The sequence below is a fragment of the Nelumbo lutea genome, chromosome 7, assembly GCF_056320005.1.
Source record: "Nelumbo lutea isolate HS-2025 chromosome 7, American lotus-T2T, whole genome shotgun sequence".
Lineage (NCBI taxonomy): Eukaryota > Viridiplantae > Streptophyta > Magnoliopsida > Proteales > Nelumbonaceae > Nelumbo > Nelumbo lutea.
The window spans coordinates 57,127,036-57,187,983 of record NC_142690.1 but is presented as its reverse complement, the minus strand read 5'-3'; the positions used below and the strand labels follow the sequence as shown (position 1 = coordinate 57,187,983).

General features: G+C 38.4%; 1 protein-coding gene across 3 annotated transcripts; it reads right to left on the bottom strand.

Moving 5' to 3' along the window:
* Positions 1 to 7,719: 7,719 nt before the first annotated feature.
* On the bottom strand, positions 7,720 to 55,865 carry CHR4 (chromatin remodeling 4). 3 transcript variants are annotated; one of them, XM_088955936.1, is made up of 12 exons: positions 55,625 to 55,862; positions 54,773 to 54,848; positions 46,670 to 47,016; positions 42,598 to 42,699; positions 41,664 to 42,446; positions 32,420 to 32,527; positions 29,380 to 32,226; positions 24,862 to 25,016; positions 23,868 to 23,982; positions 11,444 to 11,523; positions 10,667 to 11,345; positions 7,720 to 10,021 (listed from the first exon to the last, which is right to left on the bottom strand). In XM_088955936.1, the coding sequence occupies exons 3-12, from the start codon at positions 46,934 to 46,936 to the stop codon at positions 7,949 to 7,951; spliced, it is 7,209 nt and encodes a 2,402-aa protein (XP_088812062.1). In that variant the 5' UTR covers positions 46,937 to 47,016; positions 54,773 to 54,848; positions 55,625 to 55,862; the 3' UTR covers positions 7,720 to 7,948. The 3 variants fall into 3 exon arrangements, with proteins under 3 accessions (XP_088812062.1, XP_088812061.1, XP_088812063.1); XM_088955935.1 differs by lacking the exon at positions 54,773 to 54,848 and having other exon boundaries at positions 55,625 to 55,865; XM_088955937.1 differs by lacking the exon at positions 54,773 to 54,848 and having other exon boundaries at positions 32,420 to 32,524.
* Positions 55,866 to 60,948: the final 5,083 nt, after the last annotated feature.

The window sequence follows — 60,948 nt, the reverse complement described above, 5'->3', positions numbered from 1 at the left end:
AAACAGATTCTGCCATGTGGCTAGCTAAAAAAAGCCCCTTTTCTTGCAAAATATCTAATGAATGAAATGATAAAGAGCTGACTAATTAATAGGAAATTGAACATTTTACTAATCAATCAAGATGGTCCCTCATCAAACAAATGGTCTAGATTGCCCACATCATGGTACCAAACTACCATATAGCACTAAGATGTTGTAGAGATCATATAGACATCTGACCTGTTTAGTATAGAAAGCATTTCCTGGTTCCTATGTTAGAGAACTCTTACCAATTAAAAAAAAAAGGACAAGAAAAATGGAAAAAAATTGTATTTACCTATAATCATAAAAAACATTAAATATATTTACAGAATTTTCTGCAAATGTACCCTAAGTTCTAATATATTTACCACCTCTTCCCACTTTATTTTGGCACCATCAAAAAATTCACCTTTTAGACTTTCTTTTATCTTTCATTTTTTTCCCAGTTTCCTTCTTTCCACCAAATTAAGATAAGAAGGTTTACTTGGGGCATTCCAACAAACAGAAACCAACAAACTAGACACAGATCATACAAGTCAACCCCATCACGGGCTTAAACACATGACCTCCATAAAGAGACAGGATGCCCTAGTCACCAAGACTATAGTGTGTTGGCCAATCCGTGCCTCTGTCTCTCTCCCTCTCCTCCAAACCTCTTAATCATTACAAGTTTTGGAGAGAAGAAATTTCATTCAAGTTCACAAAAATTTTGCAACAGTTTAGGACTTAAATAAGGCAAGGGTCTGTTTGTTTGTTTTTTTTCTTTTTTGGACTAAAATAATTCTCACTAAAAAGGATAAACCCAAAAGGATAGGAAGAACAAAAGATCTCTCCCTTGCATATTAACAAAGCTGTTGCAAGCATTCATAACTAGAGTTTTCCTTTTTTTTATTAATTATTTTTGTCTTCTCAGTTTAAAGAAGCCAATTTTCTTAGTTACAATCAAATGCAAAAATTATATATAGAAGGAAGAATTTCTTTTGGGGCTACAAAATCTGTAGATTCAACTTGAAGTAGTCCCCTTTGACCCACCATGTTTCATACTGAAAGGATTGGAAGACACCATTGATAAGGTCCCCCACCTAAGACATCGTGGGGGTAAGAATGAGCTGGATCGGATGACTTTAGCCATGTAATACATGCTTTGATTTTTGGAGCTTTGGAGCTTTGTAGGAGTTGTTATAGACCTTTTTCTCAATTAGTACAAAGAACTGAGACACAATCACTCTCTGAAACTTTGATTTTTGTGCCCTAGCCTGTCAATAAGGAGGGCCTTGTGTGATTGTGGGTCCCAATTCTGATTCTTTCTATATGAGACACGTGGCAAGTTAAACCATCCCCCAAATCATGACCAAGTCATGAATAGATAATTCAGATGGCTCAAGAGTGGAAGGACATAAAGAGAAATACATGAAAATGCAAGGACCCATCTGAAAAAGAGCTGCTAATATATATATGCAGTTTAAATCTGAGCTGATGAGCAACAACATAGACAATCAAGCTCACACTCAGTCTTTCACTTTCACTCAGCTCTCCACCATTCAAATTTCAGGGTCGAGTTTGTTTCTGAGAGAGAAAGAGAGAGAGATGACACACATGGGGCTCATATGGTGGCCAAAGCACACAACCACCAGCCATTGCGGCGATGGTGGTGGCGCCACCAGGGCGACTCAGACCACCGCCGAGACCACCACAGGCAGCAGCAGACACCGGTCAGGGGACTGTGGTTGCCTGATGAAGCTGATGAGAAAATTGAAGAGACGCAGTAGGATGTTATGTGCAGCAAGTAGGTCAGCTAGTACATTTCGTTGCCATTATGATCCATTGAGCTACGCTCTCAACTTCGATACAAGCGGCTGTGGAAGTATGTTAGATGATAATTATGATCACTTCCACGCCTTCTCGTCAAGGTTCGTCGCCACCCCTTCAAGACCACCTCCATCACTAGTTGCAGTGGCCACTTCTCACTAGTATATTTACTACCTACTTCACCAGCTTTATTTTTATTTTCTCTTCTTCTTCTTCTTCTTATTCTTCTTCTTCTCCTTCTTCTTCTTCTTCTTCTTCTTTTCACTTTGTGTAATCTTTCCTTAAAGGTTGTATCTCTGATTTAGATATTATGGATGTGAATATTCATTCATGGAGGAGACACATCGTGAGTTTTGGTTTAGAGAGAGAGAGAGTGGGATAGAGAGATGTTCATAGTAACAGTTGGATGATTCTAACATTTTCTTTCTTTTTTTTCCCCCTTTTTCTATTGATCTGTTTTAGACAGATTATCTTCACTTTAAGTAGAGAGAGAGAGAGAGGAAACCTCTTAAGTCTTAACTCAAAATCTCAATCATTGTTTCTTCTTTCTTCTTTTCCTTGGGAACACACACCAAGAGACAGTTTCCTGGTTTTTGGTGAAAACCCATCAAACCAAGGGAGAGATCTTTTGCTCTTTCTTTGTCCCCCATTTTCTGTGGTCTGTAAACGATTCAACAATGAAGATAGAGATAGAGAGGGACGACCCACATCATGTTATGTGGGTTATCTCTGAGAGATCACTCACTCTCCTGAAAGGGATTGATCGATCCACTTGAATTATATTGCCTAAAAGGGTGCAGCTTATGGTACTCTATCAATCTATAATGGATTATGCATGGCAATATGATGTAGTTGAGGAAATGAAGTCTATGGATGATGAATGAATGATCAGACTGGTGACTGTGCTCATCCGTGGGACCCACGTGAATGCTGGGTCATATGATATTTGTACGAATCAAGAGGTGCTGAGTGTCTATCACTGTTGAGAGGGTTGGAAGCTGTGATATGCTTTGAGATTCACGCCATTTAATTTAAAATACAACTTGATCTCGCTTCTCAAGCAGAGAACCAGAGATTGAACATGGAAATGTGGTGGGTGTTGACTTGGGGTTCAGCACTTGCTAATAGTTTGGGAGTAAAGGTGAGCCACCATGTCATGTTTGTCTACGCTGTTAGGGCACACCCACATGAGCACACAGATACACAAAAGGGTCTCTGGACTCTGGAGGGGGGGGCTCAGCTCGCCAGATTGTGTGCTGGCATCTTTTCATTTTTGTGTCCATTGAATCCATTTAGTCCACCTTCAATCACGCCTTCTGCTGGGTTTTTCATCAACATTTTGCATGGTGATTGGTTTTCTTCACATGTTAATAAACTTATTAAAAGGGAAAGAAGAAATAACCATTTAGCACAGAGAGAGAAAGAGAGAGAGATCTAATTGACTGAAAAATAAAATAATTAATGTTGTATGTGGAAGTTTTAAGTTTGTTGGGTGCATGTGCAGATCTGCACCACCCTTTCTTGATGAGATACAAAAGGTCATCAGCCATGTGGCAAAAGAAAATCCTTAATTTTCCAGTGGCTAGAGTTACTGATAAATTTAAATTTAAGGTGCTGTAATAGTGTAAAGAGTTGAGATGGAATGAAATATAAGCAGGGTGAAAATCAGAGGATCAGTTAGTCATGTTATCTTATTTGTACCTTGAAATATTATTAGCAATGTGGAGAACACATTGTGGGGAATCAATCAAATGGAAGAGTGCAAACCAATGTGGTTGGACCGGACAGGAAACCGGAATGCTCACGGGTCATGGTTTTATTGGTTAACTAGATGGTTAGCTTGTTCAAAGTTGAAATCATGAAAACCGTCATCCTTTAATTGAGATTCATAAACAAAAAATGCGGGATTTCCTGTCCATGAAAACTCTGCCCATGTCTACTCATAACACACTATTCCCGTGAATTGGGAATATCTCCCCCTGCATAATACTGTGCAGGTCACTGGTTCAGCCATCCAGTCCAGTTTAAATCTGTTCACACTGATTTAAATGGCCAAAGCCAGAGCCAGAGCCTGTTTGAAAATGCTCATATTTGTCATCTATATTGGTTGTAAATTTTAAAATAAGTAATTTAAAACATTATTAGGATTTGTTTGGTTCACAGTTGAAATCAGCATTAGAATCAGAGTCAGAATCAGCTGAAATGGATTCATATTTGGATTTACATTTCCAAGGGAGGGGGAGGGAATGGCCATTCCCTCAAATGTAAGAACGCATTCCACTAGGAGTGGAAACCGGATTCTGATATCTGACTTCACCCAATCAAATGATTGAAATCATAATGGACCACTCTGATTCCAGACCCCTATTCCCACGAACCAAACGGATCTTTATGTGATTATCAAACAAATGCTCATACAGATTCTCTTTGTTCATCATTGATTTACTTAAAATTTTGAAAAAGCTAAAGATTTGTTTTATTCTCTATTTTTTTAATTTTTTTTGCTTCAAGCCAATAATGGACATGAGGGATCCCACAGACCACAGTGAAATTGTCTGACCATCCAGTTTATAGCCTAAGAACCATGTAGAGTGGAGAAACATTGGGTTTTCATGGCCTTGTGAGAGCTCCAACCTGTGGCCTAGGGCTGGATAAAGTTAGTTATGACTTATGACCTGCCTCAAACCATGGAGACACCCAATTCCCCAACCAATTAGTACTTTTCGGCAATGTTGTTACACTTGGATCGGGTGTATAACTGTTTTGACCACTGGGTCATGTGCAACATTTAAAATTTCGATATGATACATCCTGTATCGGATATATTGTATCGTATTTTTTAGGGTTTTAATACACAGGTGTTTAGGAATCTCTCTTTTTTAATAAAAATATTCTTAAATATTTTCCAAAAATCAAATGGTCCGGCCATCTAGTTGGACCACTAACCTTGTTAAAAAAATGATTTAAAAGTTAAAAAACCGTCCAGTCTGATCCGAGTCTAGCAACAATAGCAAAGTCAAGCAAATCTTAGGCTTAGCCATCATTCATTTCTCTTACAGATATTGTGAGTGTATTTTAGATTTGTTAAGGATAATCAACCTTACAATGATCCTATAAAACCTGACATTGAAATCTTCTTAATTAACTCATATCCATAATTTTAGAGGAAGATGTTAAATTCAGTAATCAGTAATACCCTCTTCAAGCCTTCTCTTCTTCTGAACTGTGAGACGCACAAACAAATAAAAGTATAAAACTTCCCTTGTCTTCCTTACTGAAGGTTTATGGATGGTGTGTCCATCACACTGCAACATGGTATTTCATATCTACCACCACTATTAAGTGTTATATTTCTCATGCATTTTTAAACATCTTGACCTCTTGGAATCCATCAATTTGATAAATGTTTTATAGTCAACGTATTCAATGCAAAAAAAAAAATAAGAAAAAAAAAAGAAGAAGAAGAAAGAAAGAAAGAAAAAGAAAATGGATCTGGAAAAAAAAAAAAAAGAAAGAAAAAGAAAATGGATCTTAGATTTAATGATTGCGATACTTTATTTGTTTTTTATAATTTTCAAGCTGTCATTTAAGAATTAGTTAGGACAAGAGAGGTAGTAATGATTAAACCTATAAACTCTCTTTAATCCCTTTTAATGGTGTTTCGGTGGGTTCAAAAGCCAATATATATAATATGAAATATACCATGTGATATTTTGAGCTTTATATATAGATGGACCTTGTAACAATAGATGAAGTTGGTACTTGACATCGATGCCGTTTCTTCAGAGCCTTTTTGAGAAAATGGTACTGTATGGATGAGGGTCTCTTGCACTGCTTTATGAGAAAACGGTTCCTTTTTTGTTTGGCATCATTGCTGATACATAGAATTGATCCATATTATTCAGTGGTTCGTTTTCATTTGGCTCATTTTTCAGCATTGATCCGCATTATCTAATGCCACATTAGTGTCACATCATGATACCTTCCAGTAATAGTTCCAAAAATGAGAAAACACCAATTTTGATGTTTTCTCAGGCCATGCTTTCCCAAATTCTAAGGCGTTGTCGTTTTCTGGAACAGCTGTACCAAGCAAGCCTGTGTTTCTTGTTACACCATTTTTCTGATGTGGTGCCATTTTCTGGGACAACAGCGTCGATGCCAAACACCGCTGAAATGTTTGAAATGCATGGTTTATTGCTCCGTTAAACACCCCTAAGTAAACAATAAATTATTTGAGACTATAGTAATCAAGTCGATGTCAGCTACAGCTCTACAGCTATTAAGGAACTAATAATCTCCTTAAAACTTATTCACTCATAGACAAAGCAATAAGCCATTCAGTCATCACTTGGATTTTGAAATTGATGAAATATTTTAAGAGTTTAGGGTTCGTCAGTTGCAATCAGAATCAAAATCTCTTAGAATTTGAATCAGAATGATCTATTTCTTCATCTGATTCAAACAGGAATCAAAATTAAAATTGGAATCAGTTGGAATGAGATTTAATTCCTAAGGGAGAGGAAAGGAATGACCATACCCTCAAATGGGGGATGCCATTCCACCAGGAATGAAAATGAGATTTCAATTCTGACCAACCAAACAGTTGGAATTGAAATGGATACCCCTACTCCTGGAAACGAAATGGGCCCTCAATGTACTCTGTTACTTGATACCAATTCTTTAACCTGGCTCAGCTCAGTATGTACCATGTACTAGTGGAACCGTGTGGTCTTCGAGCATGTCAAAACCTATGAACTATTAGTACATGTTTGTGTACCATTTGGAAATTTGATTTATCCCCTGCTTGGGTCTGCTTATTGGATAAATAAGTGCTTATCCTAATAAACGCTTATGAGTGTTTGGTGAAAAAGCGCTTATCTTAAACAGGATAATATAGGCATTTTAAAAATTAAGTGACAGGCCAAGACAAGTCAGAAATACAATAGGTACCTTTCCAAAAAATGCATATAAGTGCTTAAATATGTGGTCCTGGCCTAAAATTAAAAAATAAGCACTCCCAAACGGGGGGTTACTTCTTCTGAAATATATAGAACCCAACAACCAAGTGTGAAGCCCTAACTCCTAACCAACTACACGTGCTTCCTGGAGGACTTTCAGATACTGCTGGTTGTATTGCTCAAACAAAACAAAATATACATACAATGGCGGTGGGAGGAATATCATGCCAAAATGAATTTACTGTGAGTTCATGTGACCAAGGAAATAGGCCCCCGATAAACAATTTCATGGATCATATTTATTATTTAGAACAAGTTGGGCCATAAGGACTTAGGGTTGACCAAAGGCAACATGGATTTAAGTATTATAAAATAATTTAACTGTTCACAACAATTTAACAAGGGATATGAAAGTATGGAATGGAATGGCGAAATAGGATCCATATAGCTTATCTCTTCTAGTTGGGATAAAGCTTAAATGATGATGATATATTATTTAAACCAAGTTGAGACTTGAAGGGGCTACAAGGACTAGGGTTGACCAAAAGGAACATGGAGAGAATAGAAATAGTAAGAAATGATCCAAATCCTCCTCATATTTTAACAACAGAAATTCCACTTGGTCTTGTGCACCATCCTACATTATTCAAGCTTTACAAGCTGATTCTGGCTTGAACAGTGGAATGGAAGTAAGGATATGATACTAAACATTCATCATTCATGTAACTGACCCCATCTTGTTGAGACAAGGCTTAGGACTTGTTATTTAGACTAAGTTTAGCTCCAATGAAGTGTACCCAATTTTAAGATCCTGAAGGTTGAGAATTTAAAGAGTAGGTCTGAGCAGTGGCCACTCGGTACCAGGTTGTAGTGAACTAAGTCCGAGTAACAGTTTGTTTGAGCATCAAAATCCATCTGGCGATTTGGGTCATTGTTGTTTAATGCTGATCAAAGATTTTATATTACCAAGTTGCATACAGAAACGGAAGGATACCAACAAGGGGATGATGCTATATATTTCTTTTCTCTTACAAAAGCTTTACACGAGATGTCCTAAATGATCCTATCATCGCTAGTAAACACTCAAATGAATCATGCTTACAAAAAACAAGAGCCCTCCTGCTCAAGGGCTCTGAAGCTTGGCGTGCAATGAGGAACGGCTATGGCTCATGTTCACTCCCATGATCATCTGATACAGTCTCTTCAGAAGATATTTCCTCTACTTCAGGCCTGTCAATGTTACAAGGGTCTGACTGTGTCTTGCTGGAGTCCCCACTTTCAGTCCGTTCCCTTCTCTCCTTGGGATCCTGACTCCAAATATGTGATAATGGGCTCTGCCCAGCCTTCCGTTTGTTGAATGCACCCTTCAAGCTTGGGCTGTCATCCTGGACGACTGATTCCCGAATATTGGTAAAGGGCAGCTCATTCCTTGGGATGCTAGAGCTTTCACTGCCAGGCGCCGATGACATATGAGGCCCTGGAGCAACACATGATGCAACTAAATGGAGGACTTCAGGTGAGGGGGACAATCCTGCAGCCAGTTTTTTTCGGTGATTTATGTACACTGATGATGATGGTGAACATGTCAGATTTAGATTTAAAGAGGGCATGTTGAGATTGGGCTCAATCCAAGGGAACCCTGATGCACTGCTTGTTGATTGTGGCAGCAAGGGCAATGGTGGTGCCAGTGAAATGGAGCTTGAAGCAACATTTTCACCAAACATGTTGTTTTGAAAGTTTTTGCTGGATTCTGCTATGATGTCTGGAGTCACTCGCCTGAGCTTACGCAACCTCCGTTTCTTCTTCTTCAGGCTCTTCCTCGGATCCTTCGGTTGGAAAGGAGGTGGACCTGGGACTGTAAATGGAGGAAACGTTGGCTTCTCTTCACCATAAAGTAAGCGAACAGAATGAGCTATTGCCGAGACAGTAGGAGGCAGTTCAGGTTCTGGAGGTTTTGCAGGAGCATTTACGGCTTCCCGAAGCCAATGAGGAAGTTTGCATGTTGTGGAACTGCTTCCAGCTACATCATCCTTTGCTGGAGAATGACCATAGTGCAGCCGTTTATTGGGGTCTGGCTGCAACCCAGAGCTGGTGAACTCACCACCGCGCAAGTTATTATGGCAATCACGTAGGAAATTTAGAGATTTGTTCAAAAGACTGGGCAGTTTGGCATACTTGCTTGCAAACTGTTCTTCCTTTTTCTGCAAATCACAGCTGCTTGGGTAATTCACCCCTAATGAACCCAAGCTACTGCTTACCAATGAACTGTGCAAAAATGGCTGTTCCGGGTGTAAGTTTGAAGAAGTCCCTTGTCTATCTGAGGGACCAGCATTTAAATCCCCAGAGAAATTAGGCCAAAACCTATCAGAATTCCGTGATGGAAAAGGTGTGTAGTGCTCATTTGGAAAACCAAAATGATCAGAAGGCTCAACATGTGGCAGGGTTGGTGTTAGGTCCCCATAACCCAGTTGCATGTCAGTCAGATGGGTTCGAAACTTAGGGGGTGGGCAGTGGTCTGTCCCAAGACCAGAAAATCTACTTCCGTGCAATGCGCGTGCCATCATTCCATCAGAAATGCCAGGAAACGAGGTAGACTTCGTTGATTTTGTTGTGGTGTATGTAGCTCCATCAAAAATCTTGAGCTGTTCCTCCTCCCACCTTAAAGAAAGGTCATCAGAAGTTCTGTGCTTGGAGAACTTTAGCTTGGGGTCTCGAAGCATGGCATCCCAATTACCTCTTCCGTGCCTACGAACACCAATCCAGAGAGCATCAAGTTCATCTTCAGACCAAGCATCAACCTTTAATCTTTTCCTGAACATATTTGATCCAGACCCAGTCCTCATCATTATGTTATCCAGAACTTTCTTATGGTTCTCAGGTAACGATGGATATGTGGTCTGCATTTGACCCAAGCCCAATGTGGGTGGCATGTCCCTCACCGAAGTATGTTTTGGCATATCTTGCGGTGCCAATCTGAAATTTGGTAACAATGGCATTGTGGAAAAATCCTGAACAGAGTCATTTGCAGGTTCAGCTCTTGTGCTCAAGGATAAGCTTGGTAAGAAATCTGGAAGGGGTTTGGATACAGTTTTAGCCGAATGAGAGAATTTGGATAACTGGTTATCATCATGTGCTAATTTAGGTGCTGCCATTTTTTCCTGGAAAGCAGAGAAAGCAGCATCTGAATTGTCTAGAGGATCAAGACCTCTTCCTTGGCTTGTCGAGGGAGGATACTGCAGATCAGTCACAAAAGGAATGATAAAACATTAAAATGGAAAGGTTTACCATGTATCAACCTAAAAATTTTACCATATGAAAAATTATTTAAAAAAAAAACTCCCCTGGGTTTTCTGGCAATCCTATAAACCTCCCATGTTTTGACCCTAACAAAAACCTCCTCTATAGTTTTGAAAAAAAAAAAAAAGGTGCAAATACCTCCCTTCCGTTAACTTTCCAGACAAAAAGTAGTGATGTAATGCATAAATATTTTAAAATACCATATTTACCCTTCACTAACTTCATTCAGATGTATATTTACTAAACTATCCTGAAAAGAACAGATGCGCTTGTCTTTATTTCACTTCAGCCTTTTTACCTTACTCCGCCTGAAGAATAGAGAGAGAATTACACTTCTAAAGGTTTTCAGGCAGAGTAAAGTAGAAAAGGGTAAAGTTGAAATTTTAAATGGTGAACAATAATGCCTTTACTGAAATGCTAACGGAAGGGAGGTATTTGCACCTTTTCTCAAAACCATAAAAGGAAGGTTTTTGTTATGAACAAAAGACGGGAGGATTATATGGTTGTCAGAAAACCCGGGGGAGGTTTCTAAAGAAGTCTTTAAACAACAAACATCAAGAGCCTTTAAAGAGGGAATATACCTGATTAAATGGGAAGCAACCATCTGATATGACATTTTTTAGTCGACATTGTGGAATATCTGATGCATCTGGTATTGTACATGTATCTGCTGCAGTCTCTCGGCCTTGAAGACCTATATTAACTGAATTTCCAGCACCAGGAGCTAGGCGGAAGGGAAAATCTTGAAACCCCAAACCTAAGCTATTCTGGCCAGAGTCTGATCGTGGTACATTGCAAGAACGAGAGTTCCTGTGTGATGATTCTGGTGGATTAGCATTGGGAGCACAGAGCCCCAGAACTGGCAACAGATTGCTGGTAGGCACAGAGCTTGAGTAACTTGTGCTATGGTACTGATGGCTTGGTAAGAAGATATCAGGAGGAAGAGAGCCAGGAGGTCTAACAGAAAGGTCTAGACTGCCCAACATATTTTTGTAACCATGCTTTGAGAACCTCCCCTGTCTCATATTTGTATCGCTCTTGCTCTTTGGTACATCTGAAGGTTGATTGAATTTGTAATCTTCCAAATCAATTACTAAAGCCTTCTCTCTGACAGGTTCAACTGGTTGTTCTGTTTCCTTGTCATCAGTTGCTGTGGGAGGAGGAAGTGACTCAGGTCCAACCTGTTCCTCGACTGGACGAGACCCATCAATTATATTCCTCTGAGCTAGCCTTTCTTTCTGTCTAGCACGGAGCCTAGCACTGTTCAAAGCAATTATCAGCAGTTTGTACAGTGTAAGATATTAACTTGAAAAGAAGCACATGCACATCTAATACTGCATAAAAGTCTCTGAACTTACAACTTTTCCTTCAAAGCTCGACCAGCAGGTGTATATTCTGGCTCTGGGACTGGCTCCGGCTCCTCCTCTTCATTACCACTCTGCTTTCACATATTAAGGTTACAACTAAGATAAACAGGAATCTTTCAAAAGACAAAACCATACACTGATCAGGAAAAGTAAAAACTATATGGATATGTTTTATTACAAAAATGTGATTACATAAACTAAAAAACTTCAATGTAATGAATATTGAAGAAAACAAAATGAAAAAAAAAGATGTATATGAAAGTTATAATCAGGCATTTCATGCCAAACTAATGACAGTAAAATGCATTGGACTCAAACCGATGTTTTAAAAATGAAAACCCTATCAAGAGGTTTCTATAACAAAAAAAAAAAAAAAAAAAAATCTAGTATAATATGATTATGATACTCCTAGAGTACCAAAACCATGCCCTTGTATATATTATAATGCTAAAGTGAGTTACCTTACAATTAGCATACAGATTCAATTTTTGAGATGGACTGCAGGGCTTTTTACTACACTTGGATTCTAAGAAATGAATTTATTTCCAAAGGCGCTTGCAGATCAACAGTTAGGATCTTAGGGAATCTAGTTCACTAACCCATGCATAGGCCTATTCTTTCCCAAATCCCAATGCATTACCAGTACCCAAAGTTCTGCTGTTAAGATCCAATATGATGCAAGTTTAACTAATACTTCATTGGGTAGACATGGTAATAGTATGCTTCTCTAATGCTAATTCCTTTCTAATGGCTGCAGGTGCAGGTCTTCTTGTGGTTCAGGCTGGAGCTGTTGAAACCGAATTAAAGACAATTCAGGCTGCTGTTTTGCTTCGAAGGAAAAATCTTGGAACTTGACGGTCATACAAACCAATGTATGCTTCGAGTTTCATGTGTCAATGCTTAGCAAAATAGACACCTTTCCCTGGAATCCCTTTTAGGTAGCACAAAACCCTCTCAGCAGCTGCTAAATGTGTATCTATAGATATCTGGCCGAGTCATACAAAGGTATAATAACTTGTCAACCAGTCTCTGGAATACTCCCTTATCAGGCAACAATTCACCCTCAGTAGCTAAAGCAGGTCGAGCACCCAGTTTACCAGTATCTGCAAGAAGATCAAGAACATCCATTGAGAAATGAATAGACCATCCTTAGATCTGGCAACTTCAGTTCCCAAGAAATATCTGAGTTCCCCCAAGTCTTTAATTTCAAACTCAGTGTTAAGAAAACTTTTGAGATGAGCAACTTCCTGGGTATCATTACCAGTAACCACAATATCATCAACATAGACAATCAAAAGGGTCACTAAGGATCTCTCCTCTTAACAAACAAGGTATGATCTGACTAAGTCTGTGTGTACCCAAAAGCAATAAGAACAGCCTGGAATCTATCAAACCAGGCTCTAGGAGAATGCTTAACGCCATAAAGAGACTTCTTCAGTTTACAGACCTTTCCTTACATCTCCTTGTCATACACCCCTGGAGGTAAAGACATATAGACCTCTTCATGTAGGTCCCCTTTCAAGAAAGAATTCTTTACATCAAACTGATGAAGAGGCCAATCAAAAGCAAGCTAAAGATAGCAAAACTCGAACTAAAGTCATACTGGCTATTGGGGCAAAAGTTTCCAGGTATTCAACACCATACATCTGAGTATACCCTTTAGCAACCAAACGAGCCTTATATCTCTCAACAATACCATCAGAATGATACTTAATAATGAACACCCACTTACAGCCAATTGGTTCCTTTCCCTTAGGCAAATCCACAATTTCCCAGGTATTGTTCTTATGCAAAGCATCTAGTTCAGTCATCATAGCATCCCTCCATTCTGGTTTGGACAATGCTTATGGGACAAATCCGGGAGTCACATGTGTGGAAACAGAGGCAATGAATAGTAGGAAGGGGAAAGAAGGTTGTAGGACAGATGTTTGGAAATGCAATGAGCTGTACATTTTTGTTTGCCTTTGTGAAGGGTAATAGGGAGATCAAGGCCAGGGAAGGTATCCAAAGTGGTAGAAGAGGGCTGACATGTTACCTCAATAGTGATGAAAGGAGCAAGAGGCACATTTGAAGGCATGCAAACAACTTGCATGTCTCTGGGTTTTTGTCTCTGGTACTGCCTTTGGATAATAGGATGGGAAGGAAATGTGGGAGGATGGGCAGGAGGAGGGGAGCAGGAACATGAGAAGAAGAGCCAATAAAGGACTCGATTGGAGGAGACTCTATAGAAGATTCAATGGGAATTGGAAGAGCAACAGATAGTGACAATGCAAACAACTCCACTAAATGCTCCCCCTCAGGAGAAGTACCAAAAAAAGGAACAAACTCTGCAAATGTGACATCTCTGGAAACAAAGCGAGTGCCACGAACCGGATCAAAACAATAGTATCTGTTTTGGAATAGTAGAATACTGATATGTTTCATTCTATTGCCAATGGGCGTATTTATACAGTAAGCTGCTGCAATAAATAAAAAGAAAGAAAAATAGAAAGAAAAGAAAACAGAAAGAAGAAAAAATAGAAAGAAGAGAAAATAGAAAGAAAGAAATCGAAAGAAAAAACTTTCTAAATCAATCCTTCCACAACCCTAGGAATATATACAATTCTATTTTCAGATCTGAACCAATAACCCCACGTTTTCCAACACTCCCCCTCAAGCTGGTGAATAGAGATCTTCCATTCCCAGCTTGGCTATAATTCTCTGAAAGTCTGTACTATTGAGCCCTTTAGTAAGTACATCGGCCAGTTGCCCTTTTGTAGACACATAGGGAGTGCAAATCAACTTGTTGTCCAATTTCTCTTTTATAAAGTGTCGGTCAATTTCGATGTGCTTTGTCCTGTCATGTTGAACAGGATTGTGAGCAATATTGATGGCTGACTTGTGTCGGTCAATTTCGATGTGCTTTGTCCTGTCATGTTGAACAGGATTGTGAGCAATATTGATGGCTGACTTGTTGTCACAATATAGTTTCATAGGCTCCTCTCGTGGAATCTTCAGGTCTTCTAAAATTATCTTCAACCAGAGTAATTCACACACTCCTTGTGCCATAGCCCTGAATTCTGCCTCTACACTTGACCGAGCCACTACATTTTGCTTCTTACTCCTCCAAGTGACTAAGTTTCCTCCTAAGAAGGTACAGTAACCAGAAGTGGACCGTCTATCTACTGGACATCCTGCATAATCAGCACCTGTATATGCTTCAAGAGTCAGTCCTCCATTTCTTTTGAATAAAATTCCTTTTCCTGGATTGGCTTTCAAATAGTGCAGAATTCGATGAGTAGCCTGCAGATGAACTTCTTTAGGATTATGCATAAACTGACTTATTACACTTACAACATATGCAATATCCGGTCGTGTATGTGCAAGATAAATGAGTTTTCCAACTAGTCTTTCAAACATCTCCTAGTCTTTCCAACTAGTCTTTCGAACATATCCGGTCGTGTATGTTCCCTTTAATGCCTTCTCCAAAACCCGGTGGAATGTCCATGTATATCTCCTCTTCTAGATCACCATGGAGAAACACATTTTTTACATCAAACTATTGCAAATCCCAATTATAGTTAGCAGCCAATGACAATAACACCCTTACTGTATTCATTTTAGCTATTGGGGCAAAAGTCTCCTGATAATCTACCCCATAAGGCTGTGTATATCCCTTGGCTACCAGGCGTGCTTTGTACCTTTCTAATGACCCATCAAATTTATACTTAATTGTGAACACCCATTTACAATAGGATTATCCCAGTCTACTTATATTGGCAAAATAGTCAAGAGATACAATATGGAGAACTCCAAGAAAGGAAATGTTCCTTTCAAGCATGGAGTCACTCTCTTCAAGGGTACGTCTCTCAAGACACCTGAGGAGATTGAGGGTATGAAGGAAGTTCCCTATCCCTCTACTGTAGGGAGCATCATGTATGCCATGCTGTGCACTCGGGCAGGCATTGCTTAGGCCGTGAGTGTGGCAAGTAGATACCAATCTAACCTAGGACAAGAGCATTGGACCGCTGTGAAAACAAACTGAAATACCTTCGAAGGACAAAAGAGTTTTGTCTGGTATTAGATGGTAGTTCACTACAGATCCTTGGGTATACCGATGTCGATTTCCATTCAGACCCAGATGATAGAAAGTCTACATCTGGCTACATCTTTACGGTGGGGTCCTATGCAGTTAGCTAGAAAAGCAGCAAACAAGGGTCCACTGCAGATTCCACAACTGAGGCCGAATACATTGCCGCAAGTGAAGCTGCCAAAGAAGTCATATGGATGAAGAAGTTCATTCAGGAGTTAGGAGTAGTTCCATCCAGCACATCACCCATTCCATTGTTGTGTGACAACACTGGAGCCATTGCTCAGGCTAAGGAGCCACGAGCCCACTCGAAGTCAAAGCACATCGAGAGGAAGTACCATGTACTACGGGGGATAGTTGAAAGAGGAGACATCCTGATTCAGAAGGTAGCATCAGCGGAAAATGTGATCTGAAATACTAAAAAGAAGTATATAGGCATGTTCGCAAGAGAAGCCTTTATGAGGGTGAGTCTGCCCCTTTTTGAGAGATAGCAATGTTTCAAAGTAGCTAATTTCTTTTCACATTTTTCCACCACTAGCTCCCAGAAATTTGGACTTTTTGGATTCCCACCAAGGGGCAATCCCAAATAAGATAGGGGGAAATTTTCCACTCAGCAATTCAGAGTTTCCTTGAAACGTTCCAGGAGGGAATCTTCAATTTGGTTTATAGTTTCTAGGCTACTCTTTGAATAATTAACCTTCAACCCGTAGACTAATTCAAAGCATTGAAGCACGGTTTTCATACTTATGATATTCTCCAAATCTACTTCTAGGAACAAGATGACATCATCTGCAAATAAGAGATGAGAGATATTTATAGCATCTCTTCCTACCTCAAACCCCTTAATTAAGTTAAGGCTTTTTGCTTTCTCCATGAGCTGGCTAAAGATATCCGTCACCAAAGTGAAGAGGAACGGGGATAGAGGACAGCCCTCTCGGAGATCCCTACTTGCTTTAAAGTAACCTTTGGGCTCTCCATTGATCATGATCAAGAACCAAGTTGAACTTATATAGCCTTTCATCCACTACAGCCACTTTGTTCCAAAACCCCTCAATTTTAGAGCTTGGAGAAGGCAGTCCCAATCAACTTTGTCGTAAGCTTTTTCCAGATCTAGTTTCACAAGTAGGCCCGCCCTTCCACTCTTTCTTCTATCTTTGACAACTTCTTCTGCAATTAGGATGTTGTCTACAATTTCTCTTCCTTTTGTGAAAGCAAACTGATTTCGAGAAACCACCTCTTTTAGGATTTCTCCAAGTCTTTTTGCTAGAACCTCTGCTAGGATTTTGTACACACTCCCTACTACACTTATTGGTCTAAAGTCTTTCACTTCCGAGACACCATTTTTCTTTGGGATGAGGTAGATAAATGTAGAGGTATTTCCTTTGTTTACAACTGTCGTAGAGTGGAAATCCTTAACAACCTCAAAAAGATCTACTCTTACAACTTCCCAACATAACTGAAAAAAGAAGATTGGGAAGCCGTCGGGTCTAGGAGCTCTATCTCCGTCCATCTCGAATACTACTTCTCTTATTTCTTGCTCCTCAAATTCCCTTTCAAGCCATTTTCTCTATCTTCTGCTAGAGTCGTCCCTTCCCAACTTCATAAAAATAACTTCCTACCACTTTCCTTGGAGTAAAGATTTTTGAAGTGGTTAAGAAACGCTTCTGTGATTTCTTCATCATCTTCCACTTCCCTCTGGTCCACCTTAATTTTTGAGATGAGGTTCATTCTATGCATCCGACGCATAGCTATGGAAGAATTTTGAGTTATTATCACCTTCCTTTAACCATTTGACTCTTGACCTTTGCCTCCTAAAGATTTCTTCTTGTTTGATTACCTTTTACCAAGAATTCCTTAAATCATCTCTCCTCTTTCTTCCTTCTTCATCCAAAACTCCCGATTGCTCCCTATTGTCCAGATCTTCCAACTTCAATAGGATGGCACTTTTTTCCTCTACAAACGATTTAAATTCTTCTCTCCCCCAGGCTTTTAGTTTTCTTTTTAGGAATTTCAGCTTTTGCAATAATCTGTGTCCAACCCAGCCCTCAACTCTACATTCCTCCCACCAGGAGGCTACATTTTTGTGAAAATCTTTATGTAACCTCCACATTTTCTCCAGTCTAAAGGGAGGTTTACCTTTCAAGTGTTAGACAGTGTATGCCCTTAGCTCCAATCGGCATGATGTACATTAAGACATTTATTGTAAATGAATAAAGTACATATTTGATTCATGTTATTATGGTGTGTTTCTGTGTAATACCCTTAAACTGGACACATATGAGACTCGTGTTAGTTTAGAATCTTCACAGTCGTTGGATAGATCTGGGGAGATTTATCCTACCAAGGCTGACACTGATGTACCGCCAAGTTGGTTGGGGTGGCTTGTCTCAGCTACCAGGATGAGACCTGAGGTACGTGCAATGTGGGTTTTCTTGAAACCCTGAACCGAACCAAAATTCCAGTATTGCCCTGGACCTTGGAGATAGATGGGCAAAACTGGATTGTTACACCTAACCCCTAAACTCAATTATGATGTTGCACTAGGTGACGGATTAGGCTATCTTTGATATGCCAATCATTGAGATCCTTAAAGGGGGTCAAAACCTAGGTATGTTGGGACAGTCCGAGAAATCATCTGAGTGGGTGATCATAGTGACAGGATCAGCCCCTTTATCAGACAAAAGTGAATGATCGGTGATGCACTCTCTCTGATGGAAACCTAAACTGCCGGCAGTTGATTTCAACCGTTGAAATTTGTTTTTGCAAAATATATTTATATAGAAATATACATGTGCATTATGGTTTCAAAATGTTTGCAAAAGGTTTTAATTCCCAGGATCCATGTGAGTAGAGAATGCAGCACTACACCTTGCAGCCGAGGGAGAGGTCCTCTCTTGTCGGGCAGTGTTTGATCATTATGGGCTGAGAGGTTAAGTGTAAGACCATTGAGGGTTATACCTGATACGCTAATCTTGCATCTGTCCACAGTCCTTGGGCCTTCATAACATGGTTGGACCCAAGGACCATTTAGTGTAAGTGTTGGGCCCATTAAGAGCCCATAGTGATGGACTCAGGGGTTCACTGTATTCAACAGTGAATTTGGCCAGGCCTTGTAACAAAGGTCAGGCTGAACCCATGTGGTTGATGTGTAGATCAATGATAGGGTCCCACGCCATACAAAGAGAGCCAAGCTAGCCAGCATTAAAGAGGAAGTGAGCATGAAAGTTTAATGGGCCTAAAAGCCCATTTCGAGCTGAGTTAATTAGATTAATTAAATAAGGGTGGATCTGGGATTTGGATCAGCAGATAAGATAAGGGATTATCCTTATCCACTTAAAGAGTCCAGATCCAAATAAAGATTTGGATCATAGGAACTCCTAATTTGATTAGGAAGGCTGATCTTTATTATAGATAAGATAAGGGATTATCCTTATCATTTAAAGAGTCCAGATCCAAATAAAAGATTTGGATAAGGAAACTCCTAATGGGATTAGGAAATTTTTTCTTTAAGGCTATAAATAAGAGAGCAGGGCGAACCTCCAAAGACACATTCGCTGAATACAGAGAGAAGACAACACAATTAGACTGCCCTTGCCTTCTGCTCTATTTCTTCCTACTCTTGCCGCCCCACCCTGTTCGGTACTCTCTTTGGGCATGAACACCTACATTGGGAGGAGCATTCTTGCGTGGATACCGTATCAGGTATATCCCTCCCTTAATTTGGTTTCAGATTTGGTCTGGTTTGGTTACAAGAACGAACCTTGAAAATGCAGTTTTCTAAACTGGGAATAGGATTCTCGGATGAGTAAAGAATTTTTTTAAATTCCGCACAACCTTCCTACAGGGTTCGGTCATCCATATGATGGATATCCCATCCCGAATGGGAGTAAAGATTTTGGTGAAAATCTTTATGTAACGTCCACATTTTCTCCAGTCTAAAGGGGGGTTTACCTTTCAAGACCATATATTTTCTCAGGACTAGAGGCCAATGGTCTAAAATGCAGTGAGGTCTGATTTCTTGGAGGATATTTGGGAATTTTTCTATCCAATCTGAAGTTACCAGAAACCTGTCTAGTCTGCAGCTTGTTGGGTTTTCTTGAAGATTTGACCAGGTGAACTAGCCACTGTGGGGGGGAGGTCGCAAAGGTTATGTCTTGAGATAAAACTAAAGAAGTCCCTCATGCTTTTGGTTACTTTTCTTCTGTTGGAGTTTTCTTGAGAGAACCTTGTGATATTAAAGTCTCCTACTACCCAAGGGATTTCATCAAATTCATGTAGAGCATCCAGCTCTTCCCAGAGTCTTTGCCTATTTGCAGGAGCGTTTGGTCTATATACTCCAGTCAAAATCCATCTGAAACCATCACTGTTATTGGTGAAGAGTACTGAGATTGAGAACTCTCCTTTGTCAATTTCAATGCCCGAAACCTCCTCTTCATTTCAAGCTATGATAATTCCCCCTGAAGTACCTAAAGCAGGAAGAACAACCCATTTCTTCTTTTTTTGTTTCTTGGAGAATGACTATATCTGGGTTTTCTATTCCCAATGAGTCTTTCACCAAACTTCTTTTTATTTGGCCTCCCAACCCCCTAACGTTCCAACTTAACAATTTCATTAAACTCCAATAACTGATTTTCCCTTGTCCGCCCTAGGCCCTATTGTCTTTTGATCTGTCAATCCCCATTGAAGTCTCTTTAGCTCCCTTGTAGAATTCAGCTTGCCACTCTTCACAAACTCAACCTTTTGAATTCCATTTTTCCCCTTTTTTGGAGCCTAGATGTGTGAAGTTCCTTTTTCTTCATTTAAACCCCAATTTTCCAACTGCCCCAATAACATCTTTTTCCATATTAACATCCCTTCTGTGTTTATGCAAACTATCTTGCCCGTTGACCATCTTTTCTTGGTAGAATGGGTTAAAACTTAGTTGGGAGTGCTCTTCATCCAAACCTGAAAGACAATGAGGAGAATTAAGGTGAGATTCGAGATTGGAAGATGAAGCAAAAAAGATTGCAGGCAAAGAAGAGGAAGGAGAAGAGGAAACTTTGGGAGAGGTATGCGGTTCTCGTCCTCGATCTCTTTCTAAGCTTGCTGGTCCGCAATCGATCCCGCACTCGGGGTTTACAAGATGTGTCTGCTCGAGAATTTTTATGCTTCCCCAGGCTTCCTTCCTAGTGAACAGATCTTTGGCCCTTGAGAGTGCCACCTCTTTGGGGTCCAGTTCGGCCTCCATCACATAAGAGCTCATTTCTTCACCTGTGTCGGTTCCGTCTGACTCGAAGGGAGAGGAAGAGTTTGAGTTGTCTGGTGAAGAAGGAGGCCTGTAGATTTTCCTGTTGTGTCTTACTGAGCTAGGAGTTTCAGAAATTGGCTCAGTTAAGAAATTTGGAGTCTCAGGTGGGATTGGGCTAAGGGGGTCTATCTTCTTCAGATTTCAGACATTTTTCCTTTTTTTTTTGAAAAACAGGGGCTCCACCAATCTTCTTCTTCTCTTTTCCAGATTTTAGTCAAATCAGTCCTGAATTCTCTCTTCTCAGCTCAAACATTTTTTCATTTTTTTTCGAAAAAACAGGGGCTCTGCCCCTATACTCCTCTCCTCCCTTCACTGATTCAGTCATTGTTCTCACTTCTCACTTCAGTTTTTAACAGCCGAACCTATCATTAATATATATATGAATATGATTATATGGCTGAAATCTATATATTTTATATTTGTAGATTCCATCGCCTAGGCCGCCTGGGCGCCCCATGGCCTAGCCATGCCTAGTCGCCTTGACAACTATGGGTTGGATGTAACCAATATGGGGTTTTTATCTTATTTTCCTTTTTTTTTTTTTGATAATCCAATGAAATTCATTAATCAGCAAAGATAAATAGTACAAGGTCCCCAAGGAGAGGCACGAGATGCAACCTCTCCAAGCTAATTAAGTACAGCTTTCCAGTTTATTAGAACAAGTTACAATGTAGCACAAAAAAGACCTCCCTTGGAAACCGCCTGTTTGGCCAAAGAATCAGCCATAGTATTAGCCAACATGCTTACCCATTTAACCTCAACTCTCATATTACTAGTTAACCACTTTACTTTTTTGACTAGGTCTTTGTAGCCCCAAATGGCAGCATCCAGGTTTCAAAGCCACCCCATTACCACTTGAGAATCCCCTTCAACTAGGAGATGTCCCCTATCCCACCGGTCTTGAGAATAAGGAAATGATGTTGCTATCCTTATTCCTTAGAATACCCCCTATACCCGAAGGCCCAGGGTCACCTTGGCTGCTCCCATCAAAATTTAATTTGATGACACCTTCTGGAGGCGGATTCCATTCTAATAAACTTCTATTATTCTTAGTAGAAGTATTAGCTATTACTGACCAATTCCTTCACAGGTCATCAAAAGAGAAATCAGCAAATAGAGCCAAGGTTTTCAGCCAATGGATTGCTCTTGTCAAAATACAGTCCTTCGCTTCATCCAAGCTTCTTTCCTTCTCTAAGAAGACTCTTGCATTCCTTTCCTCCCAGAGAGTGCATAAGGTGGCTGCCCTGATACATTTCCACATGAATTTGCCTCTTCTTGTGTACCACACAACAATAGAAGGGTTAAATAACAAACTCACATCAAAAGCCAAAGACCACCTACCTCCAAATAAACTAAGGCTCCAACTCCACAAGGATGTAGCAAAGGAAGAGGAAATTAGCAAATGGAAACAACCCTCATTCTAGACCTTACACAAGGAACACCAGTTTGGGGAAAGACAAGAAAAAGGTCTCTTTTCCTGCAAGTTTTCCAAAGTATTGATTTTCCCATAGTAGACTTCCCAACAGAATACAACAATTTTTGGAGGAATAGGTCACACCCAAACTTCTTTAACAGGGAACACTCGGTGACTAGGGTTGGAACTGAGGGATTTTAAAAAATAAGCACAAGTAAAGGTACCTTTTGGAAGAGGAGTCCAATCTCTTTGATCAAAAGATGTGGGGTCCAAACAAACTGACTCGAGGAATTGAAGCAACTCAGAGACACAAGTCAACTCACTAGTCACTATCCCTCAATTCCCTATGAAATCCAAAGTCCCAGTTTAAAGACAAGGGAATAAACGGGTTCGGAAGAAACTTTGCAATTGGCTCGTTTTTGTAAAGGGAGAGAAAGTAAACCGAAGGGAACCGATCTTTTAAGGGGTTGATTACCCACCCAAACATCCTCCTAGAACTGAATTGAATCACCAAAGCAAGCATCATACCTGATAAACCTGAAAAAGCGAGGGAGAATACCATGTATAGGCTTCCAAGGTGTTGTGAGGGTGCTTGACGAGATATCCCAGCATCCCAGCCATTTCCTAAGCAACCATGAATGCTTGACACCACATCATGCCATAATCTCTCTCTCCCAAGGCCATCTCCATAACCACTTCCCTAAGAGGGTTTCATTCTTCTGCACCATGTTCCCTATCCCTAGGCCCCCTTCTTCCTTAGGTTTATAGACTATTTCCCATCTAACTACATGGTCCTTTTTTACCTCTCCAAGTTCCCACAAAAAATCCCTCATTAACTTCTCCAATTTCTTAGCCTCCCTTGGGGGAATCCTAAAGACTGAGAGGAAGTAGGTTGGAAGGTTGGCAAGTGTGGCCCTAATCAAAGTCACCCTACCCCCTTTGTTAATAACCCCAAAAAAAATCTCTAGCTCCTGTCTTTTTATAGTTTGTTACCGTCTACCAAAGCGAACTCCACCAGTGAACTTTGATGGGTATTTATTTTGGAATTTTAGGCCTAGTGGCCAACTTTTATGTTGAGTGTACCCTATTACCCTAGTCCTGCATGCAAAAAAAATTCCTTAACATGCAAGTTCCTTGTTCTTCATCCTTCTCCATGTCTTTTGCTCACATTTGCCATTGTATAAAATAAAGTCATTGTTGAGGAAGATACTGATACTAGGCAGATGAAGGATGTAGATGGTGGCTTGTAGTAATATGTTCACCCCATAAGAGAGGCTTCATCAACAACTTCTCTTTTTCCATGTATAACCAACTAGAAGGATTAGAGGGGTCATTGCTTAATGCAATGGTAAACTCTCAAGTTAACAAGTGTCAAAATACAGCTACAAGACTGAGAGCATCCAATACGTGATAAAATGTTTAAGGATCCAGTCCACCCCTCCCAAGACCCAGGAGATCTGGTACCAGCATTTGGTAATGGCCTTTTTCATCATTCAACACTAGAAGGTTAAAGGGATAAACATACAAATCGAGCACCATACAAATTTGAAATTCAACAAGCAATTTCACAATTGACAAAAAAGAACAAAAAACTATACACCTTTGAGAAGTATTATTTTTCAAGAGCAAAAAAAGAAAATAGTACCTCACTCGGTGTTTCACTTGGATGTGGAGCAAACGCTTCTCTGTAAGAAACAGCTTTCCTTAAGCGCTTCCCTCGACCAAGAGCTGCTGTTTCCTCATTCTGGTATTTCTCCCACCTAAAAATCCAATATAGTGTATAAAACAAATAAAATTCTTCAATTAAAGGAGTGAGTTACTGCTTTCAATTTAGCTGAATAGAAGGATACCATCTTTCATGCATATTTGATACTTTATTGGTTCATAAGTGTCCAGTTTTTTGAAAACGTACAAACTACATTAAACATACTGAGATGCAAAATACTAATGTCTAGGGAACTTCAAAAACAGGAAAGATTTCCTTAAAACAGAAGTTTTTTTTGCATAAAGTAGTAGGCTTCAGTCACAAGTATTAACAAGCAAATAAAGAACCAAGACGAAATACTGTACTATGCCTGTTGGCTATGGTAGAAAATAAAAATAAAACTTCCTTTCTTACCTTCAACAACAACAACAACAACAACTGATCAAAATGATGATGATGACAGCATAGAGTACCTACAAGACCTATTGACTTCAACTTATAGAATTACAAGAAACAAAATAGCAACTTCCTATTTATATTAAAACTCTACATAAAATAGAAATTTCCTATTTAAACTAGGATAACTGTATAGCAATTTACTAATTCTACTAAGACTAACTTTATGCTTGTAGTGAAAGAAGCCATTCTCTTCCCCCTTCTTCAACAGTAGATCTTTAATTCTTGGACAGTAGGTCTTTTTAACAACCACCTTTGAAATTCCATATATTGAGAAGGTAAAAATAGAATAAGGGGGAGCAAAACATCGGTCCATTATCACTTTCTTTTTAAGGAATATCTGACTTCGCAAAATTTTTCATTACAAAGATAGAATTTTATTATCATAATTAACTGCACAACTAAAACAATGATGTCATTAATGCATTGTAGTGAACTTTGTAGAAAATAGAAGTGGCTACAAGAAGGAAATGCTGACCTCACACGCAAAAGTCTGTCCCATTCATTTTCTTCGGGAACATTAACTGAGTTCTCCTCTTTCTTCTCAGAATTTTGTGCACAGACATCACCAGTTGCAGGAGGTACTTCAGCCCCCGTTTGTTCTTCATTTGGTTCATCACTCCATTCCAATGACTGATGATTGCAAAGCATTTAATCATGAAAAACAGCGAACAAAATGTTAGATTGGCTTTGTAATGTTGGTTCCACTATTCTGATAAATATTCATGACCTCTTAAAAACCACTACATACGAAAACTAGGCATGAAGAGGATCTAAAATACTTTTTCTTCAAAATTTTGTTAGAACCAACACAAGAATGAAGTAAACATTAAACTAGGGCCAAAGCCCAGTAAAGATCTACCAGTGAAAAAAATCACCATATTTGACAAAAGAAATAACAAATACGGTACATTAACATATGTTACTTTTATAACATATGCAGAATACACTCCAAAAATTGAACCCCAAGAAATTTTTGGAATCATAGTAAATGAGCAATGAGCTCAGACATCAGTATGCTGGATTAAACCTTAAGCCATTTCTTTCCTTTGGGTTTTTTATTTTGGAAAGGGGGTATCAGCTACCGATTGCAAGTACCATTTATCACCTCAATCATAGATGCACTAGGATAATCACATATAATGAAAATTACAAATGCTGGCACAAACAAACAAATATTCAATCAGAAAATAACTTCATATTAGAAGTTATACTAAGAGAAGACACAGTTGCTGGTTCAATTAACTCGTTAAAAAAAAATTATTGTTTCATTAAAAAAAACTCATTTTTTATAGACCAAATATATTCAGTAGGACATTTCTGCTAAAATTGACACAATATGATTAACTGTAACTGTGTGACAGAACAGCCTGTAATAAACTCACATGCTAATATAAAGAAACACCAGTGAACAGGTGATAGATTCATGAAAAGTCATTTGTGACAGCACACTAAGCAAGGCTGATTCTGCAATATGAACAAAGAAATGATGAGGTAAAGGATACAAGATCAAGTTTGGAGTTGTCTTTTGAGGATGATGAGGTTGTTGGGTTTGGGGAAAGGTGGGTGAAGTGGGTAAAGGAATGCATCAACCCTGCCTGGTTTTCTATTTTGATTAATGGAAGCCAAAAGACTTTTTTAAAAGCAAGGGGGCCCAGGCAAGGTCATCCTCTCTTCCCTCTGCTGTTCATTCTTGTAGCAGAGATTTTCAACCAACTAATTGAGAGAGCTAAAAGACTTGATCTGGTAAAGGGTTTTGAATAGAGATGCAATCCACATCTCACATCTTCAATTTTCTGATGACTTTATCCTATACCTGGAGGCGGATTTGGGTAATATCACCAATCTAAAGAGGGTAATCCAATGTTTTGAGCTGGTGACAGGACTTCAGATGAACTTCTCCAAAAGCAGCACCGCAAGAATAAATACTTTTGATGATAATCTCATAGAGAGTTTCAAGTTGGTGTTGGATTACAATATAGAGAACCTCCCCTTGAAATACTTGAGGATGCCTCTTGGCGGGAACCCAAAAAGTACAGCCTTCTGGGAGCCGGTCGTGGAAAAGCGTGAGAAGTTAGCAACTAGGAACAAGAGTTATCTCTCAAAAGGGGTAAGACTTACTCTCTTAAAGGCTTCTCTTGCCAACTTATACTTACCTGTCAACTGCCTCTCTACTGTTCATGTTGCCTCCGGAATTTCCAATCATCTTGAGAGGATTCAACATAATTTCTTATAGGAGGGTGGGGAAGATCAAGGAAGTCATCTTGTTCGGTGGGAGCAGGATTGCAAGCCTAGGAAGGCCGGAAGGATTAGATATTGAGCATATCGAAGAGAGGAACAAAGCTCTTTTGACAAGTGGTTGTTGAGATTCTCCCTAGAGTCTAACAGCCTCTGGACAGCTGTCATCTCCAGCAAATACAGAAAGCACATAAATGGCTAGGATAGTAAAACCCACTTGAACCAGGTCAAAGAAACAAACCCTTGGAAGGGTATAATATCCTCTTACTCCAGCTTTATCTCTTTCATTAGATGCAATGTGAAGAATGGTGCTAAAATAAAAAATAAACTGATTTCTGGTGGGGTTATTCCATCCTAGCCACTTCCTTCCCTCGACCATCTCTTCCTGCCCTTCTCAGCTCAATTGGAACCTGAATCTGACTGCTAAGGGATTTGAAAATCTCTGAAATTGCTGATTTTCTTCAACCCTTAGGAAGGTCTACATCTTCCCCTCCCTCTCTTCTACCCACCGTATTTGACCCTTCACTAGTTCACCCTGCCAGGATTTTCTCATCTAAGTCTTTTCTCAAGGCTCTAACTACAGAAGAACAGCACTCGTACCTATGGTTCAATGTATTGATACACCCAATACGCACAAACATGTGTATCAGTTGTTTCAAAGGGCTATGCTCCCCTTTTTTGGTCCCCCACCCCCCAAAAAATAAAAACAAAAAATTGACAGGGGATTGGTCTAAGGCCTGGCTACCCCCTGAAACAACCCAAAACCCCTTTGATTTCAGCATATCAGTACCCCAAATATACAATACAATAATTCCAGAATCCATTTCTTTGTGTTAGAAGCTTGAATCAATACTCTTGACCTCCTCCAAAAGAAGAATGAAGGAAAACACTATCTCTCCCCTCATGCAAGCAGCCTTCACCTTAATAATGGTGAGATTATCGATCATCTTCTCATCCATTGCTAGATAACTAGAAAAAGATTGAAGATCTTTAATGGCAGTGGCAAAGCAAAGAACTTTGTAGTAGAGGCACTGTTTTGTGGAAAACCGTCATTCATGCTATATGGAGCATTTGGGAAGAAAGAAATAATAGAATATTTGATAACAGGGCCAGATCTCAAAAGGATTTGATTTCTCTCACTACTCAGACCTTTCATGGGTCACACTACGTCAGGTATTTTTAAAGGTATTTCGAACAATGACCTTAATAGAAACGTGAACTTTTTGTTCTCCTCTCCCAGACTCCAAACTCTCCCCAAAGCTCCTAGCATCAAGGAGGATGCGATGATGACTCCTAACTTTGGCAAGAGAGCTCTTGGAAATCTGGGGGAAGCTGACACTGGTGGAGTTATCAGAGAGAGGGGCGGATCTGTTTACTGGACATACAGTGGAAAGATTAGATTAGCCAACTCAACAAAGACTGAAATTGTGGCTTCCCTCACTGGTATTCACATTGTCAGAAACATGGGTATCTCATAGCTAATCTTTAGAGGAGGTACTGCAAATAAAATAAAGTAGCTAGGAGGAAAATCACCCTTGGAGGCTTGCCCATTACCTGTAAAGCCAGAGAAATTCTGTCCTCTATAAAGGCTAAGCTGCACTGGATACCAAGGGATCAGAATACAATTGCAGATGTTTTAGCCAAAGCAGGTATTCACTTGGATTGTATAGTGAAAACATTGCCATACAGTACATCTAGAAGTGCCTGCACAGCATTCAGTATCATGTTTGACACCAATAATGCTAAGCATTTTCAGGTATATGTGTATCAAACATAGAGAGATGACAGATGTCTTTGTGTTGGCATCCATTCACTATCTTTCAATAGGATGCTTATTCACCCAAAGTTTGAGGAAGTGAATAGAGCCTCATATAGAGAAGCTAACTTTTGAAAGAGGATTTATTGGAGGGTTAAGTACAGCCTTTTCGAGAGACAGCTTTGCTTCTTGTATCTAAGTGATTGTCTATATACTCCTCGCCCTTTGATAATTTGTACAATATGTGGGTGTTTCTCCATAGTCAATGCATACACTTCCTACAAGTTTTCTGAGTTTAGCCACCAAAACTATCAAATATATGGGACAGAGCAACCAAAGGACATCAATCAACATTAAGAAGGACTGAATTGATCCCGGATAAGTCTTCTCTCAACCAAAACCAAGTTTGATTCATACATCCCCATATTTTATGTCAATTTCTGTCCTACTAAAACAGTTTACATGAATTCACACTAAAAACCCTAGATTTCAAAAAAAAAAGGGGGAACTCTCATCCTCTTGTACCAAATCATGTCAGAACCCCTTCAAATTCAAATCCTTTCTTCAGTTTACCATCTCGAAAACTATTTTAAAATAATTATGCCATTCTAATCTCAAGATATTAATTTTTTGGGGTCCTCTCAAAAATTTCTGCATATTGCAGAAATTTTAGACCCTAGTTAATTTCTTAATAAATCATATAGCCTTATGGACCTAGAAGAACCTTAATCCACCTTCCTAAACCTACTCCTAGATCCACAAACCAAACCTTGGACTTACACTCTTGAAGACAACATTTCCTTTTCACTATTCCCTCAAATTTCTTACTAGTCCAGCATTGGATCACACCAGTCTTGTACTAATAGGTATCAGTGTAGCCAATCCTACACTAACACTCCGTTTCCTTGTATATTTCTTTTAATAAATTTATTTAAGAATTTTTTTTCTTTTAATAAAAATTTTATTTTACCATCAAGAAGAAAATGACAGTTTGCACTTTACCTTAACTGAGCCAAGCATATCATTATCCAAATCTCCTTCAGCAATTTCAGATGACCCAGACTGAAGGTCTGAGCGGTCAAGCAATTTGAAAATTGAATTTTCATCCCATACAACCTTTGTGCTACCATCAGTACATCTATCTTTGTACACATCCCCTAGACCACCAGTCCTCCTCCTATGCTTATGATCAGTATCTGTGGTTGTTTCATCTTTATTGCTAGAATTTTCACTTGCATCTTTTCCAGTCACACTAGCAGAATCACTAAAAAGTTCTTCTGTTCCCCATCGTAGTATGTCTTCCACCTCTTTTTGAGATTCAGACTTGTTTACAAAAAGCTGATCAAGCATCAGCTTTTTCTTTGCAAGCTGCAATATGCGCTCCTCAACACTAGCACGAACAACAAGCCTATACACCAGAAGTCTGTTTGACTGACCAATCCGATGTGCCCTATTCATTGCTTGAATATCAGCATGTGGATTGAAATCAGAATCATAAATAACAACAGTGTCCGCAGTAGCCAGATTAATCCCAAGGCCACAAGACCGAGTCGATAACAGGAAGACAAAGCGACTTCTGTCTTGATTGAAGCGTGCAATTGCTGCTTGACGGTCTGCAACTGATACTGAACCATCCACTCTTTCAAATGATTTTGGCCCAAATTCAACAGTCAAGTAATCCTCCAGTATATCAAGGAGCTTCGTCATCTGTGAAAATATAAGGACACGATGACCTTCCTTATTCAACACCTTAAGCATAGAATGCAACAGAGTCAGCTTGGCTGATGCTTTGATGCGCATCTCCTGAAGGAATTCAACTGATCCAGATTCTGGCTCAGTGCCTGGTATTAGATACGGATGGTTGCAGACTTTCCGAAGCTGCATAACAATGTTTAGCATGGATTGGTGAGCAACACCCTTTCCTATGTTCCGTAAAACCTGATAGTTCTTTGTAAGCATTGCACGGTAGTACTCTGCTTGGATGGATGACAATTCAACAGGAACCATCCTTTCCGTCTTTGGGGGTATATTTTGCATAGCATCCTTCTTAAGTCTTCGAAGCATATGTGGAGCAACAAGCTTCTTCAGTTCCTCCACTTTTTCCGCAGTTGTAAGATCATTAAACTTCTCTTCAAATGATGACAGAGAAGGGAATGAAGCAGGCTGCAAGAAATTTAGCAAGTTATACATCTCACCTATGTTGTTCTGCAGAGGGGTGCCAGTCAACAGAACACGGTGCTGAAAGGAAAATGTATTTAGCAAGCTGAAAAGTTTACTTCCTGAGTTTTTCAGGCGATGCCCCTCATCAACCACAAGCACCTCCCAAGGAACCCCACGCAGGTGAGAGTAATCAGCAAGCACCATCTCATAAGTTGTCAAGAGAACATTAAATTTATATGAGGCAGTTCTCTTATTTGAATTATCTGGATTACTAGCATGCCATTCATATTGCCGAATTATTGCCCTTGCTTTAGCACAACCATGATACTCCACAACATTCAAATTGGGAGCCCATAAGGAGAATTCAGCAAGCCAGTTTGGCATCGTGGAAAGAGGAACCAAGACTAGACAAGGCAGCCGAACTTTGAACTCAAAATATAATGATGAAATAAAAGCACAAGCTGAAACAGTTTTCCCTAGCCCCATCTCATCAGCAAGGATGACATTTTTAGATTTATGCCAGCACCTGCGCAACCAGTTCAATGCTTCTAACTGGTGTGGAAATAGTGAACCACCTTTAAGTTCTTTAGGTTGCTCTGCAAGAGTAGCTATCTCACTTTGTTGTTGATCACCCTTACAACACAGAGAATCATCCTTCATAGCATCTTTAGCCACTGTTTGGCATTCAAATTGCTTGAATTCATCAATCAGATTTGATGACTTCTGAATGACAGGTTCATCCAATCTTTCCCAAGTGCATTCATCATAAGGAAGTCCAGACCATTTCACAAAAGCTTCAGTCATACCATTGTTGCATGTACGCAGAGCAATCACTCGCTGTGGCTTGCTCCACTTTTCCTGACAAATATTAATCACTGTTGTTCCATACTTAGCCTTGTAGTTCTCTAGTTTCCTCTTTGCTATTACTTTCAGTTGGGACTCAGAAACCCAACTGTTGTGAATGTGAGATCTTCCCACCCACTTGACTAAAAATTCATACAGAACAGAGTCTCTGTCTGAGGGCATAGATTCATCCAAATTAGCCTCATGAATTTTGTTTTCTGCACTGCTGTTCAGTTTTACCTCCTTATCTGTATCTTTTGCATCTCCAGAATCATCAGATATGGGTGTCACACAATCTTTGGACAAGGGATTATTACCAGGATCATTCAAGTTAAGCTGTTCTATAACAGTATTCTCTTCCATCGTCATTTTTTCAGCTACTTCTGCTGTATCTGTATCTACAGTATATCGATCTTTACCTTCATTATTTCGGGCTGTAAGACCCCAATCCTTGAAAGATCTCCTCTTAGAACCCACATTGATCCCCTCTGTACACTCCTTGTTTACATTTCTTCTGTAGACATGTATTTTATCTGTTCTGGAATCATTATCTATGTTCTTTCCCTTATCGACTTGCATAACAGTATTCTGAAAACCCTCAGCAATATCTTCAGCATCCCCAACATCGATAACTTTATCAGGCATAGGACTGTCATCCGATAATCTGTTATTATTCTCTGAGATAGGTAAATCTTGAGAAAGCATTTCATTTCCAACCACCACAGAGTTCTTTCCAGATGCAGCATGTATTGGAGTCCTGGGAGAATTTGAAACTTTCATTGGCACATCAAGAGATGAGGAGTCTGTGGCACTACTCTGAACTCGACATCCAAGAATCCGATCAACCTGTAAAGTAGAATAGTTGTAAAAGTGCAATGATCAATAAGGACAACAAACAAAGGTACATAAACTCAGCACAACATCAGGAATTTGAAGTACTCAGACCAGGAGAGCATCCACATCCATCACCTATACCCAAATATCCAACATAAACTATACCTACAGAAGTATGGAACATTTATTAATGAGTCAAATGTACCTGTTGAACTTCGCTAGGAACATTTTCTTCACAAACCACCGATTTAACTGCTTGACCACTTTGTTCCTCCAAAGCATGTGATGAGCGTGGCATTTCTTCAGCAGGCTTCTGAACCAACAATATAAACAAATAAAATGAAAGAGAAGGAAAAAGATATGAAAAACTACAAGCAAATCAAAAACCATATTTAAGCAACAAATGATAATAGATCTCTATAAAGCAATATAGATTAAGTATGGCATCAATGCAGGAAGTTGGAGACTGCAGTTCACTAATATAGGAATAAGAATGAAAAAAGAAAAACAGACCATAGAGAAGTGAAAATTAGTCATACAGTATATGATATAGAATAAATTAGAAAAAAAAATACGATCTTAAAGAAAATAATAAAAAGATGAAAGTTCATGCATATAAACATGCATTGGTTTGACAGTGAATCCATGTAATGTGGATATCTATAATCTATTTGACACAGGAATGAGGCCCAAAAGTACCCAACATGTATTCCTATCCACTAGTATGCTGCAAATTTCAGCATGTGTAAGAGAGGATGGCTTTAAATGGGTGCTAAAAAATGTGTATGGGCTGAACTCCTATAGGGAAAGAAATGAATTTTGGGAGGAACTAGCTGCAATAAGAAGACTTTGGGATGGACCTTGGTGTTTGGGTGGTGACTTCAAAGTAATTAGATTCTCTCATCAAACAAATAATCCAAACCATAGAATCACCACCAGTACAAGAAAATTTAATCTTTTATGTGAAGTCTTTTCTATTGAGGGAATTGACTTTGTTGCAAGCCAAATTTACTTGGTCAAGCTTTCAAGAGAAACCCATATGCTCAAAATTGGACAGGTTTTTCTTTTCTTCAGATTGGGAGGAAGTACGGAGAGGTTTGGTAGCTAGAGCTTTTCCTAGACCAGTTTCAAACCATTGTCCATTTAGGCTAGCTCAAGAAAGAAATAGGAGGTGGTCCTTGCCCATTTAGATATGAGAATGCTTGGCTCCTGCACCCAGGGTTTGTACAGAAAGAAAAATGTTGGTGGCAGGAGGATAAGGTTGAGTTTAGGTGGAAGGGATACAGATTTTATAAAAAACTCCAAAAACTAAAAGATAGGATTAAAAGCTGGAACAAGGAGGAGTTTGGAAAGGTAGAAGAAAAGAAAGAGTCGATTGGACATAGGTTAATGGAACTTCATGAAAAGGAGGTGGAAAGAAGACTAGGGGTGGAAGGAAGAGAAGAAAGATTGAACCTAAAAAAGAATTGGAAAAAAACTCTAAGAAAGGAAGAGATAATGTGGAGGCAAAAGTCAAGATGCAAATGGCTCAAAGGGGATGGAAATACCAAGTTCTTCCATGTGCTGGCAAATAGGAGGAAGGAGGAAAAATACAATTCATACTTAGGAGTGGAAAGGGATAATGCTAATTGCTAAGGCTTTTGTAGACCAATTTAAAGCCATCTATGATAGACCAAGAGGAGGAAGGGAGAGCCTACAAGATCTAGATTGGCAAGCAGGGGATAGGGAGTTAATGGAATCCCTAGAGAGAAATTTGAGGCAAAAGAGGTGAGGGATGCAATTTTCTTGATAGACAGATCAAAAGCTCCAAGATCGGATGCTTTTTCAATGGCCTTCTATCAGGATTGTTGGGAGATATTAAAATCATAGTTTTTAAGGTGCCAAGGCGAGGCTAGTAGACAGGGGGAGCGCGTTGTCGCCTAAGCAATGGATTTTTTTAAATAAAACCATATATCCTAGGGTAGTTCCCTAGGTTCCATAACCATCTTTCCTTAATAACTATCCATAATTTTCATAAGAGAAGTATAAATTTCAAGTTTTAAGTTTAGAAAATCAACATTTTATGAGAAGAAAAGGAACAAAGGAAAGAAAATTCAAAAAATATAGGGGTTGAACCCTACTTTTGTTATAGGAAAAGAAGAAAAGAAAAGGTGGAAGAAGAAGAACGGTAAGAAGAAAATGTGTTGAATAGACAAAAATTTAAGTTCTTCCCTGGCTTATTGGTTCAGGTTCTAATATCTTTGAGGATTCAATCAAGGATCAAAACTTCGATACAATACACCCTGTATCGGGTGTATTGTATTGTATCTTTGCCACCCCAATACACATGTTTACAGGTGTTTTCGGAAACCCATTTTTTTAAATAATAAATATATATATATGAAATTGAAAACCAAAGAAATAAAAAAAAATAGGGAGAGTATCTTTACAAGTACGGATACACCTCTACCGATACACAAAGATGTATCGATACTTTGAACCATGAGTTCAATACAACAGTTAGCAATGTTTGTGTTGATTAAACCCTAATAAATAAGAAAATAATAAAAAGAAATTAGTACATAAACACATAAAATGAGTATTCTAGTTTAATAATGCCTATTTTATAACTATAATGTCAAAAAATTAAAATATAAAAGTATTTTATAACATAGTGCACAAAACTACTTGGCGAGTGGGTGAGGCGAGCCTCCAAGGGTGCCTCGTCACCTTGGAAAATATGATTAAAATATGATCTAATGGAGGTCTTTGAAGAATTCTTTAATAGAGGTAAAATAAATCCAAGAGCTAAAGCCACTTGTATAGCATTGGTCCCAAATAAATTGAAGGTTAGTCAATCAAAGAATTATAGACAGATCAGCTTGGTGGGGAGCATGTATAAAATTATAACAAAGGCATTGGCCTCAAGGATAAGGCAAAGTATTCCCTATTTAATTTCTCTAAATCAAGGAGCCTTCATTAGTGGGAGACAAATCATAAACCCTGATTGCAAATGACTGTGTGGATTATAGGAAAAGGAAAAGAGAGAAAGGGATCTTATGTAAACTGCACTTAGAGAAGGCTTACGATTTGGTGGATTGGGAGTTTCTTCTAGAAATCCTAATGCATAGGGGCTTCGGAGAGAGGAGGTGTAGATGGGTAAAAGGGTGTATCTCAACTTGCCACTAATCTATTCTTGTAAATGGTGTGGCTAGAGATTTTTTCCCAACAAAAAGAGGCTTAAGGCAAGGAGACCCTTTATCCCCCTTTCTTTTCATGTTGGTTGCTGATGTACCGAGTGTTATGATTGCTAAGGCTGATGCTAAGAAGTTGCTAAAAGGATGGAAAGTGGGAAGGGAGGGTTTTAATAAAAATGCATTATTACTCATCAAAAAAAAGTGGGGAGGGAGGGGTAGTGATTACTCACTTGCAATTCGCGAATGATTTAATTCTATTTTGTGAGGGGGGAAAGGGAGGAAATGGAGCATCTTAAAGCTTTAGTCAATCGGTTTGAAAGAGTGTCTAATCTTAAGGTGAATTTAGAGGTAAGAGTGTCTATTTGGGAGTGGTTTCTCTATTTATTTGGTTGCAGTTGGTTGTCATATCAAAAAGAGGGGAAAAATCTTGTGGAGATGCACTAAGGCAGCAATTTGTTGGACGATTTGGGAGGAAAGGAACCAAAGGATATTTGCTGAAAAAGAAATAAGTAGGGACACAATTATAGAAGTAATCTCATTGAGGGTAGCACAATGGGTAAAAACAATGAATCTTTTTGAGGATGTTTCAATAGAGACCATCATGAATAGTGGGCAGGAGATAGCAGTCTCGGCTCCTAGTAGACTGAATGTCCATCCGATCTGGATCCCTCCGATGGAAGGCTTTATCAAACTCAACTTTGATGGGAGAAGTGAAGGAAACCCAGGGTCATCAAGGGTTCGTGGTGTGTTCAGAACAGAGGCAGGTTCAGTTATAGCTCTTTTTTCTGGACCAATTGGAGTTGGAGACTCTTTGAGAGCAGATTCAGGCCCTCCTGGCGGGGTAAAACGGGCTAAGGAATTGAATATAAATAAGTTGATTATCAAAGGCGATTCGCAAGTGGTAATTGGCTGGATAGAGAAGGCAAACGATGGGCTATGGGCATACACTAATGAAAAACGGCATTTCAAGTGGCTAACCCAAGGAATGCATGTGCATGTCCAGTGGGTTAAAAGATGTGCTATTCATTTGCAAATGCTTTGGCCAAACAAAGGGTGGGAAGAAGCCATTTGTTTTGGGCTACTATGTAATCTTATTATTGGGGGGGAGGGGGTAAGAGGGTTTACCTCCCCTCACCTTTGTATTTTAATCTTCTTATAATTTAATGAAAGTTTCCTGTTACTGATCAAAAAAAAAAAAAAATTGAGTAAGAGTTGGGTGGCAAGAATAAACAGGACAGAGGAGGAAAACACTTTTTTAGCTGAAGTGTAGGATTGTGAGGTGAGTGTCTAGCAAATGAACTACTTGGGCTTAGCGCTTGGGGGGAATCCTTATTTGGAGAGTTTCTGGTGCCCAGAAATAGAGAGATTTGAGAAGAAGTTAGCAAGTTGGAAAAGGAATTGCATTTCTCTTGGGGGAAGAATCACTTTAATTAAGTCTACTTTAGCAAATTTGCTTGTGTACTTCCTCTCAACCAATGTTTTAAAACACGGAAGCATGACGTGAGGCGTTCCACTACCTAGAGGCATGAGGCGTAGTTTAGAACGCAAGAGACGTAAGCCTCCTTAAGAAGAATAAAGATGCATAGTGATCAACCACTTTCTTTCCCCTTATCTTTTCTTCCACTACCTAGAGGCGTGAGGAGTAGTTTAGAACGCAAGAGGCGTAAGCCTCCTTAAGAGGAGGGGGATTAGGAGGAGGATGAAGAGGAAGGGGGGATCTCATTTTTTTCTTTATTTTTAATAAAAGTCTTTTATATTAAGAAGAATAAAGATGCATAACATTAGTTGAAAGGCATAAGCCTCCTTAAGAAGAATAAAGATGCATAGTGATCAACCACTTTCTTTCCCCTTATCTTTTCTTCCCTTCCCTTTCCTTTCCTTTTCTTTTTCTTCCCCTTCCCCTTCTTTTCCTTTGCTTTCCTCTTTTTCTTTTTTTTCTATCTTTTTATATAAGATGTGCATGAGGCGCATGAGGTGTACGCCTCTAGCACGCCTCATGAAAAAAACGCATGAGTTGTATGCCTCTTGCACCTGAGGCATATGCCTCAAAGGTGTCAACACCTCTGGCATACACCTCAAGGCATTTTGGGAGCACCTCGCCTGGAGGCGCGCCTCCAAGCGTACGCCTCCCACGCCTTTTAAAACACGGCTCTCAATCTTTAGTATTCCAACGGGTGTAGCTAAGAAGTTAGACAAAATTATGAGGGATTTCTTATGGGGGCCAGGAGATACTAAGAAGGATCACTTGGTAAAGTGGGAGGTAGTGACCAGAAGCAAAGAATAGGGGGGTTTAGGCATTAGCAATATCAAAAAGAGGAATGTAGCATTGTTGTGAAAGTGGGTATGGAGATGGCCCAGTGAGTAGGATAGATTGTGGCATAAAGTGATAGCAAGTATTCATGGAAGAGCATCTAATGGCTAGGAGGCAGGACTCAACCTTAGGGCTTCCCGCTTGTCACCTTGGAAGGTCATTTCTAGAGTCACCCCTACTCCAACCGTTTATCAGGTATAATACTTGTTCCAGTAATAAAGTGTTGTTCTGGGAAAATGTTTGTTTGGGGATAGCTCTCTAATGGACAAATTCCCTTCCTTGTACTCCCTTTCTTTGAATAAGGGGCAAGAGATCGTGTTTGTTAATCGTAATAGAGATTCTTGGGACTTCGGTTTGAGGAGAGGCCTTAGGGAAGCTAAAATGGGTGCAGTGGATGAACTACTTTCCCTTTTGAGTACAATTTTTCTAGATGCTTCTTGTAAAGATAGTAGAATTTGGTCAGCCTCTTCCTCCAGTCTGTATTCGTGTTCATCTTGTTGCAGTGCCCTCCTCCACTCTTCATCTATAGTTGTGTCTTTCCCAGCTAAAGAAGTGTGTGCAGTCCAGTACCTCCAACAGTGAGGGATTTTGTTGGGAAGTGGCTCTATCAAAGATCAATACCTGTGATGTAATACAATAAAAAATGTCGAATCAGTGCCTTTCCCCTCATATTTGCTCCCTTTGCTTTGCTTGTCGAGAGACTTCTAAGCACATGTTAATTTCTTGTACCTTTGTCTCTTGTATTTGGGAGTGGTTTTCTTCTCTCTTTGGTTGCAAGTGGACACCCGCCCCCTAATGTAGTAGGCCTTCTTTCAATTATCAAAAAAAAAAATGTAGCTAACCTTTTTGAAGCAAGCTTCTTTAGACAACCCAAAAAAAGAGGAAGGATGTTGTGAAGAGCCACAAGAGCCACAGTCTTATGGACAGTTTGGGAGGAAAGAAACAATAGAATCTTTCAAGGAAAAAGGAAACCAAGGGAGGACTTGATTGATTGCATCACTATCAAGAAGTGCATTGGGTAAAATCAGATGAATTGCTTAAGGAATTCATAGTAGATGATATAATTAGGGGCTGGAATACAGTAGCAAACTCTTCAAGATCTAGCCCAGCAATGCAAGAGGGTTGGGCAACCTCTACACAATAAAAAATAAAGCTCAACCTTGGTAACCCAAGGCCCTCAGGTGTAGGAGGAGTCTTTAGAGACGGGTAAGGCAAAATTCTGGCTGTTTTTTCGGGGCCTAAATGAGTGGGTGATTTGTTAAGAGCTGGTGTTAGCACAACTGCAAGGTCTGAAATGGAACTACACCAGATTCAAGTGGAAGGGGATTCAAGATTAGTAATAGACTGGATGAAAGACGGAAATTTGGGAATCTGGAACCACAGGCAAATTATGAGAGAAATCTGGTGCCTTACAAGGTAAGTTGAAGCAAACTTCCAATGGGTTAGAAGAACAGCAAATGGCCTGGCTGACACTCTATCAAAACATGGATCAAACAGGAGTGAACTTTTCTGGCTGCTTTGTAACAGTGGTTATGAATGTGGGTTCAGCATTTCAGCTTTGGAATGCTGGAGTTGTAATATCTTTCATTAATTTCTTAACGGAAGTTACCATTTCCTATCAAAAAAAAAAAAAAATCGGCAAAGTGGCACTCATCCAAAATAAGCACTTCTGTGGGTGAACACAAATTTCAAGCATGGAATGGTAGAATACACAACACAAAAAAAAAAAAAAATGTTTTTCTTTATCAATAATTTTTTGTTGTTAACAGCAAAAATTTTATTGAGATGAATGAAAGAATAATATGTACATGAGAAGCAACCTTTTTCATTAGGCTATCCAATAGCTACCAAACCCCCCATTTTCTAAAATACATGCACTTATGTGTTTATCCCCCAATAAAACTGTTCCCTGTTCACCCCTTGTTTGGCCAAAAAATCAGCCAAGCTATTTGACGATCTTTGTACCCAAAGGAAACTAGCTGCTGACTCCCTTCCCAGCTGTTTGATCTAACTTATGGTGTGTAATTCCTCAACTATCATTTCTCATCCATCCCACTACTACTTTAGAGCCCACTTCCACCACTATGTTCTAAAGGTCCATAGATTTGTCCAACCACAACCTTTGCAATAAAGCTAGCAGATTAGCTCTTGTGGAATCTCCTACATCTATGGTCCTGAAAGGATTGCAATAATGGCCCCATAACTTTTCCTAGATATACCTATGCTGGACAGGGTTCACCCAGCTTCACCAATCTGAGTTTAGCTTTACTTGATCCGATGCTGGAGGACATTTTTCTTTTTAAATAATGATATATTTCCATTCGTATTGAAATAATGTTAAACTACTTTTTTTGGTAATGAAATGATGATAGGAACACTCGGGCTATTTTTCTGGGATGGGGAAGGGTTTGCAAGAACAGCTTTCGAACATTTTGAGATAAGGATAAGAGAAGAGAGGGAGCAAAAAAAAGTGGTAGAAGGGGACAAGGGGGAGAATCAAGAGGAGGCCTTCGAGGGGGAAGTCTGGAGAGAGAGAGAGAGAATAAATAAATTTTAAAAGGGGGAAATGCGAAAATTCTGTCTTGGAATGTTCGGGGCTTGAGGGAAGATCGGAGGAGGATGGTGGTGAGAGAGGTCATTAGAAAACTCAAGCCAGACGTGGTTTGTCTACAAGAAACAAAGCTGAAGAGGTCCGGTGTGAGAAGACTGAAGTTTGAGGATCAAGTTATGGGGAATGGCTGGAACTTAATGCAGTAGGTCTTTTTTTTTATGAATTAATGCAGTAGGTCTTTCCAAGGGTGGTTTGACCGTAATGTGGGATCCTAGTGCGCTGTTGAAATTAGGGGAGAAGGTGGGGGAATTATCAGTGTCTGTTTACTTTAAGGCAGCTGGGGAGAGAGTTTTTGAAGATAAACAGTGGGAGTTGGAGAAGATTGTGGCAGATTTAGAATCTAATTTCTAGATTGGTATTGAGATTCAAGAATGTAATCTTGAAAATATGATGTAATTGGTCTCTGATGTCATCTCATCACCAGCCTTTCTGTATTGATGTTTTACTCTAATGAAATTTTGCTGTTATTTTCAAAACAAAATGAAATAACGATAGCAACTTTTTCCTTTTACACTTTGTATGAAAGAGCAAGGATCTATAATTCTCAGATTGTGTTATTCCCATACTTGGGACTTTGAAGTTAACATTTAATTTATCCAAGGAGGGCCTTTTTTACAATTGACTTGTTATTCTTTAGGGAAACCATGGTCGAAGAACTACTCAATGAGCTTGCACAATGAATACCACAGTCAATCTTGCCCAAACTCAAGATGCACACTTCATCAGTGAAGATCTGTTTTGGTTCTCAAAGAGTATTTTTTTTCCTTGATTCTCCAACGAGATTTACAAGCATCCCAATGTGGGTTGTCTTCAAAAAGTACCCTTACACATTGAAAAGCATTTGTATTTATAGCCTCTTGATTAGTGTGATGTGTGGGATTTCTTCCCCATTTCAGATTCAATCAATCTCCTTCATTATTAAAACGTTGGCTTGTATGATGAGATTCTCTCTCCTCCCTATAAAAGATGATAGAACTTCTCCCTTTTGTAGAGATGTTTTCCTTTTCTCTCCATCCCCCACCCCCTCTTTCTTTTTTCTCACCAGAAGAATTATCTGTTATCTATAATGAGAAAGGATTGCTAGGTTAAGGACCAATGCTGCTTTTCTTATTAATCACACCAAGGACCATTCTGCAATCACTGTTTACTTGGAAAACCGGTTTTCAAGCAATAAGTAGCTCATATAATTAGTATAGTGCAGCTGTAATCTTCAAAGCAAGTACCTATAGAGTCAAAGCATACAAAACCTTCATGACTTGCAGCCTGAGAAATTGGAGTTCTGAAACCAGCAAAAACATTTAAAAAAAACAAGCTATACTTAAGCTGCAAACTACCCTCAAGTAAAATATACCTCATCTTCTTGCTTGGTAACAGGAGATTTTGTTCCAAGGCCCTCCTTCAACAGTGATACAGAGACACGATGATCAGCTGAATTACTTTTTTGGCGAGATTTACTACCCTCAGGACAGGCAGAAGCTGATTTTGCTCCACGCTTGGAAGGATTTTTTACAGCACATTTTCCTTTATCAATACCAAATTTCTTATGACTCTCTTCCTTGTTATTTTTCTGCTTCTTTTTCCTGGCCTTCTTAGCTGCATGATCCAGTAAGGGAATTGGCTCATTTAATGGAGCCCCATTATTACGTTGAGAATCAGATTTCCTGCCAGAAGATTCTTCAATTGGCTCCTTGTCTAACATTCTTCCAGAGGACTGGACTTCATTAGCAAGAGAACTAGACTTCCTGCCAGCATCTGTACAAGAAAAGTTGGGCTTCTTCTCAGCATCAGTATTTGCACATGATGAGATGCCTTCAGCAGATCCACCATGAGATGATTGGCTTGACTTTGTGCTGCAATGAACATCTGTTTGAGATGGCTCTGGTTTCTTTTCCAGAGATGGAACTGAATGAGAAGAGGAAGGTTTTCCTTTACTAGATCTGCTCTTTCCAGGAATGGAGCTTTCTAATACCCGCGATAACTTGGGACAGTCAGACAATTTAGTTCCTGTCTTAGATTTTTCAGCAATGACCTTTGTTCTTGCCCGTCTTGAAATGGACTCTGGATGGTTTATCGACTTTAGAGAAACAGTCTTCTCTGAGCAGTTAGGACATTGCCATTTTCCAGGAGGAGTACGCTTCAGCAATACAAAACCAAAAAAAAAAAAAATGATCAGTCAAATGCTCCAGCAATATAAAATACAAAATGATTAGTTCTATGAGAGCAGAGATATTTAAGAACCAAGAACAAGCAATTTGGAATATGATTACTATTATATGTTGATATACCTTGAGAGGTGGAGTAAGACACTGGAGATGATAGGTACGAGGGCAGCTGTCACAGCAGAGCAAGTTGCCTCCAAGATCACAGATTACACATTCAAAGTAGTACTGAAAGGGAAAAAGAGAATGAGATTGATGGAAGGCATAAAAAAAGTTATTGTAGTTTAGGACGCAATTAAAAACAAAACAAAACAAAAAGCACTAACAGACACCACTAACAAAATTTATAACTGTGTATTATGCAATCAAATTAAGCACAGTAATCAGAACTCCAATCGGTTTCACAATTGGTACTTCCATAATTAGAATATATCTGTAGAGTGAAATTTGATAAATACTATTTGGTTTAGTGAGGACATCAAAGCTAAAGCTGCTCCTGTTAAGATCAGCAATCATAGTGAAACTTGATTTTTTATAGGACTGTGATGCAGGATTTACCTACAAAAATAAAAAACCAAAACAGATAAAAATAACCAAGGAATCAACATCTAAGCAAAATTTAATCCCAATTCCTATCATCCTCTTTACAGCAATAATAATACCCTACATACACTAAATTCCCTAATCTAATGACTCCTAATCACTCTCTAATTCATACTACAGGCTACAACTATGGTGATTTTAAAACTGCCCATAAAAACTCTTGAAAACCTTTAAAAAACAACTTTTTCACCTGTTACAAGTTTGACATAAATTCCAAATAAGAATTCCAGGTAAACCCAGAAACTACTATAACTCAAAACAACCATGAAAATAGGAATCCCGTTACAGACTTGTAATTTGTCCAAAACTTAGCCATAACTTTCTCAATTCATGTAGGGATCACAAAATCTTGGGTAGTAGGATAGATGATTGAAAAAGTTTTCTAATGACACCAAAAACAAGCAAATCATGTTAGTTTTGACACTTTAATTTAGGATGCAGTCCACAAGTGGAGAGACAAACTGAATATGTTCTCTCTTCAACTTTGACTTAGAAGCTCAAGCAATTCAACTATGAATTTGATATCACTGGTTTCCTGCAACATGGCATATACATATTATTTAACGTGCAAGAATTTGGTGAAATTTATAGGACCAATGAATGTCCAAACCCTCAAACAACAGCACGTATACATACACAAGTAATGTCTCAATATACATATATTCTTTCCTTTAAACTCAGACCACTTTTCTTATGGAATTGAACCTTGAACCCATAAGGGGTCATTGCATGGTATAGTAGTAAATCCTGTGCTGAGAAAAATAAGAATGTAGGCTTCTGAGAGCCACCAAAAAGAAAAAAGGAAAAAAAAAAAAAAAAAAAGGCAAAGGTTTGGTCTAACCAGTCCACCCCTCCCTACACCTCAAATGGGACCAACATTGAGTAATGGCCTTTTAGAGCCTTGAATTCATACAGTATTAAGCTAGTCATCCCAATCAACTTCCAAAATTGCTCTTGTATGGTCTCTATCTGAACTAGGGCTATGTTTGGATAAGCTTCTGCTTTTCAGCTTTTTTTATCCAAAAGATAGAAATTTATATTAACTAACAGAAAATTTACATCTCCTCCATTGGGGATAAGCAGTCATATCTTCTACCAAATAAGTAAATATATTTACAGGCGGGTTATTTAGATATTTCCTTCAATCAGATTGGCCTAAGGACATATGGCAAGACTGTCAGCACATCTGTTTGCCTCTCTATAGCAATGGGAGAAGCTAATATTTGTTCCTTGACTGATGAGATGCATCATCTTCCTGAACAGCACTTCTGTTCTCCAGTCACAAGTCACATCTTCTACCAAAAAAAGTAAGTATATTAACAGGCAGGTTATTTAGATATTTTCTTCAATCAGATTGGCCTAAGGTCATATTAGCTAGACTGTCAGTACATCTGTTTGCCTCTCTATAGCAATTAGAGAAGCTAATATTTGTTCCTTGACTGATGAGATGCATTGTGTTCCTGAACAGCACTCCTGTTCTCCAGTTTGGCCATGTTCCTTTTTGAATAGCATTGATGGTAGATAAAAGAGTCTGACACAATGATAAGAGGGAATTAGCCCTTATGCAAAGAATGCCACAGACCCTCATATATAGCCCATAATTCTGCTTTTGAGCTTTAGGTTGTGCTAAACGAAAAATTGACAAAAAGTGTACTGAGTGTTTGGTAAGTATTTCTTTTAAAAACATAATCTAAATTCAACATTTGTATGCCCAGAAACACAGCTTAAAATTCGAGCTTTGAGCTTTGGGGCTTTAAGAAAAAAGAAAAAAACAAACAAATCCTGAAGCTTATACAAACACAACCCAAGTGTTTTGTAAAATAGTTTTTAATCTTTTACTGAGATCAAAAGATTTTTTTGGATATGGTTCTAAACTTTGGCATTTTTTTTGCACAAAGTGGCTGATCTCAGACTCAAACCCTCGTTCCCACACTTAACAACCTGAGATTTTACCATTACACCAAGCAATGGTCCCCAGATCAAAGGAGAAGCTTGTGTTAATCAAATTCCAATGAGTAAGTACAATAAGAATTTTAAATATCAATACAAAGAAGACAAAGAGAAGTACCCCTAAAAAGGTGTAAAGGTGAACACCATTATTACCATGACTTCTTTGTACAACCATTTTTTCTCATTATGATTTTGAATACTATTGATAAAAAACATTAATCAGATAAAACAACCAATCATCAGCAAAGCTTATAGAGCCTAATACAAGACACACTTCAAATCCTCAACCAAGGATTTCTCCATCCTGTCAGTTGACCTTCAACTCCATTTGAATAAGGTGTTAACTGCAAAAATCAAGGCCCCACCCTCCCTAATATGATAACAGTAGCTCCAGTGTTTCTCATCCACCAAACAACCACCAAGGAGTCCCCTCAAACTCCACCTGCTGAAACGAAGAGATTACATCAACCCAAATACTGAAATATGTGTTAGATTGGTGTTATGATGGATTCTCCCCACCAATCACACCAAGAAGACCATAATGATCTCAGCATCCTGACCTCTGAACTTACAACAAGCAAAAGGGCAGGTTTCTAATAGAACATCCACCAAAGCTGAGCCTTACAACTCCCTGAGGAAGGAAAGCCCATGCCTGATAAATAATTGTCTCCTCGTTGACAAATTAGCTATGACTTGCAATCCTCTAATTACCATATCCATTGCAAATTCTCTAAACTCATTGTCCATCCCTCATCAAAATCCAATTGTGCACTCTGGTTGGTGAATCATTAAGAGGCCAACACCTTATCTTCTTGTTTCCACTCTCTTTTCTTCCTTTGCCAATCAAATTAAGACAAAACTGTTACAGTAAAAAAAAAAAAAAAGAAGCAAACCCTTTAATGACACCACAAAAAGAGAGAAACAGATAGAGGGGTCTTCAAACGTTTTAATCAATTAATAAAGAAGACCGAACACCAAGAACCAAAATTGCTGCATATTTCTTAGAATAAGAAGGCTTTTTTATAATAAGAAAAGAATTTTTTTATTAAAATCAAAAAGGATTACAAACTCAGGATAGAGCTTTCACCTGGCAACAAAAAGCACTGCAAACAATCCATGAAGACTGGTAAATTTATCATCAATATCACCATATGAGATAGTGGTGCAAATATTAGAGGCATAACCATAAATCAAGAAGTCAAGGCTGTGGCTTCTATGTAGCTCTAAGGACGAGAAATATTCTTGTCTCTGAGTTAGATGATATCTCTTAGAGTAAATTAGGACTAGAGAGGAAATGAGAGAAGAGAAAAGAATAAGAAAGGAGAAGAGAAAGAAGTTATTACCCATTTTTTTAATCCAAAAACATTTTTTTGAGTAAATTCAAAAATGCCAAGCCCACATTAAGAGATTAGGTTAGATGCAGAAGCTATAGTATTCAAGGACAAAAGCTGAATGGAAATGAACAGATGCAAGCAAACATTATTAAAAAGAAAATGCCAAAAGCCACAGAAACATCTCGGAAAGAGCTTGACAACTCAACGAGTGTGGTATCAACTGAAAGCACCAAAATCATATGCGGATACATATATTGATTTAATTATGATCAGCAATTTCTGATTTCCAGTATAACACAAAGTGAACTTACCCCATCATTTCCTTTCTTCTTGCGTGGAGACCGAGCCAAGCCTATACCACATTTCAGCCTACGTTTAGCAGGAGGATTATTTCTTGGAGACTCTGATGCTACAGAAGAACCTTCTTTACCATTTGATAGATCTGGTCCACATGAAAGCCTTTTCCGCTTACGTTTCAGGACCCAATTTCTATCAATCATTTTAGTATTCACAGAACTGTTTTCCCTCATCTTTGGATCCCTGGTCCTAGATTCATGACTAACAGTATCTGGAAGCATGACATGAGTTAATGGCTAGGGCCAGGGATCCGAATTTGTGTATAGTGATCAAGCCACAGTAACCCTTCCAGATTTGGTTCCTATATACATGGATCAGGAAAAATTAAACAGTCAGACAGAAATAGTTCCAGAAAACAGATATAAGAGTAAATAAGAGCATATATACCATTAAATCAAGTCAAATCAAGTCAAGACAGTCAACTATAAATTTTGATCGACAATTTTGTGGGGATTAACAACAGATGTTCACATACTCTATACTATTGAAAAAGGAGCAAAAGAAGAGAATACAGCAATACCAAGAGGAATATAGCAAGGAAGAACATAATCAACCATGAAATTAGGTAAGCATTTAGCAGAACAAGTAAAATCAAGGAAAATGACCACTTTTGGGTAGATAAAGGTATATTGGACCTAGTTCTCGATAAAGTAACTTGTTGATACAGTCCCTCAATACAAACACCATGCTCACCCAACAATTAGATCATGATTCATGCATCAGAAAGCAAGCCTTTTTAACTTGATGGTAAAGAAAAAAGTTATTGAAATAAGAAAGGATTAAATAGGATGTAATGGAAGCGTTTTGAGGAAATACTCAAAGAAGACATGGTGCTCAAATAAAATATCCCAAAACCCACAAACCAAAAAGACCCTCAAATACAAAGACAACACTAGCCCGTTAATAACTTTCTGTCACCTTAAATTTCAGTATGCACAATCCTTTACTTGACCAAGAGACACCAAGATTCTCCTTCATAAACATTTATCTCCTCCCAATACTTGTCAACGTCATAAGAAATAAAATATAAAAAAATAAAAACTTAGACCCCCATTTAAATCTTGTGCCCCCCACCCAACAAGCCATCAGGTCCCTCATCACCCTACTTTACCTCTCAGCTTCCCCATTTCTACTAGCTACATTAACCCCATCACAATCTCTCTTCTTTATGGCTTTATCCCAAACACCTCCTCTTCTCTGTCTCTCCCTCTCCTCCAACTATGTAAAATCTTTTTCATGAAATTGCCTCCATACCTAAAAAGAACAAAATTTCAGCTACCCGTACTTCAGTATTGGCAGCCTTCTTTAATTCAATCTTTTACTTTATTTTATGAGAAACATCAAACAGAATTTCATCAATATCTTATTAAACCTCAACTCCCTCAATCCATCTCTACTTATATTCCTCTTCATCAACAGATTCTCTTTTCTTATGAGTATTCATCAACAAATTCTCTTAAGTTCTCTACAATTGGATGAGTTCTGCCACTTCCTTCAGAGGTTTTTTCTTTTCAAGGTCCCTGCCCATTATCCGCATGCGAAGTCTCTGATTATCCATATCAATGTTAAAGTCTCTAATCAGCCAAAAAACATGTTCTCTGATTAGTTGCATGATATTCTTCAATGACAATTGACATTCTGATCCTCCCATACATTCAAGCAATTATATTAGCCTAAAAAATATCACTTGACAACTCAAGAACATAACGGAATCTCCCAAGTACAAGAAAGTCATGCAATCTAATTTACCAGAGCCAACTCTCCTTTTTTTCCCTAAAAATTCTTCCATCTGCATTCTGCAACCGAAACAGGGTTGCCAAAAATAACCATCAAAGCTGAAGTTCTCTTTACCCACCTTGACCTCCTATGGGTTCTACAAATCTACCCATTACCTTGGTATTTGGCGCAAATGCCTGGTATCTGGTACATCTACCTCTAGAAATCACCAAACGGGGTATAGAAAGAAAAAATATATATTAAATTATATAACTAATATAAAAATGGTACCAAAAAGGAAAGTAAAAGCAAAACACTTCGAAAGTGAGTTTGTAGGTAGCTTGCTTGATGCATCTAACAATTTCTATTATGTTTCTTTATTTTTGACCGGTAACAATATCAAGGGCTTACAATTGACAGAAAATAATGTCTCTTGATTGAGCATAATAATGGGACACTGGGACAAAATTTTTATAGCCATCAACCAAATAGTTGGGATTAAGGCTGACTTGAGTTCAGTTGAGTAAACCAGCAACAACTTATATGCTGTCTTTAAATCACCATGGAATTCAGAGAAAAAAATGAAATTACACTGCCAATGACTAAATTACAAAGGATTTAAGTGATAGCTTTCCCAGGGATTTAAATACATTCAAACATTAAAAAAACCCCCCTTCATGGAATTCAGAAGGTTGAACAACAGGACTCCATCTTCCTTCTCTATTTCCTTTTCAACAGTAACCCAAAAACAGTCTTAGTATTAGCACCCACTAAAATTTATTCATGCTAAGAACCTCTCTCAAAGTTTAAAGATTCCCAAGTTCCTGCTTTTTCATCAAGTAACAGACCCCCACCCCCGATTCACATGAACCTAATTTTTTGTAACTGAACTTTCAAAACTTTTCTTTCTTTTTGTTTCAACCAACATTTGCAAACAAGATTATTCAGCGAAGCTTCATTAAAAGTTGAAAACTCTGCACCTCAGCTTGCTGACTGCTCTACACCCAGGAAAAATTAGGTTGGATACAGTCTACTTATGATGATAAGTGTTACTCCTACAGCCACCAAGAATACACTCAGAGTTGTACTTTTACTCATTCCATGTTGCAAACCTTCTACCATGAAGTGAGAATTCAACTTTTTGATGTTGAGAAACTGGGCCAGAAATTTGCCCCAAACAATCATTTAGAAAGTACTTTAAAAAAAAAGAAAGCAAATTCCAAGAGGGAACAACAAAAATGAGAAAAGCTTAAAAAAAACAGACATGTGAAATGCCCTTTTTTGTAAGTAAAGAGTTTTTATTAAAAGAAATCCAAGGTGAAAGGATAAACACACTCAGGAACATGCAGCAGATGCTATGGATCAAATATTATGGACATCCATCCATAACAGAAACTTGAAATTTGAAGCTCATCAAACTCCCTTAAAATAGAAACTTAGGGACAGTAGCCCCTTGTATACACCCAATCACCAGTTAGGACTCAAGTTCTCTTTCAAAATTTTCCATTTTCTTCCTTCCAAAAGGACCAACAAATGGCAAATGGGGTAAGGTTCCAAAAGATTCTACCCTCTTGCTGAATCCTCTAACCGGCCATGAATCCACCAGACATATGAAGTACCTTGAACCACTGGAGTTTACATGGTAGGATGGGGAAATTCACTCATGCATATGTTCATTTACAAGAATGCCCTTGGCTTTGGCAAAACTTAAGATAGGATGATGCTTTGCAGGGGAGACGATAGGATCCTAAGACAAGCTTACTGATTTGAGTACATTCAACCATAATGTTTCTTGTAATTTCTTTAAACAAAGTGCTTATTTTTATTTTCTTTTTGACAATGAAGTAATAAGAAGAAAATTCATTAGTAAAAACAGAATGCACAAGAGAGAGAGTGTTGAAAGAGCACTCACAATACAAGAGAGAGAGAGAGAGAGAGAGAGAACTAACAACACTCAGTTCAAAGTAGCATATTGGATACTCTAACAGGATGAGTTTGATGTTTTTTTGTGAATGGTGATGATGGCATGGTGTGAGATCACTACATTCTCAACTAGAAAACAGATCCAAGTGCAAGCGTAGCATCCTCCTTTCCAAGGAAAAATCCAACTGAAATTTGATGGTTGTTCTTGTTCATTTGGGAATCCAGGAAACTCAGGTATTGATAGAGTTTTCAGAGATCCTGATGGAAAATTTCTTTATGTTTATTCAAGTCCAGTTGGACATCAGTTGCCACTAAACCAGAAATTCTTGCTCTTCTGCAAGGACTAAGGAGGTCAATATTTGAATTTAATTAGAAGTTGCATAGCACAAGGGCAGCAACCATACCAAAGAGGCACCATTGCTGAAATCATCGGTGTCAAAGGGCAGCAGTCATACTAAGGACATGTTTGCCCCATTCTCCCTTGATGATATCTATAGAGGATGGCAATGGGTTGCTTACATCCCCCCCACCCCACCCACACACACACACAAGAATGTGCATCATGAACAATTTTGTTTATGATAAGAAAAGAATTTGTCGTTAAAATAAAAAGGATTACAAACTCATTGAAGAACTTTCACTTGCAACCAAAACACCAAGATTCAGTTTCCAAAGAAAAAAAAAACAAACAAATTAAAGATTAAAAAAAAAAATACATATCAAAGTTTATAAGTTTGAATTTGCTTCCACATTTTCCGAAGAAGTTGAAAAATTTTCCTAAAGATCTTCCCTGTTGAGTTCTTCAAACTTTCAAATATTAAGAGTCCAATCTGCCACCAAAGCACAAACCTCTCTGATATGAGCTTTCTTCTGTGTTTATGTTTGTCTTCAAAAATATGCCTAATCCTATCCCTCCATATGCCCTAGCAAACAGCAAAGGAGACGATACTCCATATTTTCTTAGCCTTTTTGCTTTGGCCAATCAGAAAAGGAATCCTCAATTCTGGATTAGACCTTTTTTATAAGTAATTTCAATTTTATTGGAAGATTCAATATATAGAGCAATACAAGAATCCCAGAGAAAGTTCTGAGATACACCTCTCATGGTTGATATACAAGAAAAAATATTACAACTGATCCCTGTTGACCCCTTTATTAGCTAAAGAATCAGCATCCCATTAGCTTATCTTCTCTCCCACCATATCCTCGCTGTCAGATTGCAAGTTAACCATTTAAACTTCTTCATCCCTATATGCCCAAATGACAGTCTCCAGCTTCCGTAGCCAAACACTAGCGTAGAATCACCTTCAATAATCAGCTTGTCCAAGTTCAAAACTTTTTCGATCTACATCCCTTGAATTACTCCCAAGAATTCTGCTGGATTTGACTTCCTTATCTCAAAAATAGTAAAGAACCTCCCAAATGATATCCACAAATCCGTAATGGATGAACAGGTGCTCCACATTTTTCCCTTCCTTCTTACACGTATATGCCAAATGAAAACCCCTAGATGATGGCTCAATGGCCAAGGCTAATGACCATGCAAATGCTTCCACCTTAGAGAATTGGGTTCCAACAAAACCTTCTTAACATTGGATCTTTCAATCTGATTCACAGTCACAGATTTATTAAAAGATTTAACAGTAAACTCCTCATCAGAACACTCCTTCCACCATCTAATATCCAGGGCACTTTGGATAAATGTTAGTCTGCTCCAGCCTAGCAAGTAATGAAATGCATTCACCCACCTCCCTGTCCAACAATAGCCACCTGAATTTAGGACTCTGAAGAATCTGATTTCTACTCTTTTCAAAACATTGGCAAACTATAATATTTTTGACACTCAACCTAAACAACCCAAGACAAAGATTGCATATTTTGCCACATTCACTCCATTCATCTTCACAAAACCTCACCCTAGTTCCTTCTCCCAAACAACCCAATTCAAACCTTGCAACCCCAAGCGTACAAACAACCACTTTTTTTCTTTTTTGATAGGACAACCACGCTTCTCCACAGTTCCTCTCTCTCAACCAAAATCTCCATAACCACTTATCATGCAACATCTTATTCAACTCTCTAATCCTTACCCATACTTTTTGATCTGCACACCCAACTCCACTTAATAAGTGCAATTTTTTCCCTTTTCCTCCACCTCAATTCCAGAACAAATTCCTTTCGATTTTTTTTCTTTTTTTTTTAGAAGATATAACTTTCATTCAAACAAAAGAGGGAAGGATGCACATGAGAAGAAATATGCATAAGAGATTCAAACCAAAAAAAAAAAAAAAAAGTGCACTCAAGAAGGATAACAGTTGGCATTATGGCACTATACAAAAAATCCCTTCCCAACCCAGCTTTAGCTAGAATATCTGCTTGACAATTTGTTCCTTTGAGTCTTCTGAATTTGTTCTGCTATCAAAGTTTGAACAATAAGAATCAAGAGATAATATAGCAGTAAGGTAACAAGGGCACTCTTAGCCAATGTAATCTACCACCCAAAGAAAAACATCTGCATTTCCAATTGTTCAACCTCTCCTCCAATCCATCCAGCATTGGTTGTCATGTAGAAAATGCCAATGTTTTAGCAACAAAAGGAATGATAAACCAATGCTCCAGCACACTCTTAAAGAAATTCAGTCTCGATATCACCAACACCAAGCACAATGCTTTTATTAAGATTAACCTTCAACCCCAATAGCCCTTCGAAATTCTTCAAAATTTCTTTTAAATTTGTAGCTTTCTCCACAGAGGCATTGATGACAACGAGTGTATCATCTTAAATTGTAAACGAGATATAACCAACCCCTCCTTGCCTATCTTAAAACCCTCAATAAAATTGTGATGTTCTCCATTATGCATACAATGGAGACTACCTCATAAAAATGGGATAAAATTTAATTTTTCTAAAAAAATGGTAAAGTAAATTCAGTAGTTCTCAAAAAAAAAAATACTTGTACAACAAGAGACTATACAAAAGGGAGCTTACAAAAAAATTACCCCTGCAGTGTTAGCATGATATACAATTGCAATTTACAAAAATATTTTGACTCCTTCCTTTGAAAGATTTATGAATGGGCAGCCATGAGTGTAATCTGCCCAAAATCCTTTGGAAAACATTATCTACTGAAAACCAGGAGTGGGTGGAGTCTTAAGGAACCAGCATGGTACTAATTTTCAGGGCCAGTCTGACATGGAGATTCTACAAAGGCTGAAATGTTAGCTATCCTACAAGGGTTGAGAATAGACTGATCAATTAATGTACGAAATTTGATGGTGGAAGGAATCTCAGAAGTGGTGATCTCTTGGCTGAAAGGCTTTTTTCAAGGATGTTGGCAGTACCAGAACACCACGAGGGAAATAGTCTTCGAGAAGGGAACTAAATACAACCTTTATCTGGGTCCATAGATCTGCAAATTCTTTGGCCAACATATTAACTAAGCAAGGGTCTAATAGGGATAATTTACTTTGGGCACAGTTGTAATTTGTAAATGCCATACAAAAGTCAAGGGTAGGTAGATGCATGCTAGCCTACAATTGGGGATGCAAGGCATCTTGTAAACAATTCATTCTTTTTTCTTTATTAATAAACATTGAAAGCTACTGATCAAGAACATAAAAATAAATAACGATTAGAAGTGGAAAGTGATTCTCAAGCAGCTATTGGTTATCAGTGGGTAGAAAGGTGAAGATGAAGAGTCTTGACAAATGAGACACCTCATGAAAGCACAAGCTATTGCACCTAGGGTGACCATTTCATTCACTTGTGCAAGGAGTTCTGCTAACCCACTGGATGATAGCTTCCCCAGTTTTGGAGTTAATAGATAAAAGTTATATTAGGGGAATTCTATTCCATATTGAGTGGTTTCATGGACCTTGAAACACATGTAAGGGAATGATAGAGAAGGATGGTATTCTAGGAAGAATAGGTTATGGTGTTTGGACCATGATTTTTCCATTTATTATCCTTTGATCTTTGTTTCTATCTTTCTCCTTTCTAATAAAATTTTCTGTTATTTATCAAAAAGAGAATATCCACAAGTGGAAGAAAAACAGTTAACTGCCAGCAACAGGGAATCCAGGGCTTGGAGAGGAAACAAACTAAGGCCTCGTTAGGTAACTCTTAGTGGTCCTCTTAGTGCTTAATAAGCTACTTCCACTCAGCACTTAAGAGAATATGATCAATCCCGGCTTGCAACTATTATACTTAAACCAGTGTAGCCACAACATTTAAGCACAGAGCCAATGCCAATAAAAGAAATAAAGAAAGTAAGTAATCATTCATGGTGACCAAAAAAGAAAACTAACCACCTTCTCTGAAATAGAGAACCATCCACAGAACTTATCTGTCCAAAAAAGGGAGGAAAAGAGAAAAAAAAATCAAAGTAATATTTGTATTTTAGAATATTAGAGGGTACCTAGATGATAACTACTTGGCAAAAGCATAAGGCCCCAATAATCCAGAAAGCTGGCAATCCTATATAACACTTCATCCTGCATTTTGTGATATCCATCAGAAAAAATGAGAATTTCTTCCTTATGTTGAAGGTAGCAGTCACAGCTACAAATTTAGAAGGCCAATAACCATTCAGTGAAAATCCAGCTTATTAAGTTGGTAAAATGAGGGTGGGTTTGTACAATACATCCAGTTTCAAAACTTCCTTCACCTATTAACATCTAACCTCTAACTGCTCGTCCACCAAGGAAATGTGTGTTTCAATACTTTAGCCTACAATAATCAAACCTCCAAGAACTTACAGAAAAGGTAACTACTAGTTACCAAACTCAAAATTTCAACACAAACAACGAACTTTTTATCACATTCCCAAACTCCCGTTATGATCAAGCACAAAAATTAATTCTCTTCCAACTAAAACCATACTTAAACTACTTCAGGGCTAGTGGGAGATGGAAAAATCACCACCTGTTACCAACTAGAATATGTCTGAATTCTGTTACTCAATATGATAAACTCCATTCCAAATAACAATTTATAAATGTAAAACCCGTAACTAAAATAAAATAAAAGGCATGCATGGCACACTTCAAACAATCAAATACATTAAAGTTCAGCTGAAAAAACAGACCTATGGTGAGTGGCTACTCATCATACACACTACCAAAAGGCCAACTCCACCAAATGTTCCCAGGCAAACAAAATACGAAACAGATAAACCCAAACCATCAAAAGAAGAACAATAGTATTAAGCAGATTGCAGCATTCAAGCAATAAGAAGAAAACTAAATGAAATAAGAACAAGAGAGTTTACCTGATTCAGCTCAAATTACAGAAAACCAAATTCTCCACCAAGAATCTCCCAAAATGGGCAAAAAGTACAACTGGCATCATCCAATGGAACCAAAAAACAATCAAAAAATCAAATTTTTTTGATAAATCAAAAACAGTAAACAGAAACAGAGCATCCCAGAACGCAGAGAAGCATCCGGCAGACGCATAAAGATGCAGAGGGAGAAATTAGGGCACAGAGGAGAAGAAATGAAAGAAACGAAGCGAGAGAGAGACGAGGAATGAATAAATAGAGAGAGAAAGAGTTTAGAGAGAGAAAGAGAGGCATCTACTATCTATCGACTACGAATCCTCTGCGGGTACCGGAGGATACGGGTCCAATCGTCACACACCACGTCAGCCTGATAGCGGGTCCCATGTGTACGGCGCTGACGTGGATTACCGTGACCGGTGATTCCCTACGAATACAACCGTAGACGATTGTCCTGCACACTAAAGCAGCCAGTCAGGTGGAGAACTTTTCTCCATTTTTCTTTTTTTTTTTTTGGAAAATCGCATATTTTTCCTTCACACGGATATCCACATGTGAGCTGCTTTCTCCTCTTCCCCGTTTCCCAATATCAGTCGGTCCACTCCCATTCTCTCTCCTGTTGCCACTGCCATGTGGGTCCATTTCTCCCTCCATCACCTGCCAAAACGATTTGTCTACAGTTCTACTCGTAATACGTGGCCAATGACCATCCCCCACGTCCGCACCGTGCCTCATTTTGTCCTTATTCCCACGCAGAGAGATGCCTAAGTGGCCTCCCTTTTTCAGCTTTGTTGCGGTATGTTTTTTCCCCGCTGCTCTTCCTACACGGCTCCCAATGCCACCCTCTTCTCTCTCTCTATCTCCTTTCTCTCTCCTCCCTTCACCTCTGGCAAGTGGGTCCCCGTGAAAATATCAAAATGCCTACTACTACTTCCCTCTCCTCGCCCCTCACGACCAGACCTTTTGGGCCCACACTCGATTATCTTCTCCTCCGTCCATTATCATCGTAGGTCCTACCACTCGAATTTTCTAACCTGGGCCCACTCTTTTGCAGGTTTCTCTCGCACACGTACACAGTACACACCCCCTAACACTCGTACTTGCATTCCACCATTTCTCTCTCTCTCTCCTGCACAACACACCCGCATCTGTGGCAGACGCGATCATGGGCCTGGGCCACCCGGCCTGCCCAATTCAATGTACCCAGCCCAACTATTTACTTATCTGATCAATGATCGGCGATCAGACCATGATCCAATCATAATCCTCGTTTGGGTTGACTTTTTTTCCATCACATCAATAAAACCATTGACTTTAACAACCATTTGTCTGATCCATGCAACGGGGTTCACTTTTTTTTTATTATTTCAAAATCTTTTATAATAATGATATCATGGATTGATCCTTTAATCAAATGTTTGAACCATTTATTCATTAGGCCAAAAGGAAAAAAGCAGTTCAAGTTCTTAGGAGAGATTCAGATCTCTTACCAAATAAACCACCCCAACAGGTTTCAACATTATCTGTATCCAAACATCTCATGCATTATGAATCCCAGTCTTATGGTGAGATCGTCATGACAGTTTTGTTAGTAGGAGATCTCAACTCGGTTTTTAAACTATGCTAAGTCTTGAAGCATTTAGGTTGAGTTTTTTGTTTGATTTAAACTACTAAATTAGGTTCCCTATTTAGTTTAATGGTTCATCTTATCCAGAAAGTGGGACCCACGCCGATATAACATCTCAAAAATCCTTTATATTGGCTTCTTTAACATGAGTTAGGAAATTGGCAATGGGCTTTGATTATTATTATTATTATTATTATTATACAAGCTAACTTCTTATTTTGAATTAGGAAATAACATGATTTTAAAGCTAGAATGTGACCAATGCTGCTTTACATTTATTTTTGTTTTGGATTAAAATTTATCTGCCCTTTTCCAGAAGTAAGAGGCATGTTTACTAGTAGAGTCATTAAATGAGCTTCCCTATACAACTAAGGAATCTTTAGGGTAAATAAATTTATGACTCAAAACACACTTATATCCACAAAATCTGCCTTTATAGGTAAGTTTTAAACTAAAACTTAAAATTTTCAATGGCTAATATTAACCGTGAAACCACTAACATATAGGGGTGTTTGGTAGTGATGTTCTGGTAATATTGATCAATACAAATTTGTATGAGAAATATTTTTCTACTTGACAAGTATTGTAAATGTTTTTAATTCGCGCACATGCATTTTTTTTAGTTGAAAAGACACTCGTTTATGATGTGGCAATACATGTTTCTCCTGAATTTGTATTGATCAACCTAAAACACAATAGCAATGAAATTCCACTATACCAAACACCCCCATAGAAAATGGGATTTTGTGAAAGCAAAAAACGTATGAATACTCTCCGAGTACAATACCAGTCTTGCACTGGGATCATCTCCCCATGAATTAAATATACATGTATGATAGATGTGACTGATGTGTGATTAGATGCCAAGCTCTCGGAGTATTCGCACGGTTTTTGCTTTCAAGAGGTCCGGGCTCGCTAATATAATGGGGTACAGATACATATGGCTGATATGACATTAGGAATTAACCATGTAGCATATCTAGTGAGTCATCTATTAAGGCTATGTTTGGTTTGAATGAAAAAGTAGGGAAAGGTGAGGAAATCTATATAAGATTTGAAAAGGTTTTCCTACCTTTCCCTACTTTTTCATTCAAACCAAATATAGCCTAAGATAACAATCCAAATCAGCCACAAAATCCCTCTACAGGACAAAAAAAGTTGCACCATGTAGAGAAGTTCCATATCTGACATGACCAACAAACATTTTTCTTAGATGGGATCAAGTTTGATAGTCAAGTCATTCAATGAGCTTTCTAAAATAACCAAGGAATCTACAATGTGGAAAAATAGTTTGGGGTTCAAAAGAAGTCATTAAGTTCTTCCCTTCATCCTATATCCATGTGAAAAGCTTTAAACCTTGCGATGAATCTATATGAGTTCCTTACAAAGGACAACTTTTAAAAGAACAAAAAACTAGATCCATTGAAATTTGGAAAACTTCAGCCAAACAAGATCCTATCACATGCTATAGGTAAGCACTAATCAATGGACAAAACTCTAAAGTAAAGTTAGAAAAAAGATAGCATAGACTATTCACATTATGGCCAAATTAAAATGTTTGCAATAATATGAACGCTATAGAATCCTTTGGGTGGTAAGACTACTGCGTTGTAATTAAGGCTTCGTTTGTTTGCATTATGAATTTCATTTGCACTATTGCAATTGCAGGGGAATGTAAATGGGCTGAGTATAAATTCTGGTTTACTTTTGCTTCAGATTTATATGTGATCCTCACTTTATATTATATCGGAAATCTAACAAGTATTGTACTCATAAATCCAATCATACATATAAATTATATATAATTTCAACTACTTGTGCACTGAGCATCATTGTCGCCAATGCCTTTTCAATTGCTTAAAAATATAATTGATCAAAATAAGTTCAAGGGTAAATTTCTTAAACTACCCCTACTGTTTGCGAAATTGACTAGGTATACCCTTGTTGTTTGATTATTGTCTAACGGTACCCCTATTGTTTCTGACAATTGACTAGTTCTACCCTTACCATTAACACCTATCAATATTCAGTCAAAACTTATACACACATGATGTATATGGCGATAGCCCCATCCACCTCCTCCCTCTCTCTTTCTCTCCCTCTCTCTCTCCTTCTTCACCTTCATCCTCTCTCCCTGTCTCCCCTGTTTCATCACTGCCCAACAATATTAAGGATCACAGATGGCAATTGGGTAGAGGTCTTTGGTTGATGGTGCAGGGGGAGCTTATCCAAGAGGAATTTCCCTCAGATTTGCATTTGGGAATCAGATCGGTGGGAACCTCTCTATCCTTCGTCGATGTCCAGGAGTTTGCATTTGGGAATATCCAAGAGTTTGCATTTTTTTCACCATTTTTTTGTTTTCCCTTTTTTTTGAATGGTCTCACAACTACTGGTTGTTTTAGAGGTGTACCCCCCTATGGCCTGCAAAAAGTGTGGGTCGTGCCGTGTCGACCCGCGAGCCGTGCCGCCCTCCCCATAGAAATTTTGGGGGGTTGGCTTGGCATGGCCCAAGCTAGTGTCGTGTTGTGGGCCTGGGCCTGGTGGGCTGCAGGTCGAACCGTGGTCCTAGGCCGTATCGGGCTACACCACAGCTCAGGCCTTGGGCATGGGCCGACTCAAGCTAGACTAGTTTTTTTATATATTTGATATTTTTTATTTGTTTTGCTAAGTAAAACTAAAATATTTAACTTTCCTTCAACCCTTGGGAACTATTTGAAAAAATAAGAAATCTAACAAAGAAATGAAAAAAAAATACTTAACCAAATAAGAAGTCAAAGACACAAAGACTCAAAGTGAATAACAAATTGGAAGAAAAAAATGAATTTTATTTCATTTTAGTTTGAAAGATACAAAGCATACAATGGTTGGATGAATGAAATATGAAAATTGGAAAAATATTGATTTCATCATTTTCTCCTATTGTTCTTGACTTTGATAATCTGCTTTAGGTGAAACATCAGGTGTAGTGTCATGCCCTCCTTTGTCTTGTAATCTATCTCGAACATCCATCCAATATTTAAAGCAGATGCACACACATCTCTAGACTTTCATAATTCATACAGCTTTTCTTGTCGTCCAACACCCTAGTACCTACACTAAAACAAGACTCCGATGCAACTATAAATACCAAAGGGATTAATAGATCACATGCCAAATTGGCGAGAACTGGATAATTTTTTGCATGTTCACTCCACTAGGCTAAAATATCAAAATTATTTATTCCTTCCGAGGTAAAGGAAAAATCACCTAAAGTAAAAAAAAAAATGCTAGGAAATAAAAATTAGGTTCAATAAATGAACTTGTTATCGAGAGAGTGGATTTCTACCTCGTACTTATTAAATAAAACAATTTTTCTCTTCCAATATTGGACTCAAGTTCAGAAGTGAAAGATGCAGTTGTACAAGTTGTAGAATTTTTATTATTCCCCGTTACTTCATATTCATATAAAACTATACATTTCAAATAATAAACTATTATTTTCTTATTTTTATTTCCAATTTCAATATTCATATTTTCACAATATGTCTCAAGTAAAATATGTAAACCATCTTTCCTAATCCTATGATCGAATATTGTAGCTAAGCAATAAAAAAGAGAAATATTCTCCCAACATTTTTTTAAAATTTATTTTCCATAATTTCGACAATACTTTTAAATTGTGGATTCTTTCTATATTTTGCAAAACAAT

Coding starts and splice junctions, on each gene's coding strand:
- CHR4 (XM_088955935.1), bottom strand. CDS start 46,936: ATGCTTCCAGATACTGTTAGTCATGAATCTAGGACCAGGGATCCAAAG. Junction 42,700..46,669: donor AGAAGAAAGGAAATGATGGG/GTAAGTTCACTT, acceptor TTTCCCTTTCAG/TACTACTTTGAATGTGTAAT. Junction 11,524..23,867: donor CAAGTGAAACACCGAGTGAG/GTACTATTTTCT, acceptor ATGTGAAAGCAG/AGTGGTAATGAAGAGGAGGA.